Genomic DNA, 54,719 nt, shown 5'->3' with positions numbered 1-54,719 from the left:
CCATAAGGGACCATTGTAGATGTATTTCAAATATCTTAATTGCTGGTGTTCTTACAATAGTTAACCTCAAATAGGCTCTCTAGGCTTAAAGCCAATGGAAATGCAACTTGTTCCAGGCTGCTACTAACAACTCATATTAATACTACACTGTTCAGTGTGCTATAGAGTGCAGTGATAGGCTTAGTGGGGATGTTGTGCAGTGGAATTTTGTATTGCCACCTTTTTGAGATGGTTGTGTCACTCTGTTCTGGGGGAAAGCCTCCCTGGGAATGTCTGAAGGACTGCAGGATCAGCCCTCTCCACAGAGTCCAGGGCTGCCACAGCTACAAAATATCATTGATAAACTGAAGCAGAGGGTCATTCAGCTGTCAGAATCTAGCAGGAGACCTTCTCATCCAGCCTACAGGGAGCTTAGCTTTCAGCCAAGAGCTGTGGATGCAGGAGCTGCAGGGTCTCACAGCTCGCTTTCCATCAGCTACTCCTGCTGCTGGGGATAAGACTTACCTTTGAGACTTTGCCACAGTTCTTGACTCCCAGTTCTACTGAATTCAGAACAGGGCAGGAACTTCTTACCTTCAGCTTTTCCAGCTGAACTCAGAACAGTGATGTTGCTTATTTCCTCCTACTCTAAGCATTGAAGTTATTGTCTTATTCAGAAGAAAATGGCCCATGTCAGGAGAACTTCCTCAAATAGGCCTTTTTTTTTTTCCCCAGAATTTAATTATACAGAAAATCCATACGTGAAGTTCTAATTGAACAAAGGAGCTACATGCTCTCTAATGGACTTGAACAGTGCACTCAGTGGTTAATGAATCAGGTGCTCTGTGTGCTGAAAGTCACAGAGGAAGGTTCTTCCTTAAATTAATTTGTAAGACCATGTTTTAGATCCTGGCTCAATAGCAGACTATGTTTATTGAGGCCTAATTTAAAAACAAAAAATATAGGCTGCTCTTTTGAAGTCTCTGAAGGAGTGCCTGCCTCTTCCAGAGACTCAGAATACTGGGTGAGGTCCTGAGCCTGCATTACTGGATAGATATCAAATACTTGGGATACTGATCTGTGAAGAACTAAGTCTGGCACTACAGGAGAGATCCAAGCAGCAACTGTCTGCTTCAGGGGGTTGATCTTGTGCTGGTAGAGTCAGTGGAAGATATGTTGCTGGCTGAGGCTCAGCTCCTTAACATAGAAACAGCTACTGTGAGGACAACAGGATCCTGAACTTGGGTCCTGCCAAGAAAATGAAGGTGAAAGTGATGACCTGTAAGGCCTGGCTTTATAAAACCTCAGATTTCTCACAGGGAGAGTGTTGCTTGCTTGCTCTGCTCAACGGAAAAGGTGGCACAAGACCTCTCTCTTTGCATTGCCCAGTGTTTCTGTTGCCCTTCTGAGCTCTGCTAAACATCTGCAGGACCAGTCCCACAGATAACTTACCCATGGAGGCAGGGATGCTGTAGCCACGGCAGCACAGCACAGGAACCTGCAGTCACTACACACCAGAAGGCTATCTCCACCCCATTGCTCCTGCCTGCACAGGGACCCTGTGAGTGTCAGGGAAGGCAGGTGAGGCAAGAGGACAACGCTGTGGCAGCTGGACTCATATCCACAGGACAGTCATCATCAGCCTCAAGCAATGTGGGAAGCAGGAGGAGGGAAACAGTTGTGTTTGTGCTGCATGGTTTGTTCAAGCTTGAATCCCAGGAAGCCACCTTTCCGCCGGAAAGGGAGAGCACAGAGCCCCATGGGGCTCTTGCAGCTGGGAGAGAGCTCTGCCCCTCACTCTGCCTGTCCATGGCAACCACAGAAGCTGCAAGCCCAGCTTGCCAGGGCTCCCTGCTTCCTACTGACCAGAACAGTCTGGCAGCCTCCTCTCCTTTGGGCGAGGGGCAGCAGTCAGCCTGCCCTGTGGTGGAGCCCTGAACCAGCTCTGGTTGGGATCAGAGAAGAACCACAGGCTGCTGTGGTCTCCTGAGTGTCATCAACAGCCTGGTCAGTGAGCTCCTTTTCCCCTTTCTGGCAGAAAGACTGCTCCCTTTGCCCCATGTTATGGTTTTGGTGGCGCCAGTGCCGCATAGTGTGAAACAAGTTCTGTCACTGGTATATGACTGTGCCTGCATTAGTGTCTTCTCCTGTACATCTCCATGCAACTGTGTCTTGTCTGTTCCTTGTCATCATGCCGCCATGTATACGATGTGTCCTAGAGTAGGGCAAGGTAATCACTTGTCCCCAGCAATTGCTTGTGTGTGATTGTCAATCATGTGCTCAAGCTGGTTGAGAAACAACATAAATACACTGAATGGTAAGTTCATGCAGCTTCTGTTTTCAGATGTATGTTGTCAGGACTCCTATCAGGAGCTGTTTAGATGACATATGTCTCATGGGGAAAGTAAAGTATTTTTTCCTCTACAACAGGTGCATGGCTATGTTTTTTTCCAATTTATAGAGGATCGCCCTTCAAACTGTCATGTCTGGCTGGGGAACCCCTGTCTTGCAGAAGACAGCTGAGCCTTGAGGTGTTAAAAATCTTCAGGAGGAGGTTTGGAAAAATATAAGGTGCTCTGAAAAGATATCACCACCATGGCTATTTGTGTTGGCAGTCGCAGTGGCCAAGGCCTGAGCCCCACTGTGGTAGGTGCTGTGTGTGCTCTGAAGGAAAGGCTTGCCTTAAGGTGCTTCGGATCCAGCCAAGGGGGAGAAAGTGGTGCCCTGACCATGGTGTCAAAGCACAAGTGAGGAACAGAGAGATTCATTGGTGTGTGCAGGAAGTGGCACAGCAGAGATGTATGAAAGTGGGCTCAGGCATCTGGCAAGGGGCAACCCCAACTGGCCATGGCCATGAGCGTGAAAAGCTCCTGGCAGTACCTCTTCTCCCTTCTCTCCAAAAGTATAATTAATCTGTCCCAACAACGAGCAAGCCTAACCTTTCATGTTTGAAAGGAACACGTAAACCTGCCCCCAAATAGAGCCCAGTTTCTGGAGTTACCTTATCAACCATGTTTAGTTTGCCAGTAGATGTCAGTCGACACCACTCATAACCCTTCATACCTACAGACCCTTCTCTGTTCCATTTTCAAAGGAGGTTGGTAGATCTCACATTTGTTTTACTGAAACCAAGACACAGATAAATTAATTTCTCAGTGGCAAAAGGTCAGAAGCAGAGCCCAGGGTTTCCAAAACTCACTTTATGACACTAGGTCCTCCCACCCAAGTATTCATTGCAAACTTCGCCCATCTCTAGCAGGTTACAGTTTTCTCTCCGACCTTCAAACAGGGTTAGTACAGGTTTTTGTAATTTTTTGTGGTCTTGTGAAAAGTCCTTTATATGTGCTAGTATTAGCCTATAGCTGCTGCTGACCTGTCAGCCTTTAGCACCGGAGGCTTGGCTGGAGACTGCCCTGCCCCTGCCTGTTTTGCCAACACATTAGAGCAGGAGTCACTTATAAAGAAAAGAGCAATGTCAGGGAACAGCTATCAGCATTCATCGTGTTTATCAGTAACTAGGGAAAAGGGAGGGGAGAAATCAGCATCATCTGATGAGGTAGCTGATTACAAACCCAGATGAAGTGATGTGCTGTCCTTTTGCTGGTCACAGAAACCCTAATTCAGGGCCTTCAAACCTGAAAGCAAGGAGCCCAGCACTGGGAGAGCAGTGGAAGTAGGAGGAATTTCAGCGAAGGCCAGGTCCAGCCCCACTCCTGAGCTCAGAGGCCAAGGGATAGATGAAAGAGAACATGCCAGGTTTTGGAGACAGGTGGTGGAATTCAGTGTTTGAGGAACTAAGAAGCCTTGCTCATGGCCCAGTTTCAGAGATGGCACTGCCGGCCTGCTGTGCTATGCACATGCCAGGAGCCCAAGCAGGTGGCAGAAGTGTGACAACCCCTAGGGTACAGTGAGTCAAGGCCAAGCCCAGACCCAGGAATGCTGAAGGAGGAATTTCAGTGCTCAGCTGACAAAACAATGTGAGTGTTCAGTGATGGGTCTTCCAGCCTGAGGTCATGCCAGGCTTTGCTGAAACATGTCACAGCAAGTTACCAAGAGAGGCAGTATGCCCAGCGGTGACAGGATGTGCCAAACCAGCTATGGATGGTGCTGTGCCCTGACGAGTGCTATCCCCAGAAAATACCAGTCATTTCTCTGCTGGCATGCTCGCCTTCAGGTGCCAAAAGGCACAACAGCAGCCTAAGAAATAGCCCATCAGTGCAACATGCAAAGCAGGATCTCGAAGCCAGCAGTGCTCGTGCTGCTTAATAAAGGGCTGAAAAGCCATCCCATCATTTCTGTTCGCTGTGGCTACCTACAGGAGGGATGTCAAACTCATTTTCACTGGGGGGCTACATCAGCCTCCCAGTTGCCTTCAATGGGCCAAATGTAATTTTAGGACTGCAACTGCAAGGCTGATGTGGCCCCTGGTGAAAATGAGTTTGACACCCCTGGCATACAGGGTCCCCTTCTGCCAAAAATAACAGCAGAAATATCAGCAAATGGCTAGCTCAGACATAGAAAACCCCCATACACACACACATTACTGTAATGTGTCAAATCACCCAGGTTGTTCAGACATGTTTGGAGTTCACAAAACAAAGCTTTGAAATCACATACAAAGATTTCTGGGACAAACAAAATGGCAGCTTTTCCTCAGTTTCCTATACAACAGGCAACTGTTACAGCAGTGAGAGATGTCAGTCTTTCTGATTTTTTTCAGGAATACAGCCTCTTCTGCCTCAAAGGGTTTTATCCTGTACAGGTCCAGAAGAGGCCATACCACCAGCCTGCATTATCCAGCATGTATGTATGGAGACAAAGGCAGTGGACCAGCTGAAGTCCCATAGCACCAGGCTCTGGTCCTTAAGCTTCTTACTGGATCACAATGAGATGTGTGACTGGGAGTTTGCCTTCAAAAGAGGCAAACAGTGGTGGAAGGGGACTTGTGACATCCAACCCACAACTAGACTTTCCAAGAGCAAGGTGGAGGGGAGGGACACAGTACAGCACTGAAACAGCCTCCTTGATTGTCTCCTCTGTGTTCTGGCCATGGTTTGTCAAAGGCTTTTCCAGCTCTGATTTTGCCAGCCTTGCTAGGTTTGGCAGGATTTGTGAGAGAGAGCTGAAACACCTCTCAGAAAGGAAAACCTCAGGCACTATGAGGCATACTTGCCTGTTTCTTGCACTAGGAAGGGGAAGAAAGGCCTTCTACAGGAATGGCCCAACCTGGTGAAGAAAGCTGTAGGGCCCTGATGCTTAGATGAAAGGAAGTGGTCTGTGGGCCATGCTCTGGCTGCAGGACCAGGCTACAGAGGTCCTTAGCTCTGGTGTGAGACAAGAGTGGCTTTGGTACGTGCTGTGTTGCTGAAGAGCTGCTGAAAGTAGAGCAGGAAAGGAGGCTGAAATGGTCAGAGATCAGCATGGAGGTGGGCAATGTGGGTGTCAGGAGCAGGAAACAAATGCATCAAAGTTCAGTGGTTACTTCATTTTAAACCAGAATCAATTGCACTTAATCCTGGTCTGTTACCTGTTACTCATGAGCACCAAGACATGTCTAAAAGCACTGTGTGGCAGTACACTCTTCCCCCTTCCACACCTCCCGCTGAGAATTGATGTGGCAGCTGCATGTGTGCACACCCTGCTTCTTCCCCAACACCTCGCCCCCCTCCTGCAATGGGGCAAGTTAATGGCTCTTATTGTGAGACACAGGCCAGAGCCGTGAGGACAGAGGAGGCCATGCACACAGCCACAGTAGTGGGGTGCAGAGGTGCATGTAGACACAGTAGGGGGGTGCAGAGAAGCTGCGAAGCTTCTAGACTGCCCACAGCCAGATCTGACAAGACTATAAAATGGGGTCCTGCCGAGGCTACTTTTTTGTGTGGTCCTCTGGGAGTGTGGGCCAAATGCTGCCACGGAGAGCCCTCCTGGGACTGGGACACCGTCTAAGGTAACCTCCCGAAAAATGGGACTGCCTCATCTCCGCGTGTGGGTGAGTGATAACTCTATTTTCCTCGCTGGACCAGCGAGTGTATTCCATGCTTAAATATAAGCACGTGTATTTTCTTTAGTAATTCCTTACCAGACTCAGGCAAGCGTATATCCTTAATATAATTCCTCACTAGACACGTGGGTCTATTTTTCCTGGAGTCAGGGACAGCTCTGGCCTTGTTTTTGGTGAGCCACGTGTATGCACACTGTGGATCTCCATTATTCTTATTTTGCTGTACTCCAAATAATCTCCTCAAGTTGATATCCAAATCTGTGTTTTATGTTACCAGAGTACTAATTAATTGTATAAACCCCGTTTCTAATTGGTTGTTTTCCCGGACTTTCCCAGACGGAATAAAAGCCTGTTTTGGACCTGGTTGTCTGCCTAAAACTAACTTCGGTGTCCCTCCATGACACACTGTTTGGAATTCGGGTGCTGAGGTCTGTGTCTAGGTGCTGTGGTCAGGGTCCTTGTGATGACAAAGAACAAAGAACACCAGTTACAGAGTTCTCATGTCTTTTGCATTCTCAGCCTGGCAATCATGGCCCTCTTTTCATACGTGCCTTTCCATACCTTTTGGGAGATGACAGTGTTTCTTATCCTGTGCTGTCTCTGTGAGTCATTAATGTTTAGTTATTGTCCTCTCTTTCTCAGCCTGAGTGCCTGGAGGAGCTACTCCTAAATGTATTGATGTCCTGGAGAGCTGCTAAGCACAGCACCATCAACATTTGCCACTCCTGGTGTTCCACACCCAGACTTTTACTCTCCATTCAAATCTGTCTTATCTTTTCTATCACGATTATCTACTCCACCTGCCCCTCCTGAACTTAGGGCAACTGTCTCCTGCCCTAGGACACTGAGCCACCCTTCAATAGTTCCTGAAGGGCTCTGGACAACCTCTGCCCCTTTTGCATTTACTAGTCATTCCCATTTACACAGCAGCAGGCAAACAACGGGCCATGGCTCTACTGAAAGACATAGCTGAACACTGGGGTGGTCCCAGGACCTAGTGGAACATAAACAGCTGGGCAAGCTGGAAGGGCTCTGGAAGTACAAAGGGCTCTGGTATAAGTAACTTGGGAGTGTGGGGCTTTTTCCTATGGCATTACTGGGTGAGATGTGCAACCAAGTGCTTCCTTCTTTTTATTCTCCTGTTCATCTATGTTACTGCCTTTATGCTTAAGTCAAACAACTAGTCTGGCCTACTGCTTAGGGTTCTCTTTGATAAAACTTGCTACCGGCTGATTCCTCATCTCTTTGCCTCAGTTTCCTTACTGGTGAATGTGATTTTCCTGCAGTCTGCAGCAGAATAGAGAACAGCTGAGATTTCCAAGCCTTCGCGCTTTGCCTTTTTCTTTAACCTAATGTGATGTTCTAGCCTGTCTTGGAAGGACATGGCATGGTAGTTCTCTGTCAAGGTCATATAGCACTGTTAGGCATCTAGGAAGGCACAAAGGAAAGGGGAAGTTATAGATGAGACAGAGCTGGTTTCTTACCTCTTCTCCAGAATACAGGCTGTTTACTGTCATGCTGTTCTTCATTTTGCTGTTGTGCAGTGTCCTTTTGGGGAAGGACACTCTGCGACTCTGCGTGTACAGCCACTACTGCAAAAAAGTCTGAATCTGTTCAGCGCTATCACAACAAATACTAATGGCAGCAGCTCAGGACTTGAGAGTGGATAAAAGTTAACCAGATTTTAGGAATGACTGGTGGGGCAGTCTGGACTTTACTCCTGAAGAAGGAGGTGAAATGTCTATGTAACATTGTGTATGTCAACACTCATGTCTAGGGAGGAAGCTGACCTCTGGAGAGCTGGTTTGGAACAGATAAAACACATTAATCCTGTTAACCTCCTGTGGGCACTGAGGCCCTCAAAAGGGAAGCAGAAGGATGAAGTACCTATTCCTGACTTGTAAATAGCAATGCAAACTGTACTTGAGGGAGTTCCATCCTGGGCTAAGCGTGGGAGAATCTTGAACTGGGGAACTTGTGTTGTTGCCTCAGCTTAGCCTGGTGCCTCTTCTTAGTCTGCAGTCCTAGAGGTGTAAGAACCTGGGGCAGTCATGACTGCTGTCTCTCCAGATCTGCTTTGTTAGAGAGGGTATGGGAGCTTCCTTTCTTCTTAGTAGGCTCCCAAAGCTTTCCTCCCTCGTAGCTGCTATGCAGTGTGGCTAAGATGTACCCCTGGTCTTGGTCTCTATTCTTAGCTTTCTCATCAGACCTTAGCATTTCTGCTCTCTTTGCCTGTGTTGTCTCCCTCTTCATCTATCTGGACTGTGAGGCAAAGGAGTGTCTCTCTGTATTTTTATTGTACATTTTATAGTAGTCCTAGGCTTTCTGTAACATTACTAACAACAGCAAGTTGGAGCTGTAAATATCTGAGCACATTTATGGTGTTAGATTTTTAACTACTGAAGAGCTGCAACAGTGGTTTATATGCACTAGATACTTTAGAGTACAGATATTATATCTTTGTCTGACTACTTGTTTTACCAAGATAATACCTGTACGTGTTTAGTTTAGTTATTTGTGATTTCTGTCAGAGTCAAGCCAATGATATCTCAGTGTAGCTCACTAGAAAAATATTGACTTCCTTTACTCCTAGATTTGCTTGAATCCTTTCTTATCTTTAGCTAATTAAGGCTTAAATGTTACTATGAATTCAGATAATAGACTAAAAGCTTAACAAAACTAGACAAAGTCAGATTTCTTCCAAATAATCTGCAAGTCTTGCAAAAGCCATCTTCCCCAAGGAAAGCAGCACTTTAACCAAGTAAGGGAGGCCAGTCAGCACTAACTTTGACATGATGAGCAGTCATGGTGAAAAAGGCACAACGAGGTGTGGTTTTGATTTTGTTTTTGTCTTTTTTTTGTATGCCTGAGGTGGTGAATTTGTAGATGCAGCAGATTCAGCACATGTGTAGACCTCTGTACATGTGTGTCCTTTAGAACAGTTTACTGAAGCTTTTGAAAAATAAAAGTTAGGAGATATCCCTTACTCATGCACCATGTCTAATACTGTCTTCTGCATTGATCCCTGCTATTGTACAGAGCATTGGGATCTTCTTCTTACTGCATTCAGTAGAGAAGACAATAGTACTCATCAGCATGCAGTTCCTCCTGCACGTATTTCTCACGCACTCTCTTGCTGCCTCAGGCCCTTGAAATATTTTAAGACCTTTATGAAATTCAGCATTAGGCAGGATTTAAAAAAAAACAACAAACAAACAAACAAACCAAACAAAAAACAACCTGGATCCTCAGGGCAATGAAAGCAGCATCATAAAGAAAGCAGTGAAGAAACAAGTCTGAAAATTTTGTGCCTGGTGATTCTGGTAGACAAAGCCATGTCTGACTTGATCAAGTGGTGGCAAGTTTTGTCTCATATGGAAAGCTGGACTAGAGGAAACTCTCAGCACCCCCTTCAAACAGAGGTTCTTGTGACACTAACTTTCTGGTAAGCCCCTTCCCCCATGCCCAGGACAGTATCAGGGTCTCTCCTGCTCTGTGACCCTGTAGTGACAGACAGATCTGAGGCTCAAGGCACCACGAGCTAATAAGGAAAAGCAAAGAGCCTAAACCTGTGCTAAAACCTGCATGGGATTTGAAACATGACCCAGGTTGCTCCTGCCTTGCTATCACAGTATATCAAGGCAAGGCCCGTAGCATTATTTGTTTTATGTCACTCAGTAAAAGTAACAGGGCTTTGTAGTTTGGTGCTTGCTAGAGCCTTACACCAGGCTAATGTCTTTGTTGTCTTCCTGTAAAGACCACATCATTTATTCAGAAACAAAGGCTGTTGGTTTACAAGGCAAATGCCCCTCTCTGTGGAAGAGCAGCTGAAAGCAGTGCTGGAACCCACCAACCTACAGAGTGCTGCAATGAGAGAAAAATACCGTAACATCAGACTCCTCAGGCTTGTCATGAGTATTTGTCTTAAAAAAACACACCCCTAGCCACTGTCTTCTACCTCTGTACTGGCAGAAATCTTCCTCAGCAACAGTATGAGCTACATCAACCAGACCAGTAGAATGATGCAGCTGAAAAATACTCCCTGCTGGGGTGGAAGATGAAGCAGGCTGAGGATCAAAAGGTCCATGAAGAAGCCCAGAAGACTGTTGCTTGAAGGGTGGGCTAGAAAAAAGCCAGAGCCTCCAGCCATAGGCTGTATTTGGCAGATCTGATTCCTCCCCATATCTCAGGTCTCTGCCTATTTCTATGCCACCAGGATGTGCTTGGGTACAGGGGTTAGAAAATTATTTTTTTTCCATTCCATGAAGTGTGGGAGGAGCAGCACTGTTCCCCAAAATTGCCAGCATGGAAGCTTCCATCATCCCTGTCTGAAGAGCAGCTGAACAACTGAAACTGTCAAGTGTAACCTGAACTTTTAATTGTGCTCCTGCAGTGGGTGCTTCTTCTGCACCACTGGGTAGACACTATGTGGAGCAGCAAGTTCATGACTTAGAAAATACTCACCCCTGCTCTTAAGCACACAGACTTTTTTTTTCCCCACTGTCCCAGGCACGTGATGAGAAGATTGTCACTGCAGCACATTGAAGACTAGTTGAGTATTCAAGTTTGAAATATGCTTGGAGACAGACAGATGTGCATGCTTGTTGAAACACTAGGGCAAAAGTCTTCAATGTAGGCAGATTTTCCTCAAAAAAGGAAGTTAAATCACAAATGAAGCATGAACTCAATTCCACTTTGGGCCCATAGCGTGACTGAAGATAACATCCTTATTCAGCAAGTCTGATCCTGGGTGTACCTAGGGCAAAACTTGCTCTCCTGACAGACCTCTAAGGCTATTTCAATACCCCCCATAATCCCACCTGCTCTGGACTCCTCTCAGCCCTATAGAGCACTGCAGTTGCATGGGATGTGTCTTCTGCCTAGTGCATCAACAGCATCAAGTGCATCAGTATGGCTGGAGGAAGGCAGGTGTCAGAAAGGGGATAGGCGAACCTTTGGAGTTTTTTTTACTGGTATTCATTGGACAGCTAGAGGTATACTTCGGCTCAGCTGAGCCTTAAATTAGTCTAGCACAAGGTGTTAGAAGAAAGCAATGCTGCAGAGAACTGCAGAGGGTAGTCAAACTGGAGGCAATTAGTATGGTGACTTGACAGCACTTACATAAATCATATTTATAAATCATAAAAGCAGGCCTTTCCTGCATTCACAACACCAAGGAGTCTGGGGACAGCAAGCTTGTTTATAAAGACAATAGTTCTTGGGAACAGGAGGCTGAGGACAAACCTTGACAACAAACTAAAGGAAATCCGATCTTCTGGCTTTCACACATTCCCCTAGCTGGGAACACATGGCAGCACTGAGAGACAGCCGGCTGACAAGGGGTAACCCTGGTGTGCTGCCTGCCGTGACCCCCTTGGGCCCAGTGGGGAAACACCTGAGGAGCACACTGCCTCTGAAGGTGTGAGATCAGTGTGGCTTTGTCACCCTTGGAGGGGCTCCTGGGACTGCCTCTGGCCCCAGCTGACCAAGCTGCACTGGAACCACCCCATGAGCGTGATGCCCTTTCCAGAAGTGGGAGAGCCGGAGAGACAGTGGATGCTGCCTTCCATCCCAGCTCTACCTCTCTGTGCCAGTGATGTGCGGGAGTTGTGGGCAATTTATTTGGCATCTCTTGTCCGATGCCGGTTCTCCCCTTCGGTGGTTTCCAATCAGAGAGCAATGTTGCTTTCCCCCTACCCCTGCTCTCCCCACCCCAGGACGGCGGGGTGACAGCGCGGGGCAGCTCTGGGCATCCCGGCAGACGGGGGCTCGGCCACGCCGCCGGCCGAGGGAACCGGCTCCCCCAGCGCGGCGCACGCAGCCGGGCCCGGCCCCGCTCGGCGGCGGCACCGCCCCGGTGGTCGCGCAGCCGCGGGCCGGTCTGCGCTGCCTCGCGGCGCGGGGCTCCATCGCAACCGCCGCTGCCTTTGCCCGCGTCCCGGTGGGGTTTGCGTGACAGCTTCGGGCACTCCCCGCCGCCGGTTTATGTAACCCGCCGCCCGGACTCCGTTATAAAACCCCGTCGAGGCAGCGCTGCTACTAGAGCCTCGGTGCTGCCGCCCGGAGCGCAGCGGTAGCTGGGAGGTAACGGCGGGGACCGGGGCGGGGCGCGGTGCGGTGGAGCGGCGGAGCCCGCCAGCGTGCTGCCCTCCCGGGGCTGCCCTCCCGGGGCTGCCCTCCCGGGGCTGCCCTCCCGGGGCTGCCCTCCCGGGGCTGCCCTCCCGGGGCTGCCCTCCCGGGGCTGCCCTCCCGGGGCTGCCCTCCCGGGGCTGCCCTCCCGGGGCTGCCCTCCCGGGGCTGCCCCGTTGGCGGGCGGGGTCTTGGGAAGGAAAGCGGAGCTCGGTCGGGTCGGTTCGTGGCTCCGGCTTAGAAGAACCGGCGGCTCCTGTGGCAACGATGAGAGGCTGGAGGGGCACTGCTTGTGAAGTGCTGCTGCTGTCTGATCTACCTGTAGCCTCTGCTATGCTTTTCTCATCCTCCCATCATCCTTGCACATACCCACAGTGGTGGTTTTTCTTGCTAATGCTAATCGGTAACTTTGCAAAAATCTGTATAAAAGGGTTATGATGATGTAAACTACAGATTCTATCCAGAACCGGTGTGAGGTATACAAGAGAGCCAAATGTTCAAAAGTCTAACCAGGTTATTGCCCCTGGTGTCACTGTCATCCAGACTTTTTTTCTCCTGATCTGTTGTGCAACCTATTAAGCATATAAGGCTTCTCTTGCTGATGTAACCAACATGTCCTTTTTTGTTTCCCATAAGCAAGGCTTTCCCAGGGGTGACCAGTCACAGAGTTAAGGATGTGTCCCAGCTAAGTAACTCTTCCTTCTCCCCACCACTTATTTTACTTACACAGGAAAAAAAACTACTGCAACTTCTTGAGTTTTAAGTGATGGGAAGAAGCAGAGAGGAAATGGCAATTCCTGTTTTCTTTAAATCTGGCTCCTCTATTTCCAGTTTCTTAAAAGGATGACCACCTCCCTAAGAAATCCACTACTTCTGCAGTGGTGGATATTGCTGGTCCTATCGCTTATCACACTCTCACTCCTGAGAGGAAAGAAGCGCAGATGGTGGGAAAAGGGTGATTAGTGGGATTCATCTACTTTCCCACAAAACCAGAGTAACCAGCAATGGATGTCTTTGTGGGCAGTTCTCTCTCCTTGCTTTCTTAGGTAGCCTAGTGACCACCTTGGCTTTCTGCAGCATCACAGTAAATGTGTAGCTTTCCAACAACCACCACAATGCCAGTAGATAGAAGGGAAGTAAATGATTAGACTAACACAACTTAGGCTAATCATTTACTTCCCTTCTATCTACAGAAAGGTTTGTGGCTGTGAGGGCACCTGACGGTAGGGTACAGGGTACAGTTTATGCCCAGGCCTTACAAAGGCTGCAGGACTTAGGGACTTCTGCGGGGTTTCCAAGTGCTTCACATGCAATGTCAAGGCAAGAATTCAATATTTTTTTTTTTTTAATGAACAAATGAAGGGATCCAAACTTGGTCTCATCAGTTATGGCAACAGAAAGGGAAGCAGCCCCTTCACAAAAAAGGTCTACTGGCTAATAAGTGAATCTATATTAATGTTTATATCCATATTGATACATTTCCTACTACGTATGCTCTGCATGGGCAGGATGAACAGTTCTTTCCCTTTGCTGCTCACATCTTCCCTTTCAGGTGCTCCCATCCTGAGCTACAGAGACAGCTTATCTGCTTGAACCAGAAGGCTTTGTAACTTTGTGATTACAAATATATACCATATTTAATTTTCCTTAATGTACCAGTTTGTACCACGTTTTTTCTTAATGTGGGACATCCCAGATCTCTCCCTGTGGAAGGGGGAACTGTTCTTTGCCTGCAGATAAATCCAAATTTCTCTTTCTATTCGTAGTTGTGAAGTATCTTGATACTTGTATGACTGAAACATGATAAGCAACATATGTAATTGTTATTTTAATCACGCTGGTATCTCCGAAATAAACTTGTGCCAGCAAACAAGGTGCATGTGAGTATCCTTCATTTTCATAAGTGTAACTGTTTTTCTTCCTGTGGTTCTTCATACAGATTCATTAAAAGTTTTTTTCTGCTGGCTTGTGGGGATGGGAGCTGGGGGGGGCTAAGCATATTTTGCCTGAAGGAGGGGAACTTGAGTCTCTTTAGCTGAAGTGGTAGCAGCTTGCATTTGTAGTCTCCACTGTGTTGAGCAAAATGGTGACCATCACAGATGGCCTTGGTTTTTACCTCATTAGATGCTCTTTGAGCTAGCAGCATGTCAAGAACATACATGCCGCATTCTTAAAGGCTATGTGTATTTTAAACCTGTGGGTTTTCATGCCTTGGGGGACTACTAGATATCTTCCAGCGCAGAGTTCCATCCTTTTGGAAAGTTGGCAGGTGTAACGATTGGTGTAGTGTGCATTAACTTGTTTTTCCAAGACACTTCCTGCAGAAATCTTTGCTCACATGTCTCCTTCCCTGCATGTTTTTGTGTTCTTTGTCTTGACAGATGGGAACTGCTCAAAACAATAGTGACCTCAAAAATCTCTATACAGTAGAACTTGACCTGTGTAACAAGGACATGATGGCAGACACATTTGACCACAGCATTATTGCTGTTGGAGAAGAGGAAGAAGAGGGCAATTTCCAACGTTCTCTTCCAACAAGAGAGTCCCTCCGATCCCCTCGGGGCTCCGTTGTGAGTTTCCATAACATCCAGTACTCTGTTAAGCAGTCCAGTGGATTCCTATGTAAACGGAAAACTGTGGAAAAGAAGATCCTTCATAATGTTTAGTAAGTTCTTGCTTAAATAAAATACTGGAGGGTAGGAGATAATCTGCTGTTGTGAATCAGTGACCTCAATGTCACCTTCCAGATCTAGCTGTGCTGGTAAAGGAATGACTACCCCTCTGCCAGTCTGCAGTTCTTGTGAGCACTGCCTAATTTGCTTTCAGGCAAAATAGGTGGGATATAGCTGGAGCAGTTTCAGTTATTGGTCTAGGCAAATTAGGACCAAACTTGTGTAAACTCTTCTGCCAGAAGATCTGAGGGTTCCCTTAACTATGGTTCAAGGTGTGGTGGGAGGAAATGAGCAGTAGAGAGCAGTTGTGTCTTCTTTTCAAGACCCAGCTCCGCAGGGAAGACAATGTCTGTCTTTTGTAGATTGCTTCTTATGTCCAGCTCTGGTTCTGTTCTGATGGGTAGTCCAGGACAAGAAAGGAAAAATGCTTATTGATTTACAGATTTAAGGCGAAGTTTTTAATAATCTTCAAGTTTTCCTTTCAACAGCATTTTGTTCACACTTCATCTCTACCATGAACTGCATGTGAACAGTCCTCCATTTGGAAATAACTCTTTCCTTCTTCCAGTGGCATTATGAAGCCAGGCTTGAATGCTATCTTGGGACCCACAGGGAGCGGTAAATCTTCGTGAGTACTTTCTTCTGCTCCTTCAAATGAACAGTCAGATGTTCAAGGATGATTTGGGGTTCTGACGGTTGGGAGAGACGTGAGGGCTCTGCTGGCTCAGACCTTTGCATGCCTGTGAGAAAACTGGTGATGCAATTTGACCCCGTGTCCCTCTATCGACTTTGCTGGAGTTTTGCCCTGCAGTGGTGTCACACCCCTCATCTGCTCCACTTGGTGGTCCGTATTACTGCAGTCACCTTTGGTGGTGGCCTGAGCTAAGATACCAGGCTGAACTGGGGCGACTGGAGCTCAGGTGTAGGCTCTGTCCTAGACCAGTAATGATGTGGGGAGGGGATTTAAGTTCCTTTGGGGCAGAGGAGATGTCATCCCCTGTGAAGTCACTGCAGCAACACTTGCTTGAAGATGCTGGGCCAAACCCCTCTCTGACAATGGACAGGAATATGGTGTAATGTCAGTCTGCAGGATGCTCTGGATTCTCACCCCAACTTGGCTGTGACCTGGTGGGGGGGTGTACATGTTGTTGAGTTCTTTGGATGAAAGCACAGAAAAATACCATGCAAAATATCTCTAGCTAGTGCTGATGCTGTTTTCTCACCCATATATCCATGGTAAAGAGAGCTCTTTGTCACACCCTGCCTTTGAGGCTGGCAAATATGGCCAAGGTTCACACAGGTATGTCTTTGTGGTGACCTTTGATCTTCATCTCTCAGGAGACTGCTGGCTAATCAGAATGTTTTCAACAGCAGCACTTCATCAAGTGTTTACTTAGCTGGTAGACAGGCTGGCCTCTGCATTGGCAGAAAGGAGAATCCAGTGATATGTTAAAACAGAATTACTTTATAGAATTAGTCTTAACTCTAGCCTTGTTTAGACCCATTTGGATTAATTTCCTTAAGATCAAAGTAGTTACTTCTGTGCTCCCCTGGCTGGAGAGCAGCGTGCAGCTACTCAGCAAGGTGCTTTTGTCTCTGTGCACTTGAGGTGAGTTGTTAACAGGGTTCATGTCTGTAGGTGGCTGACTGCTGTGAATTGTGAGACTGTGTATGCTACCATATACTGCTGTTGGCACACCTTGCACTAGAGAATCCTGTATCTACACCAGGCTTTCTGTACAAAGAGCTAAAGCCGCCAGAGTAAAGGAAGCCCCTTTCTGTGCTCTTTGCTTTGCAGCATGCCATGAGCAGCTGTAACTGCAGTCCTGACTGGTGGTACTCATCCAGTTAAAGGTGAAAGCAGCCCTTATGGCAAAACCTAATGCCTGGTGTTTGTCTGAAGTCTCCTAGATGTGCTGGCTGCCAGAAAAGACCCAGCAGGCCTGTCTGGAGAAGTGCTTATAGATGGCATCCCACAACCTCCAAATTTCAAGTGCATCTCAGGATATGTTGTGCAGGTGAGTAACTGCCTTTGGTGGAGGGCTGGGAGCCCTTGGGAGAGAAGGCCACATAAGATGAGCACAGCATGAGCTACTAGGTAATTTTCAATTATCCCTACAGAGTCTAATGTGATAACTCAGATGTTACAGTATTTAGTATTTTTCTGGGATATGGAAGACAAAAGGATGTTACTGTTACTCCAAGTCAAGCACGGTGGTGTCTGTCTTCCCAAAGCCACATGGATACCTAAACCACTGGGCTACTCTGGCTTGTTCTTTGGGCTCCGTTTTGAAGTACTAGCAAGGATTTAAAAAAAAAAAATAAAAAGGTGAGGAAAAAAACTCACAACACCCAAAATCTCTTGTTGTAAAACTCAGAAGCAATTCTGGCTAGCAAAAGTACCTTTAAGCTATCAGACAATAATTCTAGGAAATAAATAGATCCCTGCTGTTCTTCCTCTGATTCTGGCTGGCTGGGATAGAGCTTCATTCCACTCAGAGACAGGAAAAGCCGGCTGAATCTGCGGAAGTGGGTGGAGGCCTGGATCAAGAATAGACCCTAAAAGTCCAGAGGAGCTGAGGAGAAGGGGATTCTTGGCAGTCATATGATCAGCCAAATCTGGAAACCATCCAGGCTTCTGACTGCAGGCAGATGTGAAAAAGGCAGCGTTTCTGAAAGCTGCCAGCTGGGGGCTTCTGGGAGGATGCATGTTACAAGACTGATGCCGAGTCTTGATCCTGCAGACCAAAGATCCCCAAATCCTTAGGGTTTAATGAATGGCCAGGAAGTTTCTTGCAAGTGGTCCCAGTTTGAGACTGGGATCTCAGATGTCCAAAGCAACCAAACTTAGCCTTAAAATGACAGGCAACAGGCAACTAGGTGGGACATTAAGTGGTCTCTCTTGCCTCCCACCCCTGTGCAGTACTCCCTAGATCAATAAAGATGACCTAAAGACTAAAAACAACACTTAAGGCCTAAATACATACATACTTGTAGGGTCAGTTTTATGCAGATGAGCATCTAGACATGCTAAGTCATGTTATCCCTATAAAACTGTTGGTGGTCTCTCCACTCATGCCATGCAAGCGAGGGTGTCATGCCACAGTTTGACATTAAGGTAGCTTAAATTCACATTTTATTTTCTAATGTGGTGACCCAACTGTTGTATTGATGGATTTGAGGATGGGGAATGGGAGGCTAGGGTGAGAGACTGAGGGTGTGTGGGGAGGAGAGTGATGGTAGGAAATTCCCAAACCAGCTGTGGCGGCAAAGCCAGTTTGTCATAACACTACACCCTGAGTAATCTGTCATATACTTCCAGCACAGCAACATATTCAGTCTTCCTCTGTATTCACTCCAGTGCCAAACATGGTTGACTGGCCCATCCTTTGTGCTGCTGCTGAACTACATCTGATGCGGAAGGAGTCCCAAAGCCGGCAAGAATCTGCTGCCCTGCAGCTTAGGGGATGTGCCTTCCAAAATGGCACTAGATGTGCAAGGTGCCTGACTAACAGGCATGTTTCTCAGCAGCTGCCCAGTGTTGCAGTCCTTCTCTCGTCATATGGTAGGATGCAGAATTGGCTCAAATATCGAAGCAGGGGTGATGGAGAGGCATGGAGCTGTGGATGGACTTGATATCAACTCTGGCTCATGATCAGTGTAGGCTGCCCAGATGTTCATCAGCTGGATAGATTTGATTCTTACCCAAAATGCACATGAATGTTGAAGCTTTTCTAAATGGCTAGCCCTTAAAATAAGGCCTTGTGCCCAAGAGTTATAGATAGTTGAGACATTGAAAAAATCGGGAGCAATACTCTTGTTTCTCTGAAGAGCTGCTGCCAGCAAGGAGATGGGGAGAGCTCCTTGTCAGCTGAACTCGGCAGGTGCTCTGGACCACAGTAAGTTATGGCTTCTAATTGGGAACAGAGCTGACTTGGGTGACTCTCTGAGTGTCTCTGCCTTGAACACTGATCACTATTAATGTACATTGGCTTCAGCTGGACTGGCAGAAGTTTAACTCTACAAAACCAGCTACCTGTTCTGCCTCCGTTTAGCTGGCAAGGAAAATGCACATGCAGTACAAAATGGTGCTGTCTGCACTTGAACTCCTGAGCTGAGGTGGTGCTTGGCGTAAGCTGGTAGCCTGCTGAGCTGCATTCTCCCCTCGACTGCTACTGAGTGACCTAAACTTTCATGTCATGTAGGTTTTGGAGCACGGGTTGTCCCTCGGTCCAGTTTCCACTGTGGTCCACAAACAGCTTGTCCAGCAACTGTCACTACAGGGGCTCTGGTGCACAGTCAGGTAGCTGAGAAGCAGACTTTCCAGCTCTCCATTTGTACTGCTTTCAGGATGATGTTGTCATGGGCACAATGACGGTGAGGGAGAACCTGCACTTCTCTGCTGCCCTGCGGCTCCCCAGCTCCATCAGTGTTAAAGAGAAGGAAGAGCGAGTCACTCAGATAATCAGCGAGCTGGGATTAAGCAAAGTGGCTGATGCTAAGGTGAGCAGTGAAAATACCTTTCTCAGAAATCATTTTGCCTCTGGAAACTGAACTACTTGATGCTGGGCAGCGTGGTGTATGTATTGCAGCTATACTAAGCTAAGCAGGAACCTGACTAAACCGTACTGCAAATAAATCAGTCTCGAGCACAGGAGGTATCTTGGAAAGAGGCATGTGTTTTTGCTACTAAAAGGGGAAGATTTTGGACAATGTCCAGTATGTTGTATAAGTTCAGAGGTGAAAAAGTCACCTAGTCATTGCGCCTTGGAAAGCTGCTCAGTCACTTCCCGGCTTTGTGGGACAAGACAGGGAAATAGTTTTTACAGCGCTGAAAGCTGTGACAGATGGAAAGCTGGGCCATGATGGATGAGTTCTGTGCAGAGCTTGTTCCTCCCAGCAGCATGTTTACTCTTAGATTACTTATCCCACTTTTACTTGAGTAGCAGGCAAGCTACCAACAAAAGGCAACCCTAAACACCAGTGCCACCTCTGACTGCTGTGGCCTCGTTCTGGCTATTCCTTGTCAGTGTCATCCTTGTTCCCTGAAGTCATAAGGCACCTGGTACCTCTGAAAATCAGGCTCTGCTTATGGCTACACAGTCCCTCACACTGAGTCAGACCCATCATCTGCTGCTGGCCCTAGAGTTCACTAATGGGACTCTGAAAATGAAAAGGGTTACTGAAATATCTACTGAACTCCAGAGCATGCACTGACTAGGTCTTATTGCAAATACCTGTTTTCTCCTGCTTGTAGGTAGGAACCGAATTAATTCGGGGAGTATCTGGAGGGGAACGGAAGAGAACCAACATTGGGATGGAACTCATCACAGAGCCACCAGTCCTGTTTCTGGATGAACCAACCACTGGCCTCGATGCCAGCACAGCCAATGCAGTTCTTATCCTTTTGAAGAAGTAAGTCTCTTCAGGGCTTTGCTGCGATTTTGTTGTCAGCTCATTAGTAACAAAAATGAATGCTGTTATGACTGAGTAGCTACAGTGCTCTTTTTTTTTTAAAAAAAAAAAAAAAAAGTTAGACAAATAGACTCAGAAGTGGTGGTAAATTATTTATTTGGGTCTTGTCCAAAGCCTGTTGAAGTTGATGGGAATCTTTCCACAGCAAGCATTGGATTTGAGCCCAAAAGGCAGATGTAGTTTGGACAGCTTCCCTTTGCCACAGAAAGGGGTGGACTGGGAGGTCAGGGCTTGTAATCATAATTTCTCAGCCTTCCAGCTGAGTCTATTACAAAATCTCTTCCTCCATTTTGACAACAGCCTTGAAGTCAGATCAGACTTATGTCCCTGTTCATTGCAGGGAAGGTTGACTAGATGACCTTTGACAGTCCTTTCGAACCCAAACTATTCTATGGTTCTATGATTCACCTGCAGAATTACCCTCAGTATTTACCTTTGTCTACTATGTTCTGTCTTCTCGTACGAAGAGAACCAAACAAGGCTTATTTAATGAGAACAACTTCTTAACACTCCTGCTGGGTTTGTAGCATGTTGCCTGGTTTTGCTTAGGGGGATATTTGGTCTGCTGTTTATGGATAGAGGTCTTTGATTGGCAAGGATACTTGTTGGGCATCAGTGCTAAATCACTTGAAAGAGCACCTGACAAACCTGAAGGAAACCTAGTTTTGACTTTTCTAGAGAGTAAATGTTCAGCAGAATAGCTAAGAGAAATCTCAGCTGGCCAGACTTCCACAGCCTGCCATGTAAAGCCTGGTACTGCCAATTGAGTGCAGCAGGACCATTCCAGTTAGTCAAGTTGAAGCCAGGTATAGAAAACATGTAAGGAGGGTTTATACACAGCTGTGGCCTCAACCTTTGCTAGCTACAGACAACATCATACTTTGGCTACCCAGACTGCAATGACAGTCTCTTGTAATGATGGGTTCTGTCTTGAAAGTCTTGCAGGCAGCATCTGACACAGTGAGAAGGCGAACTGCAGCTTTTCTGCATTGAGATCCTGAGAAGTTGACAAGTATTTGTCTTGAACTTGGATAACCCTTGTTTGGGTTAACATGACCTTTCTGAAATGCAAACTGTAGTGTATTTGTGAGATGTTTTGTTTCTATTTCAGGCTTTCAAGAAGAGGGCGAACCATCATATTTTCCATCCATCAGCCGCGCTATTCCATATTCAAGCTGTTTGACAGTCTGACATTACTAGCTTTGGGAAAGGTGCTGTACCATGGTCCTGCGAAGCAGGCCCTGGAGTACTTTAGTTCTATTGGTAAGTCTTCTGTGGCAAGAGCAAAGGCAACTGGATAATGAGTTCGATCTGTGGGTGGATTCTTATCCTAACACTGGATAACAGTCCTGTGCTGTTTTATCACTAGGATACTAGAGGTCATACACATCAGTATGAATGGTGTCATGTTAGAACAGGAAAAAAAATAAAACAACAAACATCAATTTTTCAGGCAACACAGAGCATGTCTCCTACCTTTGTTTTGCCTTGCATCAGGTCAAAACCCCAGAACTGTTTGGACATTTACAAGCACAACAGACAACGTGCTATTCGTAATTCTAATAGGCCTAGGTGACAGACCCAGTGGGTTTTGAACCACAGCCTGCAGCATGGCAACAATCTGAAGGGACTGATCCAAGAATTGGCTCTGGTGTGAATGCTGGTGGGCACCTGAGAGAACAAAATCGTGGTGTGTCTTAAGATGGGTTAGTAATTGCACAGTTGGGTGGCTGTCTCCTCTCCAAATAAGCAGGATGAGAATTTCTGACTTTTATGGACAGAGAAAGTGGAGTGAATTTCCAATCTAGTCTAGATGCAGCCATGGACGCATTGGATTGTAAGCTTTCCCTGGCTTTAAGGGAGATGCTTTAACCAATCTTGCTACTTCTACTCTCCCTCTTAGAATCACACCTCACTTCCTTTCTTACATGAATGCTATAGATTAAACATCCTTGCTTTTTCTCTTTTCTCTTTTTCTCTCTCTTTTTCTCTCTCTTTTTCTCTCTCTCTCTTTTTCTCTCTCTCTCTTTTTCTCTCTCTCTCTTTTTCTCTCTCTCTCTTTTTCTCTCTCTCTCTCTCTTTCTCTCTCTCTCTCTTTTTCTCTCTCTCTCTCTTTTTCTCTCTCTCTCTCTTTTTCTCTCTCTCTCTCTTTTTCTCTCTCTCTCTTTTTCTCTCTCTCTCTTTTTCTCTCTCTCTCTCTTTTTCTCTCTCTCTCTCTTTTTCTCTTTTCTTTTTTTCTTTTTTCCTCCTCTCCTCATCTGATAGCTAGAACCCTATTATAAGAAGCCAATCTTGGACAGCCCTTCCTCTGCCTTGTGACCAAGGAAACACAAGCAAGAGCTGAGCTTCTAGAGCAAGCATCTGAGGCTGCAGAGCAGACATCCAGCAACCTCTACTGAGGAACTGTGTGTCTCTCAGAGTGGGATGAACAGCATTGTGGAAAAGTGATACAGTATTAGACCTGACCTTCCAAGCTGTGTTTTGTGCAATACAATACAAACATGCTGCTGATTCTTTTTTTTTTTTTTTTAAGGATATGAATGTGAACCCTTCAACAATCCAGCTGACTTCTTCCTTGATATCATAAATGGTGACTCAACTGCTGTGGCAGCAAGCAAGGAGGATCACAGACCTGTGGAAATAGGAAAAGGTGAATTGTGAAGGAGAAATTCTGTAGAAGGAAAGTTGTATGTGGTGATGGCAAGCTTCTATTCTCGGGTTTTCTCCAATTCTAAGGGCACTTAATTATAATTTTATTTTTTCCTACTAATAGGTACACTTTGCTTTGGGCTTCTTTAAAGAGCTCAGAAAACTTTTAAAAGTTTTTTTTTTTTTCTTCCTTCAGTAATACAGGAGAGCAATGATAGGTATCAGTAATTTACAAAACCTGTATGGAAAAGACTGAAAAACTAGAATTGCTTAGTCTCAAGAGACAAGTGACAGAAGACAGAAATTTTCAGTCACATAAGAGACTACTGCAGAGAAGACAGGGTAGGTAGGCTAAGGAGTGATGGATTTACAGGGCAATGAGAAAGACTGGAACTAGAGTAGAGAACAAACTAACAATGTAGTGAGTGAATTTTTGGGAAATATTTGTCTGGGGATGCTGCAGCAGCATCTGAAGGATCATAAGAGAACAGTTTTCTTAGTGATGTCTTTTGGAGATGGGGAAATAGATCAGAGCAAACAGTGATTACTCCAAAATTCAGTGAAACAAAGGTTTTCTGGTGCCTCATTCTAGTAATATGGCCATTTTTGTGCCACAAAGAACAGGCAAATTAGCCAGGGTCAACTGAAACTGTAGGGAAACCCTCTTACTCAAGCTAGCCTCTTAAGCTCAGAACTAAGCCTAAGTATTCCTGTTTGGGTTTGGGTTTTTTTTTTTTTGTTCGTTTGTTTTTTTTTCTTTTTTTTTTTTGTTATGTTTTGTTTTGTTTTTAATTCAGCCTTCAAAATGGCTGAGCATATTGATGAGCCATGTGAAGGTGGGATTGATGGGAAATCACAAGCCGTATCTTGTCTTCCTCACTCAGAGGTGAGCAGTGAAAATGGAGTGGCAGAAGATAACGTGGACAGCAGTGTGGTAGATGTGCTGCACCAGAAATATCTCAACTCCAGCCTGTACCAGAGCACAAAGGAAGCACTGGGGAAAGTGGAGCTTGGACGGGGAAGCAAGCAGAGAGTATCCAAGAAGGGGCATGAGATTACCTATGCAAATGGATTCCTCACCCAGCTGTACTGGGTGTCCAAGCGTTCCCTGAAAAACCTCATCAGGAACCCACAGGCCTCCATTGCACAAGTAGGTAACAACTGCTAAAAGTCTCGGGCTCTTTCTGCTCTTAGTCCCAAAATCTGTGGTTTGTAGCACAGACTTTTGTTTTCAAAGGTGGCTAGGGAAGCAGAAAAGTCCTGTGCCACTGCTAGTTAATTGGAATGCCCAGCTACTTTTGTTGTCTTTGAAAAAAATCTGCATTTTAGCTTTGCACAAAAACTGCTGCATGGAAGACTGGGGAGCAAGGGGAAATGCTCCATTCTCTGGCTTACATGGGGAGCTTCTAGGGTGATGTTAATTTTGTGCCCCACTTGAAATTTTAAGCTGGGTTATTCTTTGAGTGTGCTTCTACCAATCCTTCTTAGCTGAAGAAGATCAAAGGAAAGAGAAGAGTGAAGAGGACAAACGTGGAAAATTTGCCACAAGACTTTTAATTGTATGTGTCATAGGTATATGCCTCACAACAGCAAAGTTTTAGGCGCGTGTGAATCTTAAACCCTGCATATGCCTTAATAATAAGTTTCTCCATATCTACTTCCTAAAGGACTCCCTTTCCTCTTCTTTCCACTTCTAGATTGCAGTAACCGTAATTCTAGCCTTGGTTGTGGGTGCTATCTTTTTTGGTGTAAAATTGGATCGAAGTGGCATTCAGAATCGGTAAGTTAGAAAGCCACAGCTTTACTCATATTTCTATCTGTAGGAGACAGGTGTGAGCCACCAGGAAAGCCTTGGGATGCACTTGGACCACAACAGAGGGTTAGGTTCACAAGCCTCAGGCAGGGCGTTGCTGGATCTACTAAAGGGGCTGCTTCTCTGTCAGGCTCACACATACGTAAAAAGGAGATGTGAAAGGGAAGATAAAGGAATAAACCTGGTTTTACAGCTTATATCTACAGTAGCACAATTAAATAGCTCAGTTCTGTGGACAGAGACAGAAAAGCACTGACTTGGTTGTATGATGATGTCTGAGTCTGCCAGTGTTGATCTAGGCCCTTTCCTCACTTTTTGACTGTTCTGTTTTGCCTTCTAGAGTTGGATCCTTGTTTTTTGTCACGACAAACCAGTGTTTTTCCAGCGTCTCTGCAATTGAGCTGTTCATCAGAGACAAGAAACTATTTGTGTAAGTAGTGAGGCACTTAGACTGTCTCATACCCTGGAGCGAGGCAGGGCTAGTATATTACAGGCTAACAAAATTATTTCTACCAAAGACTTGATTGCTCCCTTGCAACACCAGATTGTAATAGTAATTGGTTGGTAGAGCAGGGAGCTGAAATGCTAAAAAGGAGGAGGGGAGAAAGAAAATTCTTTTATTTGCCAGCTGTGTCACAGTCTATTGAGAAGTGCTTTTCTTACCCACTTTTGGTAACAGCTGTTTTTGAAGTCTGCATGTGAATCCTGCAGACTGTGAACCCTGCATGGACTCTTGCTGACAGGATTGAAACACTGTCTTGCAATGGTCTCAGAGTGGTAAGACTGTGCAATAATGATGAGAGAGTTCTTGGAAAAGCTTCATAAGGGATGCTCAGATGAAGAGGGCTGCTGGCTGGCTTGCAAGATCTCCCTAATAATCAAGAATATGTCCCTGTCTGTATATATGTATATGTGTTTGTATGTGTGTATATATATGTAAATGCATGTATATATTGTATATATACATGTTGAAAATGTAGTTTGGAATAGCCTCTAGCTCATGGGATGAAAGGGCAAGAGACAGATCCTATGCAGTAAGGAAGAAACTAGAGATCTGTGCCTGGAATGTACATGTCCATTCACAAGCTGCTCAGAAAATCTTAATATTGCCCCTAACAGCTGCTCAGTAATGAATCTCCCCAACACTGACACTTCTTGCCAGTCTGCCCTGCTTACCAGCTTAGCTTACCAGCTGTGTCATGGGGATTTGGGCACCTCACCAATTAAAGCATCTTTTCATGAGCTCCATTAAGCAGCAAAACAATCATAATGACATTTAATTGCCCTGTGAACTGGAGGTGAGTTAATGTTGTAAAGGTGTTTCCTCATTGTTGGATATCATTCCTTCTCCCCTGAAAGTAGCTGTATGATTTAGCTGTGGATGAAGTGTTCCTCCAGTTAATAGCAGTCTAATACTTTCCCATGCTCTTGTGTTAAGGATCATTCTCTTTGAAAAGAGATTCAGGAGCTTTATTCCTGTACATTATTTAGCAGCCACATAGCCTTTCAGTCACTTTCCTCAGAGGGCTCTCAATATGTCTGCAGGGCCTGTGAGACAGATCACTCCTTACTTTACAGAGTGGGAAGTGATAGCACAGAGAAAATTAACAACTTGAGAAGGAGTAACCAAACCAGGGTAAACCAGACACGCATGCTGAGACTGTTTCCTAGATAACATCTAAACATGTACAACTCCCTTCCTTCCTGTCCTCGCAGCCATCAGTACACCAGTGGATATTACCGTGTGTCTGCCTACTTCCTGGCCTTGATGATAGGAGATCTGCTGCCCATGAGAACTGCTCCAGCCATCATATTCTCATGCATCAGTTACTGGATGATTGGTAAACAATTGATGCTTTCATTGAACCTGTCATCTTCCAACACATTTGATTTCTGACTTAGAGTTTAATTCTTATACCTGTAACATGAAACGAGTTGAACCTTCAACTGATTTAAGTGTCTGGCATCATAACTTCAGAGGCCTCTGGGGCAGAGGCAGAGACACCAGAAGTCTAAGACAGGGGCCTGCTTGACCACATCTTTCAGTAATGCTTTTTGGGCCTTTGGAGCATGCATAGTTCCTGCCAACTCCAAACTTGGTCTTTCTTCCTGCTCTCCCTGTCTTGTATAGAAGTCCAAGGGTACCTCACTGGGATTCATAAGGTGGTTGTTTACTGGACTCTTTCCTTTCTGTTTTATGACAGGATACCAAGCTGTCGCAGGCCGGTTCTTCTTCTTCATGCTGACCCTGGTACTGGTGTCCTACACTGCCACAGCCATGTCTCTGGCTATCAGTGCTGGGATGGATGTGGTGGCTGTGGCAAATCTGCTCATCACTATTTGTTTTGTCCTGATGCTTGTAAGTATATAAAGGTGTGTGTGTGCTCTTTTGGTGTAGGTGAGGAAGCAGCTGAGACAGACTGGGGGGTCTGGGTTGAACCAGTGCTACACAGGCTGAGAATCCACAGTCCAGTAGCATGTCAGCCCCATGCCTGTGACTTTCTTGTCACTATAGAGAAAGATGTACTTCTGCTGACTTGTAATCTAAGGGTCAAGTAATTGCTCAGGTGCAATTCAGTATGTGTGATGTCACCAGAACTTTGCAACCAGTGTTCCCCAAAAATGGTATGTGTTTGTTTTAAATTGTCCTTACAAAAAATTACTAAAAAAAAAAATAAAAATCTTGCATTTCCAGTATTAGAAATTTAAGTGATCATTTAAAAGGAAAAAAAAAAAATCTTAAAATAAACTTTAGATTGATGGATTTTACTGCTTAATTTTTGTTGCCCAGAGGGATTAGCAGGAGCATACCCCTCTCTTTATTTTAATTCGGTATTGCCCTTGGATTCCAGAAATTACTTCAGTACTCATCTTCAAGGACTTCTAAGGAAGAAAGCAAGTGAGAAAGGAATTTTGACTACTCATAGATGAGGGATGTGGATTCTTTTTTGAAGAGATAATGTTAGTGGTCAACTTCTTGACTGTGAGGCCTATCAAATTACACTAGAGTAAAAAGTACGTTCTGTCAGGTGATTCCTGATAGCTGTCTGTGTATATATTCTGAGCCCACAGTGCCTCCCTTATTCTTTCATTTGCAGCTTAACCTGATTTTGCAATAAGCTAAGTGACAGTGTCACTTCAAATGCTTGCTGCGGGTGAGAAGTGAGCATGCATAGCAAAGGCTAGCTGATATACATTGCCTTAAGTCACAGTATATAAGGAATGGCACATGCACATCCTGAAAGACAGTAGGGTAAGCACAAAAACACTTGGGAGGAAGCACAGCCTGAAGCATCGTGTTAAGCTATGAAGTCCAATCGTGCTATGAAGTAAAAGAGCAAAGCTCATTCCAGGCAGGAGAGAGCACAGATAAAAGATGTAGGTCAGGGGAGAAAGCTGAAATAGTAACAACCCTTATGGCTCCCCATGGTTTCCTTCTTGTTTCTCCACTTCCTCCTCCCCCAGTCATCCTTCTTTGCCCTCTGGCTAGCTCTACCATAGGACACAGCTCTCCAAAGTAAGAAGTTGTTAACATGCATGCTGCTTAGCTTACATGTGGATGCAAAAAACCTTTCTGACCTCTTTGCAAGCAGTTCAGCTGCAGTATTTTGGGAGTGCTGTTGGGCCAGCTGGCCAGGACTGCTGCAGGGACTGAACCTCACACCTGTAGGCACAGACATAACAGCAGTAGGTGTTGGATCTCTGCTAGCGCACCTCTGCTAAGCAACTGCAGTATCTGCACAGGAATGGCATGGTTTGCAGTAAACAGAGTTTGAGTCTCTTCTGTTCTATTTCAGATCTTTTCAGGCCTCTTGGTAAACCTCCCTACTATAATGGACTGGCTGAACTGGCTCAAGTACTTCAGCATCCCCCGATACGGCCTCACTGTGAGTAGAAAGTAGCATCGGTCTCCTGTGAGTAACGTAGCCACACTGCTGCTTCCTGAAGAGGTTTTGAGTATAAATGAAGTCAGATTTGGTTTATTTCCTTGCATGAACATGATAAAAGAACAAACCAGCCAACCCCAAAAAGGAAGGAAAAGTTAATCTCTGTGTGAGAGGTGGAAGTCTCAGAGACTGAATGAATCCTTTGTGACACAAAATTAGTGCTGCTGGGACAGCAGCAGAGTGAGATGTTCAGTGAGGCACTAATTCTTAGCCTGAGTAGTTGATCCCTATGGCTTAGAATAAAGTCAAATATTTTATGGGCTCTCCAGAGACTACTGTTTGGCTGGCCAGCCTGAGGTTAATGACTGTACAACTGCTTTAAGGATTTACAATAATACCTGAATGTCTTAGTCTTCAGTGTGGCTTCTTCTTTCTGGCTGAAATAAACTTACTGCCATTTCTGAATAATAAGGAGCTGGGGGAGCAGAAAGCGAAGGGTGGAGCTGCTTGAAACACGGTAACTAGACATAGCAGTCACCCCCTGGTCACAGGTGGGAGTTGTGCTTCCATCTCCTGTCTTCATCCTGGCTGAGCCTATTTGGGAGGAATAGTTTCCTACCTTTGAGTAAAATGAGTGAAGTGAATACCAGAGATGGTGCAGGGTGGTACGGGCATGACCTTGTTGACCGACAGTGGAAAAGAAAGGTAGCATCAGGGAGGGGCTGAGATGTGTGAGACCTCACATGTTTGGGTATTACTGACAGATTTTATCAGTGTAGCAGGACGTGGAAGAGGTTGCAGTTAGCCCAGGATTCCAGCGCAAGGGAACCCTTCCCTTCTTGCCTTGGCTGACTGTGCCATCTGCTTCAGTGTGCCAGCGATGGGCTGTCTGCATGCAGCCATGTGGTCTTCTGGGTCAGTAGACTGACCCAGATGAAAGTGGATGAACAGGAACTTGTAGCTGGCAAAACAGAAACCCATGGCTAAATCGCTGAAATGTAACTTTGAAGTCAAAGACAGACACTAAACCATCCTGCATGTAGAAAATGGAACAGTTAATCAGAAAGGCAGTAATTAAGAGCTTCAAAATAAAAAGGAACAGAAACATATGGTTCCAAGAATGGTGATATGTGTCTTCTAATAATCAAATTCCTTTGAGATGTTTCAGTTTTAGCACCCCAAATCACGAAGTCTGTAAAAATCTGATGTCTGCCTCTCTCCCTAGGCTCTTCAAGTGAATGAGTTCAGAGATCTCTACTTCTGTGGTGAGAAGAATGCAAATGTTACAGCGTCTGTGGGAGATGCAAGCAGTTGTCCACCCAATATTTCAGGAGAAATGTAAGCCTCTAACCCCTGGTGGTTCTTGGGCCTGAATAGTGATGGCTGGCTTAAAGAGGAATATGGCAGTCTGGATAACATGTCCCAAAATAAAGTATGTCAGGATTATATAGTAAAACTTCACAATTACCCAAGAGAAAGTAGGGATGAAACTTTGCTCCTAAAAACAGGCAGATAAGCTAAATTAAATTTTGCTTTTGATAATCTAGCCCTGGTTTATCAGTTTTCTTAAACAAACCCAGGGACACTTAGCAATGGAAATGCAATGTGTGGATAGCCACAAAGTTGTTGGGAAGCAGTAGACCTGTGATGAGAAACATGCCTGCTCTTCAGAGCTTGTTTGTAAATATTAGCCTCCCTGCAGATACAGGAGAGAGTCAGGGTATCTATCTCCCAGTGCTGCTGCCCTATTTGAAATACTTTTGACACCTTAAATTGTAGCAATGTAAGTATTTCATGTCACATGCTAGAGGGCTGGCAAACTGAGGTTATTGCAGGGAACAGTGCTAGAGCACTGTTTCTGCAGTTTTTGGACCCCAAGCCCCTGCTACAGACCTCCAACAATTGCTGTGTGACACTAATGCTTTTGTACTTATCACAGTTCAATGTGGGTTTGAGGTTTACTCAAATTGCCAGCTATCTATAAACAACATTAGGATACTACTGAAAAATTACGAGAACGAGAGATCTAGGTTGGTTCCTTAAGCTTTTATTTTAGTGATAGGTTATGAAGCTGCTCTATTTCTGTCACCTGTTTTGCAGAGCTGAGGGTAGAAGAATCTTTGTGAAACAGGAATAAAAGTAACTACCTGAAGACTTGCGCCATGTAGTAATACCAATTTCTGCTCCATGCTTTTCTGCAGGTGTTCTGGTGAAGCATACCTGTGCAGCCAAGGAATCGAACCCACCAACTGGGCAATGTGGGAAAACATAGTGGCCCTCTTCTGCATGACTGTTATCTTCCTTACCATTGCCTATGCAAAACTCCGGTTTATGAGAAAATTCACATAGACTCCTGCGCTGCTTTGCTCTGCAGCTTCTCTGGTCTTAAAACTGCAGATCTTGTTGGGGTCCACTGGAGATTGCCAAAAGGTTTCAACTGACTTCACTGGACTTCGGATGGGAACCCTGCCCCCTTCTTTCTGGAGCATGATCTCTATGTGATTGTATGATTTTAATTTTTAAGAAGAAATGCATTAGTGTACATTCCATAAGGGTTTTTTTGGTAAGATAATATGATTCTTATAATTCCTTAGGCACATATCAAACCACATATTGTAAAGTATTATTCTCCTGTAGTGAACTTATACAGGAAATGTTCAAAGGGAAACATACTCCCCTGAACATGTGAGCCTCTCCATCACAAATGGCATAAGCCAATGGCATTTATGCACTGATATGTTGCCTTTTGTTAGTGCCTGTCACACTTGAGAGCTGAAGACCATTCACAGTGTGCATTTGAGTTTGAAGTCAGTACAGGGAGTGAGTACTACTTGCCAATCAAAAACAGTTATACTTCTAGTAGCTTCTCGATGGAAGATACTTGCAGAAATAACTTCTACTTGATTGAAAGTTAAACAACAGTGCATCTCATCTAAGAACAGTGATAAATATACACTGTTGTTCTGTAAAAAAATCCCCCAAACCACAACACCCAAAATGAAACATCATCAACAAAAAATACATTTACTACTTAAGAGGAGGGGAGAAAATTCCTCCTTTTTATTAATTTTAAAATGGTACACTTAGAAATGGCAGATCTTTTAACAGACTTAATACCTAGCTGCACCACCTGTATTTAGAGCAACTTACACCATGAACTAAAAAACCTCCATGTAAACACTGCCGTGGCAACTACAGCAATGCTTGGCGTGGTCACCACAGGCCAGACTACAGAGTGCAGGCAGTTGTCTCCCCACTACATCGTTAGCAAAAGTGGTGCTTCGTTAAGACCCTTGGATGCTAGTGGACCAGCTAAGCCAAAGGAAAGCATGTTCAAACACAGGGCTCGAGTTTGCTCGTGTGGGTCGGGCCGGGAGTAGTGCTGCAGCCGGCCCGCGGTGTGCGGTGCTGCTGGGGCTCCTGCCGGGAGCCGCTCGGCCGCGGTGTTGGCAAGAGGGAAACAACGCAGCGCACAGCGTGGCCACGCCAACCACAAACGACGCTTCCCGCGCTGCCTGGCTGCGGCTGACACCCGCTAAAAAGCAGTCTCATGCTACGTTTTACATCTCGGTATTTGTCTTCCTCCTGCCGTCGCGGCGATGGCGGTTTGTCTGTGCTGTTCTCGCCACTGACGCTGGGGCCCGTCAGAGGTGCGGTAGCGGAGGCCTCCCCTCACCGCGCGGCCACAGCCGCTGCGGTGCCCAGGCCGCGGGTGCAGCGCGGGCGGCCGCCAGGCCCAGGCTGCTGCACGACCCAGCACGGCTGCGGCGCCCCGGCCAGCCACGGCCACGGCCACAGCCACAGCCCCGCGATCAGACCCGCCCCCCTCCGACCCCCCCGCCTCTGGCCCGCCCGCAGTCACGCATGCGCGAGGGGCGGGGCCGCGGCCTTGCGCGGGGTTGAAGGCGGAAGCGGCGCCGCGGGAGGGGGCCTGTCGCCATGGCGACCGCGGCGGAGGGGCTGCCTGAGGCCGGCGCGCAGCCCGCCAAGCGTAAGGGGCCGGGGCGGGGGGGCCGTCGGGCCGTCTCCGGGTCCGGCCCTTGGCCCCGTGGCCGTGGCCGTGGCCGTGGCCTGCCCTGCCAGGCCGCGGCCCTGCTCCCGGCGTAGGGAGCAGCCGCACGGCGAGGCAGCAGCCGCGGCGCGGCGGGAAAGGGCTCCAGCAGTGGGGTGGGGACCGGCCGCGGGGCGGGCCCGCGGCTACGGCTTCGCGCCCGTCGGCCGGCCGGCTGCTCCCCTGCCTGCATCCCGCCCGTGTGCTTGTCCCCGTGTGCTTGTCCCCGTGTGCTTGTCCCGCCACCGCGCCGCTGCTGCGGTCAGAGGCAGCCGCGGGCCTCGGGGCAGCCTTTGTGTTTAAGCTGGCAAAAGTTGCTGACAAAGGGAAGAGCAACATGCCGGCGTGAGGAGGAGGTGCTGAACTGCTCCTGCGAAGAGCAGGACAAGGGCAGGTAGTGGTAGAAATGCTTCTGGAGAAAAAAAACGGTGATCAGGTGGGAATCTATTGTAGCCCCTTGTGAAACTGACTAGGTGGCTGTTCTGTCCTGAATCAGTGACTAGAAATAAACATCGGTGACGTTGTGCACGAAGTCACTCACTCGTCCGAATACAGGAAGGAGCTGATATTTGCAAGTGTGGTCAGGCCAGATGCCTGTCCCTTAAATGCTCCCTAAAGTTTTGTTTTGAAATAATCATGATCCTGCTTCAAGGAAGCTTTGCTACCCCTTAGTGTAAAGCAGGCAACTTGTATGGCAAGTAGGTGTAGTGAATTTGAAGGGAAAAAAACGAAAGGGACAATGTAACCTTTTATGGTGTATTTCTGTACCTGCTAACTTTCCCCTAACCCTGTAATGTCTGTACCCTGATTAGAGGATCCTGCTATTGAAACAGCGGAGGAAGCTAAGGAACCAGCGGAGGCAGACATCAATGAACTCTGTAAAGACATGTTCAGCAAAATGGCCACTTATTTAACAGGTGAACTAACAGGTAAGGCACTGCAATACTGACTTGCAAGTAAGTTTTTGTTTATTTTAATGTTATTTTAAAGAAATCTGTTGTGTAGTTTGCCTAAGTTATACCTTTTTAGATTGTATCTAGGAAGATTGGCAGTTCAAGCCTGACATGTTGCTAGACTACTAACAGATTACTCATATTATTGAAGTTCCAGAGTAGCACATTTTTCAAAAGAGTTCAGTAAGATATCAGCAACTTTAATTATTTTTAGTCTTGCAGAAGCTTGTACATGATAGAACAAACAAAAGGGGTCTAGGTTCAGAAGGACTGGAAGAGAAGCACAACTGAGAGTGAAACATGTACAGCTATTTTGTTTCTAAGTAAGAGCAAGGATCATACACGTGTTTTCCAACGTTGATGCTTTGGAATAAACTGCTGTGCAACAGTAACTGCAGCAAAGTTAACTGTTCAACAACTTAGTGTATTCCATAGGGTAATTTTGAAAGCATTCCATACCACTACTGATTTGCATGGACTTTAAGGTTATACAGGACAGATTACCAGTCTGTATTTATGCGATCAGTTTTGTAAACATAAGTGTTTAACTGACAGAGTAAGAGTAGAAATGTGAGGAATTAGTCAATTTTTCTCTCAAAAAAATGGCAAGTGAATAAGAATCAGTCCAGTTGATTTTTACAATTCACAAAAATGTCACATCTCTGTTTGTAGAACGTTATACTAATACCTGTATCACTATCTAAACTATTATTTGTAATGTTTGGCTATTGGTTTGAAATCTCTCTTCCTCTTGAAGAGTCTGCACCCAATTCAAACCAGATCAACTTTTAATAAAATAAACTCTATTCTTTTCAAGCCACCAGTGAAGACTACAAACTCTTGGAAAACATGAATAAGCTGACTAGCTTGAAGTACCTAGAAATGAAAGATATCGCTATAAACATCAGTAGAAATCTGAAGGATTTAAATCAAAAATGTAAGTAAACCACATAAGGTAGGGGCATAATGAACAGTACAGTTGTTTGGGAAATGAGGCATCTCAGAGTCAGATCACACTGCTGAAGGAAGGAAATAGACTTCCTGAAACAGAAGTGCTGCTGTGCAGTGCCAACCTTATATGTTTCTTTGCAGCTATAGGCTATGGAGACCAGCGTAAGAGAAAATGCGTCTGAATTTATGGCAGGAATTAACACTTCTTTGGATTCGTGTATTGTTAGTTGTGTTGAGTTTAGCCAGTACTCTTAAACATTTCAAGCCTTCCTGGAACATGGCTATCAGTATCACTGCTTGATTTTGGGGAAGGAAGAGACTTTTAAATTCTTTTATTTGAAGAATGTAATGAGAAAGTTGTATTTCAAGTGTGAACTTTCTCTTGGAATTGAATTAGGGAGAACTGACTTTTTTAATTTTTTTTTTTTTTTTTTTAATTTTAAGATGCTGCTCTTCAGCCATATCTGGAACAAATCAACCTAATTGAGGAACAGGTTGCAGCTCTGGAGCAGGCAGCTTATAAATTGGATGCATATTCCAAAAAACTTGGTAACTATTGTCCTCTACTGTTACTACCTAGCAGGGTAGTCCCTTGCAAGGGAACTTAAAAAGGCAAAGTGAACTCCTTCTCTGTTTAACAAGCCTAAGCTGCTGAATTACCTATGCTGCTTTTGGGCAATGAACATTGCATGTGAAGTGGCAAGCTCTGGGAAAAGATTAATGTATCAAGTTATATGGAAGTGGACTAGTACAGCTGTTATTGGACTGTAGCTTCTTAGTGAGGCTTGATTTCTCTTTTACAATAGGCACTGACCCAAATTTCATAGACAGGCATTTAATCCTTCAAATAAAGGGATTTGTAAAGTTCCACCAGGCACCCAAGTCCCCTTGGCTTAAATTAATATTAGTTGTCTCACTTAAGCAGCTGGTTCATGAAAGTTTCATTGTACGGTTATATTTGGCTAAATGCATTAGTAAAAAATTACCCGGAGTGATACTGTAAATTAACTTGAATTTTAAGATGTATAGCAACTTACAGGATTCAAAGCTTTTATGTATCCAGTCCTAAAATACTGTTATTTTTCCTTCTGCAGAAGCCAAGTACAAAAAACTGGAGAAACGATGAAATTACAACAGTCTTTATGTTGGAGTTGGGCTATGAGTCAGACTGATTTCTGTTTAAGTTGCACAATAGCAATTCTGTATGTTGACAAGGATTTGGTTACAGCTAACATCAAGACTGGTAACTTTTTCTACCTATGGAATACAGTAGGCTGTATTCAGGCTCAAGGCTGAATAATATTTTCCTCTTCTCCAGGGGTTCTGTTGCCGCAGTTGTTCTGTCCCTAAATGGCCTGTGTGTTAGTCCTGTGTCCCACAGAAATACTTTACCTAGGAAAAGCCCTCCATAATCTATAAAGACATTTTCTCACAGTAGCAGCAGGACCTAAACTTCATTTTTACCTTCATCGAGCTCTGCGTTGAGAAGATACCTGGGCCTTTGGAGTTATGAGCATGGTATTGAAAACACTTCATTTTGGTGTCCACCTTTATCTGTTTGAAATAGAGAGACTAATTATTATAAGGTTACAATAAAACAACTTGGTGCATTTGTCTCTCTGGAATCTCAAATTCCTTTTGAAAATATTATGTAAGTTGTCCTTTTTTTTTTTTTTTTTGAAAGGTCTGTTAATAAAGACATACTCATTCCAGCTACTAGAGATCATAGAAGAGAACATGTTTTATACTCTTTGTCAAGTATTTCTGCAATTATATTCTTTGACTGTCTGGACCCCAGCTGAGATTGCAAGAGATCACATCCTCAGTTAACTTAGCAGATCTTTTGACTGCTTCACCAATGAATTTTGAAGAGGCATGACCAGCACAGAAAACTTATTCTCTACCAGATTAACAGTGTTCCAAATTGCTAGTTTAACAGAACTCTTATTACTGAACAGGTACTCATACTCCATGTTGTGTGTTTGTGGCTTTGTTTTGTTTTGCTTTTTCTTCTATACCTATTGACCTGACTTGTTCAAGCTGGCTTTTGAGTGAGTTGCAGTCAAGGATAGTACAAGTGCTGATGTAGGAAAGAAGCAGTTCAAACTTCATACAGGCTGTGTAGAAGAATGTCTAGTCCACTGCCAATGTGATGAAGATCATCCTTCTGTCAGTCAGTGTACAGCCACTGTAAATAGTTGCTGGTGATCTCTGATGCTTGGAAGTGGTACCACAAAGTGGTAGAGAGTCCTGTTTTTACAGAGGTTCATGTAGATTATGCAATATCTAGACATGATTCATTGAGGGTCACCAGTGTTTTAGATAGTACTATCCTTTAGCTTTGCCACTGGGGAAGAGAATTACAGATGTTTGGTTGCTAATATAGAAGCTTGAGGGTGCTACTTGGAACTCCTTTGTCCCTTGGAAGAATGGGAGTTTTCACGAAAGCATATAACACTTGAATGTGGCTTGAAACTTAGGCCCTGGTCCACTGTAAGTCCCTTCTCTGGCCCACACCCACCTCTAACAGAAATGTCGCTGATTCCTATCAGGTTGGAAATGGTTCTGGATAGGTGGACATCATCTACAACTGACAAGCCACTGAAATGCTTACCAGGGCAGGTTGTTCTAAGATGGAAACAAGACCACTGACCTTCCAACGTAGTGATCTCTTCAGTTTCCAAAACTTTTTGGGAAGGCAGTGCCAGAAGCACAGAACATATGCTGACACATGAAGGGATTGTTCTCCACTGCAGGGGTGCACCTGGCCCTGTACTCTGGCTCAGTGCAGAAGCCAAGATGAAGGGGTGAGAGCGTTGTATCCCAAGGGATTACAGTGGAGAGGTGGCCATCTGTGGTCTAGAGAGTTGTGATCATGAGATCTATGAGATAAGAATAATATCAAGCCTTAAGTGCCAGTGCCTTGCCCTATCACATGACAGAAAGCCAAATAATTTCTGCTTATGGCAGATAACCTGCAAATCAAGTACTGAATATAGAATGGAATGTGGCCTGGATGCACTCCATGCTCTAATGGTAGTTCACTGCCAATGCAAGTCCACTCCGTTATCAATATGAGTCAGACTCCCCTGGAAGTGGATGGGTGGCAGCCCTGCTCTGTGTTAAGGTGAGTCCCAGTCACTTTCTGTTTTCCTTAACACACACAGCTCACATTCCAGTTGGGATGTCAAACGCCATAGTTCCATAGTAAGAAGGATTCCCTGCCTATGGGATCATAAGAGCAGTCTTGCTGTATAAATTCCAGAAGTGTCCAAGAAGAACGGAATGGCTGGCCTCTCTGTTTTGTGTTTACATCCTCTAGCACGTCCAACTGCCTTGGGCCCAGTAGGGAACCTTTTCATCTTGCAACAGTTGGGAGGCATGTAATGGTGAACATGTTTTAGGGCTGCTAGTCTTTCTTCATAGAAAGGAGGAGGCAGTTATGTTCCTCACTCTTCTTATGCGTGGTGTAATGTACCATGCTCATCCTGCAGCAGCAAGACATTTCCTTCCATAATGTGAGCCCGGAGCATGCTGTGTTGCCAAAGGGAGCAATGAACATGACCGCAGCCCAGTAGAAGTTTTCCTAAGACAGGAGTTAGATGTAAGGATTGTCGGAGTGTTTGGGCAGAAAGGGATGGACTCAAGGATAGGCTAGTACTAGGTAAGCAAGAACGCATTCTCAGGGGCACGAGGGCCAGAGTTGGTCCTCTGCTCAGCAGAACACTGGGCATATGTCAATAAGCAGGTTGTGACTGTACCAAATTACACTCTAGAGTACATATATTAGCTGCAAGCCCTAGTCACTTATCAGATCTCCAAAGACATGTCTGATAACAGAGGATGCTGTCAGTGTCATGCCTGAAAAGGGAACTGTGCTCTCTAAGACAGCATCCATGTAGCTGTTGTTAACAGCTCCTCACCCCTCAAGGTTGTGGGGGCCAAGAGCACTGAGTGACACTGAATAGGAAAAGAAGATCACATGAAAGTTAAAACATTGTATCTTGTTCCCTCTGTACTCATCTGGAGAATGCTCAGTCTGCTTGGAGCTTCCTGGCCTGCCCCATCCCTCTTCTTCACAGACAGAGGCCCAATGTCTGGTTTCTATGTTTACAGGAAGGTAAAGAGTTGGCTCAAGGACAGGTTTAAATATACTCCAGTGACACCTGTATTTTCTTTTGGTTTTGTACAACTGCTGGCTTAGCCATGTCTTGTTCCAATCAACAGGTCCATTTGATAGTTGCTGTGATGAAGAGATCCACTCACCACATGCAGCCCTGCATGCTGTTGGAAGGTCAAGGAATCGGTGTGGTCGGAGCACAGAGAATTTCCAAGAAAAATAGTGTGGCATTTCTCTGCTCATGGTGTTTTCTTGACAGGATTGCAACACGGACACCACAGGGCGATGTGTCAGCAGAAGAAACTTTCACAAGATCAAGCAATAAAAGCCAAGCAAGGACCAAATCATGTTCCTGTTGAAAAAGTTGCTTTTTTATGTATAGAAAATTGCATTTTTAAAGTACAAAGATGAAACCTCCAGGAGCTCTGAAGATGGAAATCCATCTAACTGTGCATTGCCAGTAAGTACCTAGTGTTTTCAGGTAAGAAAGCTAAGAAATAGCAAATCCCTTCCCAAACCTTTGAGTATCCCACCTCCAGGAAGCAGCACTGGGCAGAGGAGCTTGTCCCACAAGTGACTCTTGACTGGGAGGGAATTTTAGTGACTGACTCCCTGGCTGGCTGGAAGATGGTGTGACAGTGGCATTGCAAATAGGCTGAGTGCTGACAGCTGTGTTCCCAGTTCTGTCTCTCAGTAACTATTCCTCTCTCTGCCTGCAGGCCCTTGTGTGACTGGTAGAATCCAAATCATGGCAAGGATGGCAGGTCCTTGGAGGGCAGCACCACAGAAGAGACATCACAGGGTGTCTGTGAACAGCGCTGTACTGGGGAAACGTATAGTCCAAAAGCAGAGGCACCGCTTGGTTGCTGCTCAAACATTTCACCTGGAGAATCCATGAGAAGTTCCAGAGGAAGTAGAGAGGTACAGGGGGAACCGAAATCTCTGTCTTCTGCAGTATTTTCTGGTGGAAAAGAGAAGATAGTAGCAGTTACTTGAAGGGAAGAACACAGAAGAGAACAGAGGAAAGGGAGGTCTGACAGAGGAGAGTCAAGGTGCAAAGTGTCTCATCCAAGTGATCTGTACAACTGCTTTGGAGCCAATGCAGTTCTTGAGGACTTGGACTGCACCTGCAAACCAGGGGATGCAAATCAGCCTGGCAACTCCAGCTCTTCAAGAGGAACAGAAGAGTTCAGCTCCAGAGGAGGATTTTTTTCCCTGGTGCCTCCAGTTATTTCTGCCCAGCTGCTCTAACAAGTGATTCTGAAGTCATCCAAGTTTCAGCGCAGTACTATGCGGATAGGTCCACAGCCTTCAGAATGGGCTCCTCATTCTTTACATAGATACATAGATTGTTGTATTTGCAGTACTGCAGCAGAGGACAACCATGTAGCCAACACTAATATGCAGAAGACAAGTGTGCTATGAAAGTATGACAAGATTGGTTAATACAAGGTTTGTTAGTGATTAATGTTTGTCTCTACTTTCTGATGTTACAGTGCTATAAGGGTGACGTTGAAGAAGCAGTTCATGCAAGTTTGTTGGCAGCAAGTGATGATTTTCTAATTAGTATGTTTAACCCAGAGGAAAGGAGAACAGCCATTGGTTACATTTGCACTGTTATTTTTGCTGTAGGCTTCAGAAAGTGAGTTTTCCAAGATACAGCTTCAGCCCTTCCTGATCCCACAGCCCTGTTCCATGTTGCCATGGAAGCCCTGGGAGCCACAGTGATTTTCTTACTGGTGTGCATTGTCTGCCTCCTTGTGTGCTCAGTGTGGGGGGAGATGTCTGAATCGGGGCAGCTGCCTCTTGACCCATTTCCTTTGCCCCTCATAGGACACATGTTGCAGCTGAAGAGCAACTTGCCCAGGCAAGTGTATGTAATTAAAAGCGATGTTCTTTTTTTGTAAAATTGTTTCTGCTCAGGAAGAAATATGGTCCTGTGTTCAGAGTTGGTTTGGGCTCAGTACATGCAGTGATGTCATATGATGTCGCTGTGAGAACAATAAACTCCCAATCGATCTGGAACTTGTATGGGATCTGCTACTCCAGCTAGATCCCTACGAGTTGATGGGACCTAATGGGATTCATCCAAGGGTGCTTAAAGAGCTGCGTAATGTCATAGCGAGACCTGTCTCTGTGATTTTTCTACGCTGTTGGGAATCTGGAGAGGTCCCAGAAGACTGGAAGCTGCAAACATTGTCCCAATCTTCAAGAAGGTTAACAGGGATGACCCCAGCAACTACAGGCAAGATGTTCAGCACACAGCTGGGTAAACACGCAATGCAGTGGGTGAGCAATCGTCTGACGGGCCGGGCTCAAAGGGTTCTAGTAAATGGGGTTATGTCGGGCTGACGACCAGTCACTAGCAGGGTTCTGCAGGGATCCATCTTAGGGCCAGCACTCTTCAATGTCTTCATAAATGACTGTCAAGGGTTTAGATTGTGGGGTGACAATAAAACCCTGGCAGATTGTTAACCTCCTCTCCCCCCCACTTCCCCCTTTTGCCCCTCCCTCTCCCCCCTTCCCACTAAGGACAGGCGATCGGGAGGGAAAGAAGGACAGAGAGAAGAGAGCTGGAAAAAATTAAAGATGTTTTACTAATGCTACTAATAAGAATAGAGAAAATAATACAAAGTATACAAAACCAAACTCAGCAACTGCAGAGCCAGCACCCAAAGTCCTGGATTAGACTCTACAGCCAAGCGGAGCTGGATTCAGTCTCTCACTAGGCCTCAGTTCGCAGGGATGACTAGCAAGGTCCTCTCCTAATGTCGGCCATAAGCAGAAGGAAAAAAGCAAAGCCAAAAGGGAAAAGGGAAAAAAAGGGACGAGATCCTCGTGATCTCCCACTTTTATCTGAAGTATTCACGTGAATGGAATGTTATACACAGTTGGTCAGTTTCTTGGTCACCGTGCTTATCAGTAAGTTTGCGTTCCATTGCTAGGTTTACCAAAATGTGTGTCTGGTTCTCCAGGAAAATGCAGCTAATATGAAGGCTTTAGCTGACAGGCAACATTCACTGAAAGAGAAACTTGTTTTTAACAAAACCAGGACAATTACTTAGACACAGGACTTAAGGGATTGCTCAGTAAGTTTGCTGATGACCCAAAATTGGGGGGAGCTGTTGACACTCTTGAGGGCAGAGAGGCCCTGCAGAGGGATCTGGACAAATAGGAGAACTGGGCAATCACCAACCGCATGAAGTTCAGCAAGGGCAAGTGCCGTATTTTGCTCCTGGGAAATGGCAACCCTGGCTGTACATACAGACTCAGGGATGAGATGCAGGAAAGCAGCTCCGTGGAGAAGGATCTGGGGGTTCTGGTCGACAGCAAGTTGAACATGAGCCATCAGTGTGTCCTAGCAGCCAAGAGGGCCAACCGTGTCCTGGGGTGCATCCAGCACAGCATTGCCAGCTGGGCGAGGGAGGTGATTGTCCCGTTCTGCTCTGCACTGGTGCGGCCTCACCTGGAGCACTGGGTGCAGTTCTGGGCAACATAGGATAAAAAAGTTATTAAGCTACTAGAGAGTTTCCAGAAGAGGGCTATGAAGTTGGTGAAGGGTTTGCAGAGGAAGCCGTATGAGGAGCGGCTCATGTCACTTGGTTTGCTCAGCTTAGAGGAGACCTCATTGCAGTCTACAGCTTCCACATAAGGGGAGGAGGAAGGGTAGGCACCAAATTCTTCTCTTTAGTGACCAATGAGAGAACCTGAGGGAATGGCAGGAAGATCTGCCAGGGGAGGTTTAGTTTGGACATGAGAAAAAGGTTCTTCACCCAGAGGGTGGTGGAGCACTGGAACAGGCTCCCCAGGGAAGTGTCACAGCTCCAATCCTGACGGTATTCGAGAAGAGACTGGACAATGCCCTCAGACACATGGTGTGATCTGTGGGGTTGTCATATGCAGGGACAGGAGTTGAACTCTATGATCCTTGTGGGTCCTTCTTTCCAATTCAGGACAATCGATGATTCTTAGTGAGAATGGAAATTTTATAGGTCATTGGCCAGCTCAGTCTTCAGGCCATAATACGTCACATAAATGAGTGAAATGAAACAGTCTGAAAGATACAAGACCTGGAAGGCATTTGGGAGAATAAGCTTTGTGGAGACAGGTTTTTGACTAACAGGTGTTCTTCTGGGATCTCAGAAAAAGCAACCAATCTGTGTGCTACTTCTTTATTTTGCAATATAAATTGTGATTTCACAAGTATTCATTATAATTTACAGGAGAGGACCTGCCCAGTCTTTGATAAACTCCATCCCCACCAGAGGAGACAATAGGTAGTGGGGCACGAATACAGTAGATGATCATTTTCTAACAGAAAAAAAACCCGCTGTTTAATGCTTACATTTACAAACTGGTCACAAACGAGCTGAAAATAGAGAGGACAGAGGTACCTCAAGCAAAATTTGTGGAAACCCTGAAGGACAAGCCTCTGTTCCTGCTGTGCTGAGAGGATCAAGTGAGAGGGCCAGCAGCAGCAGGGCTCTCCGAGCACCGGTCCACACTCCCTGACAGGTCGGGATGTCAGGAGCCAGCCAGGAACCTGAGGTAGGTGAGTCAGTGCAGAGGAGAGCCTGTATGATTTTGCACAGGGAGCTGTCTCCTTCAGGATGCTATTGCCTACTCTGTCTCTGCCTAGAGCTGGCTGAGGTGACTGTAAAAGTAACAGACAATTTTCTTTCCTAAACACCTTTCCTTCCAGAAAGTATCTAGCAAATGATTTGCATGTTACAATCTCAGCAGATTGGGAAATCACTATCATTCAAGCAGAGATTTTGTGAGTTTGGGAGCTGTCAACTGTCTTCACTTGGCTAACGTGGAAGAAAAGAGACCTCATAAGGTCGGGGCATATTTCCCAGAACACTGGCTATAGGGGAAATATCAATGTCCTTGTGACCCACAGTGGGCTTCAAGGTAAAGTTCTGCAGGATGGCCGTTAAAAATATGAATATCTCCATCCGGGCCAGACCTTCTCCTGCACAGATGCGTTTTCCTGCAAGCCAAAAATAATAAAAAGTGAGGTGACAGTGGAGTATTTTGCTGGTAACTTATATTTAACCACTGCTCCATGAAAGTTCATACATCTCGGAATGGAGAGGCAGCGCTGCCGCATTTTGGGGAGGGAAATGAATGAAACTAGGGGCTAAGTGTCCAGAACAATGAGAGTGCTTAGTGGGCAAAGCCAATATGAAGGCTTCGTTTTCTCACGTTCTGCTGTTTGGTGGTAATTTTGCAGAGGGACAAGTTGCCTGGCTGAGTCCCACTTCCCACATCTCTTCCTGAAGAGTGCATTGGAGTAGCTTCTGTGATTGCTCAACAAGGAAGTCAATGGGGACTCTAGTACAGGGCTTCGAGCTGCCCAGAAATGACGAGTATAACAGATCACCAGACATCACTGTACTGACTGTGGTGAGGGAGGCACTAAAATCTTCAGAGAGATTCTAGGAGAGAATAGTCCAAGGTCTGAAATAGAGAGAGGTCTTACCTGCAGAAAATGGCATGAAGTAGTCACTCTTTCTAAAGGTACCATTTGCATTCAGGAAATGTCCTGGGTCAAATTTTTCTGGATTTGGAAATTCCTTGCTATCATATAAAACAGAACTCAGCATTGGGATTATAATAGTGTCCTGAGTAAAGAAAGAGAAGAGAAGAAAATTAAATCGGAGACATACTAAAGCAAAGCAGCATTGAGAAGTTCCCAGAGCTGAATAGAAGGGTAGTCAGAGTTGAACCAGCTTCAAATGAATATTTAATGAATACATGTATGTGAACAAAATAGAAAGCTCTATCTTCTCTTCACACAGAGGATGAAAAGGCTCAATAACTTCCAGAATCCCTTGCCAAACAAAATTATTCCAACTCTTTTTCTCATTTAATTGTTTTTGAAAATCAAACACCATACAATGAATAGTGTGCGTTATTGTTCGCAAGAGATTATGACGTTTCTCAGACATGGTGGAACAGACCTTGGGGATAAAATAATCTCTGAACTTGGTGTCTTTGATCACGCTACGTGGGACATTAAATGGAATCAAATCTATGAATCTCTGGATTTCATGGGCCACAGCATCTGTGTAGGGCATCCGGCTCCGATCTGCCATGCAGGGGCTTCGGTCTCGGCCAATCACACAGTCAATCTCCTTTTGCATTCTCTCTGTTAGGAGAGAAGTAAGTGTTAAATGGACAAGTTCTCCATCTCTTTGCCTAAATCTCTCCCCATATCTACCGCAAAACTTGCTTTTAGAGCAGCAGGAATATATGACTATACTTACTACTGATATCTCTCCCCTGTGAGTGTAACCAAGACTAATAGACATTTCTACACTGCAAATATATTTTTCCTTGGGATGGGGAAAATTGCCACGTAGGGCAGTGACTGGAACTGTCCAAATGAATCCCAGGACCTATTAAAAAGTTTAAATTCGTTATTTCCTTTTCTATTACCTACTATCTCTGGGTATTTCTGGAGGATCAGAAGTCCATGTCTCAGTGTGACGCTGGTGGTCTCTGTTCCTGCAAGGAACAAGTCGAATGTGGTTCTGCTCAAGGTCTCAGTGGTGAATTCTGAGTGACTGTTCCCTTTCTCCTGGAGGAAGATTTGGAAGAATGTTTAGAATGACAAAGTTAAGCTGTTGTTTAAAAAGGAATCTTCTGTACCCACAATGTATGTTTTTAAACACATCTAATATATTTTCAAAAATATGACACTCACTCTCCAGAACAGCAGCATTTATGGTTCTTTTACTACATAATATTATGAACCTTTTTTAATCTGGGAGGAGCATTGAATTACATCAACCAGATTCCTCTTCAACATTCTGAACTTTAGGTAGTACTCTTAATTCTGCCTTTAAAAATTCTTAATAAGAAAATAGGCTAGAATGAAGCTGATGTGCCAAGAAAAGCAAGTTCCCTTCTGAATTTGCAAAAGCCCTGTGCCCTGCCACAACTGAAAAGAAGCTGTGATTCAAGCTCTGGTTTTGTTATAATCCAAGAAATCTCTTGCTGTTACATTACCTGTTCCATTTTGTTAAGAAAAGCATCAATAAAATCACGAGGACAAGTGGGATCCAGGGTTTGCTGGTGTTCTGCTACGATTCCTAAAGTAAATTCGTAAAATTTTTCACTATTTTCAAACATTTTTTGATGAGGCCCAGGTAAATAGTCCATGAGAGTTGGGAAGAAATTGTATAGCTGTAAGAATAAAATGATGGAAAAGCACATTCTGATTAATGTGGATACAATACAGTGTTCCCCTAGCTGTATCTATTAAAATGGGGCAACTGAAGACTTTTGGAAGAGTAGGTCTGTATTATTCAACTGGATTTTAATGCATTTTACTTTCTGGTTTCACTCTATTCAAGGATAGACTCCACTTCAGAAACTTGTGAAATGATATTGTTCTTTGGACATAAACTGCCTTTTTGGCTTCAAAAATTTATTAAAATCTACTCCACTTGAAGATGGATAGGTATTTATCAAGACATTATTATAATCATTTACACGTTTATTATTTGAATGAAACTATACACACCTGTACTTGTACAGAGGGCAGGAGCTCATTGTTTTCATCCACCAAGTCAATTAAAGTTAAAAACTTTTCATCCTCATAGTCAAACCGATCCCCAAAGATGATGGAGCAGATGATGTTGGAAACAGCGTGGACTAGGAAGTTGGCAGGGTTGAAGGGCTGTGCTGGAACAAAAGCAACAAAGGGTATCTTGCTTTCAGTATTTCAGGCATCATCCCCTTCTCTGACACTGCAGGGAAGTTTTGCATCCTCTTGAGATCCAGAGTTTGAGAGTCCTTTGAAAGGATGGTGAAGGGCTTGTCTGATTTGTTGTTCTGTGCGTGAAGTGACCTAACTTCCCTGTTTGAATGGTTTCAGTGTCTCTTTTGTCCTGTTCTCAGGTCATTGGTCTGAGTGGCTTGGTTCCTCTTCAACTGACACATGCCTGTCCCCCTTATAGACTGCCTGCCTATTGGAAATTGGATAACAATTCCCACCAAACCCCAGTGAAACCATAAGGACTTTGCCTGAGCCCTGTCTTTAGGTTATCACAAGTTGTTTGTGAACTCTAATACCGTAACCTCAGATGTGTAACCCTATCCTAGGGATTCCAATGCCTGTGATCAAAGTGTAGGTTTGATAGCACAGCTACATAAGCTTCTACGAAGAGGACTACAGTGTGAGAAAAAAAAAAAGAGATTGGACCCAAAAAGAAAGAGAGGAAAGGTTTAATTGCAGGCAATGATAGAGTTCATCTCAAGGTTTCAAGAGGAGAAACAACAACATGAAAAGGGTTAAAATCCTAAAAGAAAAATAAGGAGTCAGAAAATGGCAGCTTGTCAGCACTGATGCCTCCCTGGCCATTGAGGACTCAGCAGATGTCTCATCAGAGCTGGTATGTTCATGCTGAGCCTAGCAGATAACTAGTCCTAGCTATTAATGTTTCTTATTTGCATTAAGAGTAAATAAGGACTTTATACTTTTCGGCTGTATGTATTGTGCTTGCAAAGCTTTTTAGTACACAGTAAAAGATGCTGTAACAAGGTGAGGCAGAGATAAAGGTTTGCAGCAGAACTTAGGAAACTCAGTGTTATCGTGCTAGTGAAAAGATGCGAGCAATGGAGGTGAGAGTGTTTTCCCTGCTTTGTAGCAGGAATGTTTATCTCTGAAACCAGACTAAATCTTCTAGTGGCTCATAGGAGCCAGTGACCCTTCAGCATCCTTTGACATCCACCTGCTTTTTCCCCTTGGCAGAATAAGCTCACACTGTGGAAAGGAAGCCTCTGGTCCGGGCTGGTACTGTGCCACTCTCAGGGGAAATGCTTGGAAGTAACATTGTCTTATATACTATGAGAAAATGCATCATGCTCTGCCTTCAAACGCAGCTTATAGTCCCTGTTCCCATTGCACGCCCCCACTGACACTGGGAGGTTACGTGGCAGTGTCCAGCCCCATCTCCATGGCTGAATTGCACTAAACCCTCAGCTTTGGGGCCAAGCCATTCCCTTTACCACTTCCTGTCTTGTTCCTCAAGCAGAACAGGATAAAGGATGCTTTCCAACACCAATCTTCCATATTTATCCCTCCTTAATGTCCCAGAGCCTTTGACTGACTCACACCCAGTGACAGCTTTGCCTACTGGAGCAGGGAGCAGAAACAGCAGCCAGATGTCCATTTCTTGGGTCATAGTTTGGGTGAAAGAGCCCTACACCCCTCATTGTCTCATTGCAGACATGCAGGGTTTCCCAGCACGCACAAACTCCATGTCCTACCACGTGTGTTCCTGATCCGCTCCACCAGAAAATGAGCTTCCTCCTGGATTCGCTCCTCGATGCTCTTCTTCCCCATCCCAAAATCGCGCAGGGTGGTGAGTGTAAATCGTCGGAGCTGCTTCCAGGTCTCCCCATTGCTGGTCAGAACACCTGACACAGGAAGGAAAAATAGACCTCTATTGAGAAACCATTTTTTTTTTCCCCTGAATGGGATGCTACACAGTAAGTGCTCAAGATACAAAACCACCTCTTTGTGAAGTTACACTGCAATTGCTATATGCCCAGAAATGCAACTTCTCTGCAACTCTGCTGGTGTTAAGTCTGATCCATATGTCACAGCACTTTGAGTAGAAACGAGTTTCTTCTCAGAACAAGAAAAAGTACAATAATGTAAATGAGAAGTTAGTACTGAATTGACCTCGGCCACAAGCCCATGGTCTTTGCACTGACCTAACTGCTTAAATGTTCTGCTATGCACTCTCAAACAGCATATAATTATTGACAGTATCATTGATGCTGTACCATAGTACCATGGAATAGGATATGTGCCACCCTGGAACTGCCCTGGTGAATAACCTCAGGGCCTAATCTTGAATGTGACCCTTTCTGGGACAGCCTGTATTATCTGGGAGAAAAACACGTAAGTTCTTAGAGGCACATTTAGTGAACAAAGTGTTAGCTGTAATTTGGAGCATGCCGAAAACAGAAAATGACTCAGTGAAACCAACCTGGGACCACAAACTCTTCTCCAGTAAGTTATAAGTTAGGCATTTAGTTTTCTACTGCTAATTTGAATGCATTAATGTAGTATATGAAATCTACCTCCTCCACTGCTTTGTATGCTTTGTACAGTCACACTACCAGGGCCATACCTGTTTCTTTTAAGAGTTTTTTAAATAGTGGTATATTGCCTCTTCCACTAAAGTCATCTCCCTGATCAATCAGAGCTTCTTTCACCACGTCGTAGCCATACAGCACCACAACCTTTTGTGGGCCTAAATGTACGGTGAAGACAGAACCATACTCCTTGCTGAGCTGTAGGAAAGAGGAACACAGAGAACAACATGTCTGAATGTTAATCACATGAAAAGAAGTTTGAAGGGAAGAAGTCTGAGGGGTGATGCCACTGTCCCAACACCGCTGAGATGTGACATAAATTAGCAGCAGTGCAGAGATCTTTCAACTCTGAATTACAGCTGGGGTAGAGTAAATAGTCCAAGAATTAGGGGACATGAATGGAAAGGGGAGGTGTTAAGTCCAAGTCCCAGAAAATAACATAGTTCTTCGGAGGGCTGGAAAAAGAGTCTGGAATGGCTTTCGACAGAGCACAGCGGGTAACAGTTTACAGAGGCTCAAAAGCAATTATATCCACAGGCAAGTGCCTAAAGGGATTTTGAGCACAAAGACACCACAGCTGTCCCTAAAATCTTCTGGGCCACAGACCTCTGGCAGTTGGGCGAGTATATGAGCAGAGACTCAGTGCATCCTTGCATCTGCTTTTGGCTACAACTGCAGAAAGGGTCTTGGTGTGACCTGGAACACTTCTTCTCCTGCTCAGTCTGGAAGAGCAAACTACCTATAGTCCCAGGTGTTTTATTGTGGGAAACTGAATCACCCAGACGACTGAAACAAAGCAGAGGGTTCTCATGATTCTCAGTGTTCACAAGGACCAGGGCAAAAAGGAGCTTGTATGGGTATGTGTGCGGCTGATGACACACACAGTGATGTCAGCCATCACCACAAGTTTGTTCTACAGAACCCAGTGACACCTGCCATACCCACCCATCTGTCCCAATCCCCTCACAATCCCCCTAGGAACAGACACACCAGCCGAGCTCGCTCCACCTACCCCCTCCCAGGCCTTGCAGCACACAGGTTTTGTCTGACAGATGGGTGACATCAGCCAGGGGAGGGGAGGGAATGGACAGCACAATTCACCTCCAACCTGTTTGCTTCAAACCCTTCACTCGCTTCTTCTAGTGCCAGAGATCCTACCTATCTGCTGGGGAGCAGAGGCAGCACAATGGAGCAGGGTCCTACCCAAAAAAGGTCCAGGCCATGTTGCCAGCTTAGTGAGGAGTTGGGTAGAGGAGGAGGATAGTGAATATTGCAATAACATCAGTGCCTTGATTGCAAATCCACGGCAAATTGCAGTACTGCTGTGAGGTCAGCACAGAACACATCACTAGGATGAATACTGCAAATATCTCTACTTGGACTTGCAATATATATATGCTTAGATGTAGACTTAGATTTATAGATTATTGCAATATATAGACTTCAAAAGCATGTATTTCTAGGAAACCTTTTGTTTCTGTTTGATCAGACATTTGGTGAATGGAATTTGAGCTTGTGAATTAAGCTGAGACAGTCTTCACTAGACTTTGATTCATATGCAGTGGAGACAACACAGAAAGAAGGAGACAGCCCCTTACCTTCTTCAAGCTTTCAGGCAAGTTCGACAGGTTCAGTTGGAAGATGTTTCCAACAATGGGGAGCGTGATGGGACCAGGAGGCTGCTTCTGTTTTTGCGATGTGCTTCTCCATGTGGTAAAGAGAAGAAGGCATGAGATGCAGACCAACAAGAAAATAGTGGTCGTTCCCAGAAGCTCCATGGTGGGTTGAGGGTGAGAAGTCAAGTGTCAGAAGAGCCTGATGTTGGATCTGTAGATCCCTGCTTATTTATATGCTGTCATATCAAAGCACATGACTGAAATCAGCCAATAGTCCCTCCTTATTCCTGCTGAGAAAGGAGATTACTTATTAAACTGTTCAAGATAAGAATGAATAAACTAGGGATGAACGTCTTGTTTGCACACTGATTATTTTACCTCTCCAGCTTGTGTTTTGTCGGGTAATCATTCCAGTAGGACTAAAGAAGTAATGTTCTAATGCTGTTAAACAAACTCAAAATGCAGAAATATTTAAGGTCTAGCTGCTATGTATGTGCTTAAACTCTTGCTGTTTGCCCTCATGCATAGATTGATGTCTGCCAGCCCTTCTAGTAGCCAGGCACATATCCTTATATCTCAAAAATGCATTCTTTTCTCTCTCTATATATATCTCTTATTTGTCTCTCAGCTAATGGTAATGGGCTGCAAAAGACATTTTCTTTCCTGCACGAACCCACTGGTTAAGAACTTGAGGCCACATTCTCTCATGGTCCTAATGATGTCCTTTATCAGCAACAAATTCTGGTCCAATGGCACTGCTCTGAATACTGTGGACCAAGGGTATTTAAAACCAGAAGTGGTCAGATGGGTGAAGCTGAGAGGGGCCTTCTGGGCCATGTCGGGAGGGATGGTCATATTGTTGAGAACCATCATTTTTATTGTCATCAAGGAAAAACTCAAGCTGTTTGCATTTTCCTTTACTTTTGCAGATGAGGTGCGTTGCCTTCCTCTATCAGCAGCCCTGAGGGTGAACAACGGCTGTGAAACCCAATGCACTGGAAAAGCAGGTCTTTGCTTGCACCATCACTCCTACATCCAGACATGGATGGAACATTAATGGACATTAATAAGGTCACCCCTCACTCTCCTCTTCTCCAAACTAAAGAGACCCAGCTCCCTCAGCCTTTCTTCATAAGGGAGATGCTCCACTCCCTTAATCATCTTTGTTGCCCTGCGCTGCACCCTCTCCAGCAGTTCCCTGTCCTTCTGGAACTGGGGGGCCCAGAACTGGACACAATATTCCAGATGGGGTCTCACCAGGGCAGAGTAGAGGGGAAGGAAGACCTCTCTCGATCTACTAACCACTCTTCTTCTAATACACCCCAGGATGCCATTGGCCTTCCTGGCCACAAGGGCACAGTGCTGGCTCATGGTCATCCTGTTGTCCACCAGGACCCCCAGGTCCCCTTCCCCTACACTGCTCTCTAATATGTAATTTCCCAACCTATACTGGAACCTGGGGTTGTTCCTGCCCAGATGCAGGACTCTACACTTTCCCTTGTTAAATTTCATCAGGTTATTCCCCGCCCAACTCTTCAGCCTGTCCAGGTCCCGCTGGATGGCAGCACAGCCTTCTGGCGTGTCAGCCACTCCTCCCAGCTTAGTGTCATCAGCAAACTTGCTGATAGTGCACTCTATTCCCTCGTCTAAATCGTTAATAATTGAATAATATTGGCCCCAGTACTGACCCCTGAGGCACTCCACTAGATACTGGCCTCCAACTAGACTCCGCACCATTGACTACCACTCTCTGGCTTCTCTCCTTAAACCAGTTTGCAACCCACCTCACTACTCTATTGTCTAGACCACACCTCCTCAACTTAGCTGTGAGGATGCTGTGGGAGACTGTGTCAAAGGCTTTACTGAAGTCAAGGTAGACCACATCCACCGCTCTGCCATCATCCATCCACCTTGTTACATTCTCATAAAAGGCTATGAGGTTGGTCAAGCATGACTTACCCTTGGTAAAGCCATGCTGACTGCCCCTAATAACCCTCTTATCCTTGATATGCCTTGAGATGGCACCAAGGATAAGCTGTTCCATTACTTTCCCAGGGACAGAGGTGAGGCTGACAGGTCTATAATTACCCGGGTCCTCCTTCTTGCCCTTTTTGAAGACTGGAGTGACATTTGCTTTTCTCCAATCCTCGGGCACCTCTCCCGTTTCCCAAGACTTGGCAAAGATGATGGAGAGCGGTCCAGCAATGACTTCAGCCAGCTCCCTCAGCACCCGCGGATGCATCCCATCTGGACCCACGGATTTATGGATGTCCAGACTACTTATTTGCTCCCAAACCCAGTCCTCATCAACTAAAGCAAACTCCTCCATTGACCTGGCTTCATCTGGGGTCTCAGGGGTACAGGGCTCTCCAGGACAGCCTCCAGCAGAGCAGACAGAGACAAAGAAGGCATTCAGTAATTCTGCCTTCTCTGTATCTTCTGCCACCAGGGCACCCACCCCATTCATCAGTGGGCCTACATTGCCTCTGGTATTAGTTTTATCTGGGTGTTCTCTGCTCACTCCCTGAAATGCCTGTACACCAATGCACGCAGCATGGGGAATAAGCAGGAGGAGTTAGAATCCTATGTTCGGTCGGGAGATTACGATCTGGTGGCAATTACAGAAACATGGTGGGACAGTTCACATGACTGGAATGTGGCCCCTCAGTCCCAGAAGGACAGGGAACTGCTGGAGAGGGTCCAGCGCAGGGCAACAAAGATGATTAAGGGAGCGGAGCATCTCCCTTATGAAGAAAGGCTGAGGGAGCTGGGTCTCTTTAGTTTGGAGAAGAGGAGAGTGAGGGGTGACCTTATTAATGTTTATAAATATATAAAGGGTGAGTGCCACGAGGACGGAGCCAGGCTCTTCTCGGTGGCAAACAATGATAGGACAAGGGGTAATGGGATCAAGCTGGAACACAAGAGGTTCCACTTAAATTTGAGAAAAAACTTCTTCTCAGTGAGGGTGACAGAGCACTGGAACAGGCTGCCCAGGGGGTTGTGGAGTCTCCTTCTCTGGAGACATTCAAACCCACCTGGACATGTTCCTGTGCGACCTCACCTACGCGTTCCTGCTCCAGCAGGGGGATTGGACTGGATGATCTTCCGAGGTCCCTTCCAATCCCAAACATACTGTGATACTGTGAACTCATATTGAGCCCAAGTCTCCGTCCTCGCCGGTCCGCCCGTTGCACTCAAAGAGACTTACCGTGCAAAGTTCTTCATTCTCCACATCTGGTTAGCAAAAGTAAGATCTCCGGAGTGCCATTTACTGCGGTAACCAGCATTCATTAAAAGACCGAGCCAAACCGGGTTGTAGGAGAGTGTGCTTTGTCTGGTAACAAAAGACAAGCACCAGAGGAGCTGGCCACTCGGCTCCTACTGAAAAGACTGCACTGATTAGATTATGGAACTTGAGACCGCTGCGGCACTGTTGACGGGTATTCTCTCTAAGAGAGGTATCGAGTCGTCACAGGAAAAGTTAGTCACATTGATTACATTAGCCCAGAAGTGGGGACACTTTAAAGAAATTCCACTTTTGTTTTCCCCAGCGGAGTGGAGATTATTGGGGGACACTATGTGGGATAAGACTGTCAGAGGGGAAGAAGAGAAAGAAATCAAAGCTCTGAGAGATTTGTGGAGAAACGTGTTAGAGACGTTAAAAGTTATGAAGGCAGAGCAAAGTGCTGCAATGGCGGCTGCGAAAGCGCTTGCACCCGAACAGACCTGTGCTGATCAAAGTTGTCCGGCGAAAGAGAAGAAGCGTCTGTGGTCTACTCTGTGGGGCCTGCCTGCCGCTCGAGGGGGTCGAGGGGTCCCGGCTCAGCCAATACTCTCGCCATCGCCATCTGCGGCGAGAGTTAGACGCTCTGCCCTCCACAGGCGAAAGAGCGGAAGTTTCCCCTCCTGAGTCTCTGGGGCAATCTGAGAAGAAAGCGGAAGTGCAAGCAGGGGACTCTCAGGATGTGGGAGGCCCTGAGTGCCGCCCTCCTCCTACAGCTCCGCCTCCGCCTTACCCCGTGCCAGACCCCGCCCCCTCCGAGACCGCTGCGTGGGGACCGGGGCCGCCCCCCAACTTACCTCCGCAGTGCCTGTGGCAGCACCTTGCGAGCTTGCTTCTACATCATCGGACTCACCCCAGGGAGTAGAGCAGTTACTGCAAGTTATTACCAGTAAGTTTGAACAACTTGACTTGCGATTGTCAGATGTAGAGAAAAATAAGAGACAAGTCGAGTATCAAAAACCAGGTTGCCTTCCACAAACAATGCAACCAAAGGTACCCATAGATTCTACTGACCAGCCAC

General features: G+C 45.6%; 3 protein-coding genes and 1 long non-coding RNA gene across 8 annotated transcripts; 3 read left to right on the top strand and 1 right to left on the bottom strand.

The window, feature by feature from the left end:
* Positions 1–11,762: 11,762 nt before the first annotated feature.
* On the top strand, positions 11,763–31,206 carry LOC309440162 (broad substrate specificity ATP-binding cassette transporter ABCG2-like). The gene is made up of 16 exons (XM_082053578.1): positions 11,763–12,064; positions 14,491–14,774; positions 15,350–15,409; positions 16,685–16,799; positions 19,132–19,284; positions 20,039–20,196; positions 21,368–21,519; positions 22,790–22,906; positions 23,790–24,055; positions 24,603–24,685; positions 25,059–25,148; positions 26,435–26,559; positions 26,923–27,077; positions 28,516–28,605; positions 29,831–29,943; positions 30,807–31,206. Exons 2-16 carry the CDS (start codon positions 14,491–14,493, stop codon positions 30,952–30,954), a joined length of 2,109 nt encoding a protein of 702 aa, XP_081909704.1. The 5' UTR covers positions 11,763–12,064; the 3' UTR covers positions 30,955–31,206.
* A 1,233-nt stretch (positions 31,207–32,439) lies between these two features.
* Positions 32,440–36,176, top strand: BLOC1S2 (biogenesis of lysosomal organelles complex 1 subunit 2). 3 transcript variants are annotated; one of them, XM_082054410.1, is made up of 5 exons: positions 32,440–32,596; positions 33,469–33,585; positions 34,427–34,546; positions 35,005–35,109; positions 35,655–36,176. In XM_082054410.1, the coding sequence occupies exons 1-5, from the start codon at positions 32,545–32,547 to the stop codon at positions 35,684–35,686; spliced, it is 426 nt and encodes a 141-aa protein (XP_081910536.1). In that variant the 5' UTR covers positions 32,440–32,544; the 3' UTR covers positions 35,687–36,176. The 3 variants fall into 3 exon arrangements, with proteins under 3 accessions (XP_081910536.1, XP_081910538.1, XP_081910537.1); XM_082054412.1 differs by lacking the exon at positions 32,440–32,596 and adding an exon at positions 32,832–33,050; XM_082054411.1 differs by lacking the exon at positions 32,440–32,596 and adding an exon at positions 32,832–33,092.
* A 504-nt stretch (positions 36,177–36,680) lies between these two features.
* LOC309440592 lies at positions 36,681–39,968 on the top strand. Its single transcript, XR_014184225.1, has 3 exons — positions 36,681–37,687; positions 38,788–39,140; positions 39,400–39,968. It is a non-coding gene; the product is annotated as an uncharacterized lncRNA (long non-coding RNA).
* Positions 39,969–42,810: 2,842 nt separating this feature from the next.
* LOC309440392 (cytochrome P450 2H1-like) lies at positions 42,811–54,327 on the bottom strand. 3 transcript variants are annotated; one of them, XM_082053994.1, is made up of 10 exons: positions 54,142–54,327; positions 50,398–50,705; positions 48,835–48,997; positions 47,963–48,112; positions 46,215–46,375; positions 45,698–45,874; positions 45,125–45,266; positions 44,647–44,834; positions 44,166–44,307; positions 42,811–43,673 (listed from the first exon to the last, which is right to left on the bottom strand). In XM_082053994.1, exons 2-10 carry the CDS (start codon positions 50,575–50,577, stop codon positions 43,492–43,494), a joined length of 1,485 nt encoding a protein of 494 aa, XP_081910120.1. In that variant the 5' UTR covers positions 50,578–50,705; positions 54,142–54,327; the 3' UTR covers positions 42,811–43,491. The 3 variants fall into 3 exon arrangements, with proteins under 3 accessions (XP_081910120.1, XP_081910119.1, XP_081910118.1); XM_082053993.1 differs by having other exon boundaries at positions 50,398–50,702; XM_082053992.1 differs by lacking the exon at positions 54,142–54,327 and adding an exon at positions 53,624–53,655 and having other exon boundaries at positions 50,398–50,500.
* Between the last annotated feature and the right edge of the window lie 392 nt (positions 54,328–54,719).

This window comes from Streptopelia decaocto (assembly GCF_964273445.1).
Source record: "Streptopelia decaocto genome assembly, chromosome: 5".
NCBI lineage: Eukaryota > Metazoa > Chordata > Aves > Columbiformes > Columbidae > Streptopelia > Streptopelia decaocto.
Note: the sequence above shows the minus strand (reverse complement) of the source record. Positions and strands in the feature narration are given on the sequence as shown.

Coding starts and splice junctions, on each gene's coding strand:
- LOC309440162 (XM_082053578.1), top strand. CDS start 14,491: ATGGGAACTGCTCAAAACAATAGTGACCTCAAAAATCTCTATACAGTA. Junction 19,285..20,038: donor GCAAAGTGGCTGATGCTAAG/GTGAGCAGTGAA, acceptor TCCTGCTTGTAG/GTAGGAACCGAATTAATTCG. Junction 25,149..26,434: donor AGAGACAAGAAACTATTTGT/GTAAGTAGTGAG, acceptor CTGTCCTCGCAG/CCATCAGTACACCAGTGGAT.
- BLOC1S2 (XM_082054410.1), top strand. CDS start 32,545: ATGGCGACCGCGGCGGAGGGGCTGCCTGAGGCCGGCGCGCAGCCCGCC. Junction 32,597..33,468: donor CGGCGCGCAGCCCGCCAAGC/GTAAGGGGCCGG, acceptor TACCCTGATTAG/AGGATCCTGCTATTGAAACA. Junction 35,110..35,654: donor TGCATATTCCAAAAAACTTG/GTAACTATTGTC, acceptor TTCCTTCTGCAG/AAGCCAAGTACAAAAAACTG.
- LOC309440392 (XM_082053994.1), bottom strand. CDS start 50,577: ATGGAGCTTCTGGGAACGACCACTATTTTCTTGTTGGTCTGCATCTCA. Junction 46,376..47,962: donor GCGGATCAGGAACACACGTG/GTAGGACATGGA, acceptor CTTTTGTTCCAG/CACAGCCCTTCAACCCTGCC. Junction 44,308..44,646: donor GAGATTATTTTATCCCCAAG/GTCTGTTCCACC, acceptor TTCTTTACTCAG/GACACTATTATAATCCCAAT.